At 34.4% G+C, this 72,089-nt stretch overlaps 4 protein-coding genes and 1 non-coding gene across 7 annotated transcripts; 1 reads left to right on the top strand and 4 right to left on the bottom strand.

Annotated features, from left to right (window-relative positions):
• Window positions 1–2,513: 2,513 nt before the first annotated feature.
• LOC132181084 (pectinesterase 2) lies at window positions 2,514–6,027 on the bottom strand. Its single transcript, XM_059594151.1, has 3 exons — window positions 5,133–6,027; window positions 3,158–3,451; window positions 2,514–3,068 (listed from the first exon to the last, which is right to left on the bottom strand). Exons 1-3 carry the CDS (start codon window positions 5,986–5,988, stop codon window positions 2,674–2,676), a joined length of 1,545 nt encoding a protein of 514 aa, XP_059450134.1. The 5' UTR covers window positions 5,989–6,027; the 3' UTR covers window positions 2,514–2,673.
• A 15,655-nt stretch (window positions 6,028–21,682) lies between these two features.
• Window positions 21,683–21,755, bottom strand: TRNAR-CCU (transfer RNA arginine (anticodon CCU)). Its single transcript has one exon. It is a non-coding gene; the product is annotated as a tRNA-Arg (tRNA).
• A 98-nt stretch (window positions 21,756–21,853) lies between these two features.
• On the top strand, window positions 21,854–34,911 carry LOC132191279 (methionine aminopeptidase 1A). Its single transcript, XM_059606227.1, has 16 exons — window positions 21,854–22,051; window positions 22,711–22,761; window positions 24,315–24,500; window positions 25,182–25,257; window positions 25,556–25,603; window positions 25,720–25,764; window positions 26,373–26,472; window positions 27,467–27,518; window positions 27,610–27,651; window positions 30,947–31,008; window positions 31,093–31,191; window positions 32,272–32,345; window positions 32,442–32,511; window positions 32,740–32,805; window positions 32,894–32,982; window positions 34,630–34,911. The coding sequence occupies exons 1-16, from the start codon at window positions 21,978–21,980 to the stop codon at window positions 34,705–34,707; spliced, it is 1,212 nt and encodes a 403-aa protein (XP_059462210.1). The 5' UTR covers window positions 21,854–21,977; the 3' UTR covers window positions 34,708–34,911.
• Window positions 34,912–35,616: 705 nt separating this feature from the next.
• On the bottom strand, window positions 35,617–55,442 carry LOC132184509 (tubulin-folding cofactor D). 3 transcript variants are annotated; one of them, XM_059598175.1, is made up of 18 exons: window positions 54,728–55,442; window positions 53,127–53,674; window positions 52,656–52,758; window positions 50,429–50,605; window positions 47,833–48,027; window positions 46,920–47,036; window positions 46,701–46,805; window positions 44,934–45,104; window positions 44,604–44,819; window positions 42,930–43,128; window positions 41,194–41,399; window positions 40,884–41,108; window positions 40,228–40,788; window positions 39,875–40,144; window positions 38,387–38,431; window positions 37,023–37,208; window positions 35,975–36,290; window positions 35,617–35,886 (listed from the first exon to the last, which is right to left on the bottom strand). In XM_059598175.1, the coding sequence occupies exons 1-17, from the start codon at window positions 54,923–54,925 to the stop codon at window positions 36,003–36,005; spliced, it is 3,810 nt and encodes a 1,269-aa protein (XP_059454158.1). In that variant the 5' UTR covers window positions 54,926–55,442; the 3' UTR covers window positions 35,617–35,886; window positions 35,975–36,002. The 3 variants fall into 3 exon arrangements, with proteins under 3 accessions (XP_059454158.1, XP_059454148.1, XP_059454167.1); XM_059598165.1 differs by lacking the exon at window positions 35,617–35,886 and having other exon boundaries at window positions 35,909–36,290; XM_059598184.1 differs by lacking the exon at window positions 35,617–35,886 and having other exon boundaries at window positions 35,909–36,290; window positions 47,833–48,024.
• Window positions 55,443–63,646: 8,204 nt separating this feature from the next.
• LOC132168239 (SEC12-like protein 1) lies at window positions 63,647–71,281 on the bottom strand. Its single transcript, XM_059579365.1, has 10 exons — window positions 70,991–71,281; window positions 70,652–70,752; window positions 69,242–69,374; window positions 69,036–69,127; window positions 68,590–68,689; window positions 68,429–68,501; window positions 68,228–68,348; window positions 67,257–67,376; window positions 64,402–64,472; window positions 63,647–64,078 (listed from the first exon to the last, which is right to left on the bottom strand). The coding sequence occupies exons 1-10, from the start codon at window positions 71,162–71,164 to the stop codon at window positions 63,885–63,887; spliced, it is 1,179 nt and encodes a 392-aa protein (XP_059435348.1). The 5' UTR covers window positions 71,165–71,281; the 3' UTR covers window positions 63,647–63,884.
• Window positions 71,282–72,089: the final 808 nt, after the last annotated feature.

The raw sequence follows: 72,089 nt of genomic DNA, 5'->3' as shown, positions 1-72,089 counted from the left end.
ATTGTGATATAGGATAACTTTTATTTTCCTCACATAAATTGCCACTCGTGACAATTTCAGCTTTAAAATTGGACAGGAAAATAAGTGAAATGACTATATTACCCTTAACAAGCCTATTTAGTTTGTATTTTAGTTCTAGTTATGAAGATTTTCTATCTAATTATGATTTTGAAAAGTGACATATGGGTTAATGAATTTTCGTTTTTAAAGAGTCTTTGTTCACATAAAATAATAATTTAGTTCTTGTACATATTTGTTCAACTTAACGACTGATTTGGACAAAGTAGGCAAATTAACATTGAAACTTTTAACATAGGATCTGTGTAACTTGTAATAATAATAATAATAATATCAAGATTTTTCATCCAAAGAACTCTACTATATCTTCAAATTTAATTTCATCAAGAGTTAAATCACTCGGGGCTTGTAGCTTTCTCCAAATTTACGAGCAAACTTTGGGTGTACCCCAAGGAGTAAAGTAGGACTTTTGTTTCGGTTTCATCTTCAAATGTTATGTGGCTTTAAAATTCATTATTGGATAAAAATCAATACTAATCATCTCAAATTCAGTAATAATTTTAAAATTCACATCACATTTGAAGATAAAAATGATACAAAAGCTCTATATCTAACACTACTCTAGGCCTGTTCTCATGATGTTATAATAAAGCAGATCGCCAAGTTGTTTAGTTGGGTTTAAGTAGAGTTTAATATATCAATAAATAAAAATGAATCAGTTATGACAATTGCCAAGTAGTTCAGTTTCAATGCTATCCCTTTTAGTATTAATTACCTATTATTTTGTTTTCAAAGATATATTTGACCCGGATATATTAGAGTGTTGAATATATAGAGCAATTTTACTTTTTCAATCGGTCAGTAATGTTGATGCCTTAACTAACCATGGGCAAAAGTTCTCAGCCACGGGAATTGGACAAATTGAAAGTTCTCAGCCACTGGAATTGGACAAATTGAAAAAGAAAGAACTCAAGCTAGCTAGGAGTCGTACTTGATAGCAATAATAAAACTAGTTCTAATATTTTTATATATAAATGGAATAATTTTTAATCTCCAATTATCGTAATAAAGTCAAGGATGATATAGTGGTAGGTTCTGACAACATGTTGGTCCATAAATGACATTAAATGGCGTGACATGAATAATATATAGAGCTATACAAGTCATAACTTGAAGAGATTAATTATGGTTATTTTACTGGGCATGACTATACTAGCATCTATCTGATGAAATTGCACAAGGAGTCTAGACGGTGAGAACCGCAAACTCTCTCTCCAGTCTGACTGAGTCATACCCTGACCCAGCCCCTACTAGGGCATCAATAAGAATGCAAGACGGCTAATACTAATCAGACATATGTGAAGATTCTCTATTGTGAAGATTCAAACTCACATTCTAATACATATCCTAATCACTTGATAATTTTCTTAGGTTATTGAACCACCGCCTTTGATGGTATACAAATCATAACTTGAATAATAAATTATGTTGACATGCATGAATAACAATAAGTTTAACATTCATCGATCTTAGTGAATATATATATATATATATAGTTTTTAAAGGGTCTAGATTTTAATTTTACTTTTTTGCTTTTTCTCTTGAAACTCTTGAAATTAAATCTAAATCCTTAAAAAAATTACAGCAAAGGTGTTGTCATTTTTATTATTATTATTATTATTATTTTATCTTATCATACCTAAGCAAATTCATTCTTCTCTATGATTAATTTTCTCAAATGATAGTGATTCCATGAAATAATATTCTTAGTCAAATTTGATGATGAATGCCTTAATCAACTTGTCTATCTATATTAAAAGCTCTTTACTTACTTTCTAGATGATCCCTTCTCACCAAAGCTACGTACTTAGCCATATTATCCAAAAGAGCCGTGCTACACATAGCAAAAGACTTATAATAACAAAACATTTTCAACTGAAAAAATAAATAAAATAAAATAAAATACACCCTCTAAAAATTTTTATCAAACGAACCCATATTATCGATTTTATTTATTATAATTTAAATTCAATAAAATTGAAAACTCTATGCATATCAGAAGCACTGTAACACAATAATACAAGAATTTAAATTCCTTATTTTTTTGTTAAAAAAGAAAAAACATTAACAAACATTTTAAGTCATATTATCCAAAACAATCGTGCTTCACAAAAAAAAAATAATAATAATAATAATAATAAAATTTTTTAAAAAAATGATCGGGTTGGTTTGATGACACTTTTTTTTTTTTTTTTTTTTGCTTGCATTTTAGCAAAAAATACAAAAGTATTTAACAAAAGCTTGAAAAACAAAACTCTAGTAAAACACTTAAAATTACTTTTACCTTTATATCATATCATAATATTTTTTTTCAACCAAAAAATAAAAAGCACCCCTACAAAATTTTATGAAATAAACCGAATTTTATTTATTAATTCTACATACAATTCAATAAAAATGACAACTCTATGAAGAGAAGTATTGTGACACAATAATTAATACAAGAATTTAAATGCCTTATTTCCATATTCTGGCAACAATCAACTTACTGATCTTACCTCACTAGTAACTACTATACAATTGGAAACAATTGAAACAAATAATTAAACTAAAGACATTCATGCATGCATGAACAACTTTTTGAATACAGCCAGATTAAAGGCTGGCCGTGTAGGGCACATTAGTATCCGGCAACCAAGAATTTCCAGCGATGAAGTTTGCAACGGTGAATTGGGACGCCACCGATGAACTAGTGATGACATGGTAGCCACCCCAGTTGACCCGCTTGGCCGTCGACGAGCCCGGCCCGGTGTTGGCATACTCCCCATAATACAATGTCTTAAGGGCAAAATCTCCACTCCACTCCATCCATCCAGCAGGGTCAATCAAGCTATCAAGGTTAGTTTTCATGAAAACAGTGCGAGAGTATTCCTTCCATGGCCTTCCCAGGTACGTCTTCACCGAGCTTTGGGATGCCTTCAAATCCGAAGCCGCCGTGACTTTGCTATTGTGAATGGAAATTCCCGTGTTTTGGTTAGAGTCTGTCCTACCTGTTAGAATATAAACTAAATTATTAAATTCATCTTTTAACATATTTCACGTTTTTCAATTTTTTGAATAATTGATTATTTAACATTACCTTGAGCGGTGATGGTGTTCGTCTTGTTAGGAGGGTAACGTGCATAAATGTTGCAACTTTGTAGAACGACCGCGGCGTTGCCGAAAATGAAATCCACCGTGCCATAAATGTCACATTCTCTGTAGAATTGCCTTTGGGAATGGACGTAGAGGGTGTCTTGGTACCCTTCAAAGCTGCACCTGTAAAATACTGAGAGATCGGAGCCGGAACGTAGGGCTACGGCCTGGTGGTTTGATGCTCCGGCAGTGTTTTGGATTGTGATGTCACGGGCGATGAATCCATCTCCTACAGCAGCTGAAAAATCCAAACAAATATTTGTGTCATATAACATTAACAGCTGAAAAAACAAAACAAAACAAAAAAAAACAAAAAAAAACAAAAACAAAAACAAATTCTAAATACTGTTGAAATTTATTTATATTATTATTATTATTATTAGAATAATAATTAAATGATTAAATTTATTATTTTTAAATTATCATTTATTCTAAAATTTAAAGCTCATAAGAAAAAGTGACTTTAATCATTTAATTATATTATTCAAACACTCTCTCACATGTAAGTTTAAATTCTCTCTTAATTAATAAGTGAATTACTATTCTAACACTCTCCTTAGGTGTGAGCTGAAAATCATCCTTAATAAGTAAAGCCTAAAACCTGAAATATTTAATTAAAATTACAAGTAAACGGCAAAGGTTATGGTTAAACTCAAACCTTAAAATAATGCTATGCATGTTAAATCACCATTTATTTTAAAAATGTAAGATGATAAAAAATAAAATAAAAAATTAATATATATATATATATATAAGTTTTTTTTTTTGTTTCTTTTGTAATTTATATATATGTGTGTTCTCAATTAATATACAAAGCAATCTCTGTCGTTGGCCACCTAAACTTCAAGCGAATAAATTGAACTATACGAAACTTCCTCTCCAAGATCACTTGTACCAATTGATAATGAAATGTGGGTTTTTTTGTCAACAAAGGAAATTAAGGGAATCTATTTTCTAGATGACATGAACGGCTAATAAAGCAGGTCTTCAGTTTTTTTTTTTCAACCACTTAACTTTGAACCCACACCCATGCTTAATTACACGACAGTTGTCATTCCTTCTGTATGGTTACAAATTAATAAACTATCATTTTAATCAATGATAACTGAGTTTCATGTTGACATTTATGCATTTCAAATTTCCAACCATTAGAATACATATAATTAGTAAACCTACCTTTTATTATGCTAGAAAAGCTTGGCCTCTTACCCCCCCAAGTATTTCCGCACAAATTGTTTGAATAACTTGATGTGATCGAGATTCTTTGTTATTAGGACGTCTGAATTTTATATAAAATAATAATAATAATAATAATAAAAAAAAAAATGGAAAGCTTCCGAGAGGAGGCTGTGAGGTCACCTGTTTCTAACATATAGGCTCTACACCTTAAAGCTTCCGAGAACAAGTGAACTCTGCAATCTTTTTTTCTTGAAAAATTTGGACAATTTAATATAACCAAAATTCTCATATGTTAAATGTATTTATTAAATGATTAAATTCATATTTTTTAGAAGCTTAAGTTTTTTGGGACAACTTATGATTTAACATGATATCAAAGCCAGAGGTCTTGAATTACCTCGAATCCTACCTCTGCCAATTCACCTCTCATTTAAATCAAATATTTCTCGTGTTGGGCATCACCTATTAAAAATGAATTTGAGCTGACAAGTGAAGGAGAGTGTTAAAGTATTCAATACATAAACCCCGTATCTATAATAATTGAAATTAATCGTCTTCACCTCTCTTTCTTTCGTTTTTTACGTAGATATATATACTAAACCTAATTTTTGTCCTTTTTATTTTTATTTTTTTTGGCAACAATATTTAGCTTTGAACTAGTTTTTCGTAACCCAATTAAGGCAGCTAATTATCAGGCAGACAAGTCATATATATAAGAAAAACTAATTGAATTTTCTTACCAACAGTGGCTGAATTGAAAGTTGTAGAACCTCCTCCAACACTTTTGCTCCCGGTGATAATGGTCTTTCCAATACCATCTCCCACCAACATAATATTCTTCAATTTGATCTCAATATTTTCTTTGTACGTCCCTGCCTTCACGTATATCACATACCTTCCGCTTCCCGACCGCTTCGATGCGGCGGTTATCGCCTCATTTATCGTCTTATAATTCCCCGACCCGTCTTTGGCCACCACGATATTCGCCTGAGATGCCGGCGAAGAAGATTGCAGGAGTTTCCGGTCGCCGCCCTTCACCCAAGTTGGAAACCCTTCTTTATAACTTGGTAACTTATCAGCATAAGGAACATTGTTAATAGCCAAAGTGTTGCTAATTAGCTTAGAAACATTATTTGACATCAACGGCAAGATATAGTCGGCGACACCGAGCTCAATAAACCCAGCCCGGCATGTCTCGAGGTTAGTCAGAGCGGTGCTGAGCCATGTCTGAGCATCTGTTTGGGTGCACTTGGTGCTAGGGTCTACAGTTTTGTTGATACGTGAGATGGTTTGCTCATAGAGCTCAAGGCAATCCGCCCATGCAGCCTTTTCACGAGCATTCCGGCACTTGAGGCCTAGTGAATGCACGTTATTTAGGGCTTTTGAGCCACGTTCTAGGGCAAGCTGCTTTGAGACCTTGAGAAAATCAGACTTTTGCGTGATGGGGATTTTGCTAGGGTTATAGCTCAAGAAGTACTCGCATGGCTGAGGGTTTGGGGTTTGGCTGCACCATTTTTTCACATCTTCGGCAGGGTAAGCAAAAATGGTTGGAGAGAGGAAAAGAGGCACCAAGAGAATCGTCACCAAAAGTGACATGTTTGAAGGGAAATGGTGATCAATAATTTGAGCTAGGGATTGAGAGGGTTCTTGTGATTTGTATGGCTTCCAAATGGGTGCTTTATATAGAAGAGGGAGCAGCCTAGAAGTCGTTAAAATAAGGGTACTTAATTTGGTGGGGTGCACAACTTTATCCCTTCGTACTTTTGTTCGTGATATTTTATGGTAATTAATTACAAACCTTCCAATAATATGAATAATCTAAAAGTCTTTACATATTAAAGCACGTAGAAATTTTAGGACATTACGTGCAAAAATAAAAAACAATTTTAAGTTATTATTTCAACTCCCAACAACATTCTTTCTTTCTTAAAAAAAATAAAAAAAAAAAAAAAAAAAAATCGAGTTACTGTGTATAACTTTTATTACAATTTTTTTACAAATTCACGTTAGTTAAAAAATTAAACATCAAAATTTAACAGTTAAATTTAATTTTTTAGCAGTTGACATAATAACTTCAGCTTAGAAAAAATTTGTAGTAAAAACTGTAGGACTATTTTTTCCACGACCCGTCACTCATATGGTGGTGACAATTTATTTTAGAGGTACTTAATTGTTTCAGCAAATTCCAAAATTGTTTCTTTCACACCTCTCTCTTTCATGGCAGGAATCCATCACACGGGATATGACATTTGCCATTAATTTTATATAAGATGATCACAATACCGTTAGCATTAAAATAGTGGAATATTAGTGGTTTTGTAATTTTCAATGGTTAATTACTTGGGAGGAAAATATAAATAATTTTGACAGACTTTTGTAGTTGACCTGCGATGGATAAGGACACGGTTGGAGCCTGGAGGAATGAAACGTGTTGATGATCCATTTATATTGGTGTGAATGAGATAATTATTGGTCGAGATGTTCTATTCAAATGCGCAACTGGCCGAACAATCTGCCGGCGTTGGTAAACTGCATGCTCTGGGCCTTTTTTATTTTGTCAACATGCATGGCTGGACCATCATATGCAACTTTATCTTTGGATGGTTTTGAAAGACGTCTCTATCTCTTTCTCATATGGGCAACCATGCATGTATAGATGGTGTAAAACTCCATTTTACCCCTCTCAATAGAAATTTGACATATTATATATGTAAAAATACCAAATACAATATAAATGAAAACACAATCTTTTTAATTCCAATTAATCTCATGGCCGGACTTTTCCATTCATTTTAATCCAACGCTCACCTCTCACCACCGAACCTTTCACCCGGCCACCTCCAAGCCTCTAACACCAAAGTCTTCAAAACCAACCAAGATAGTGGCTTAATTGATATATATAGTTTTGTCAATAGGTATTTTATCTATAAGGTATCTAATTAATTTGTTAAAAAAAAAAAAAAAAAATTATTTGGTATGAAGAGTTATATTATTTTTTTTGTGTTTTAGATTTAGATGTCTGTTTTCTATTCGATGGTGCAAAACGGTCTGAAGGGTAAACTACAATTTAAATGTCAAATTGGGACTTTACGTACCAAACTCACCCATTCTTATGGCTTTCTGTTTTAGTACTAAAGATTTAAGAAATAAAGGTATGTGCTTAAATTGCTTAATTTTCTTATGAATATTAATTGGTTTTCTCTTCAAAATGTTCATATTTAATGGTGTAAAACTCTACTGTCAATATATATATAAGACGGCTCTACTCTTAGATTTGGTGCAGAGCATGTTGCCAGATCATTCTATAAAATACAAATTAGTTGTATAAAACCTGTTAACGAATTTTCACTTATACATAGGAGGAGACTTTATATGGGTGTGTTTAAGTATTTTGGTTCCATACTTTAATAAAAATTGATTGATGTAATAAAAAGTTAGAATTTTTTTTAGCAAAAGTACGAATTTTTTTTATAGAAAAATTAAAAAAAAAAATTGTTTTATAATAATTTTTTATTTAAATAATAATAAAAAATTATTAATGTGATGTAAAAAGTAAAAAAATATTAAAAAAATAAAAAAGTAAATAATCAAAATCATTTAACAAACGAAGCCATGAATACGTAGGAGGGCTATAACTACGTGCATATATAATCCACCAGCTATTTGCTTTTGGAAGCAAAACAGACTTTTATCTAAATAATAAAAATTATATCTGATAATTGTATTGAAAAAATACAAAAACGTCTCATTAATATTGTTCTATTGTTGAATCAATCAAAAGGTCGTGGTAAGAAACTACGTCTAAAAAGTAAAATCGAATAATGAAAGCTAGCAGCTGGAAGACTTTTTGTGGGCATACTCCTTCCAAAAAGAACAAGCGTAGATTTGTCTGCCACTTGGAGGCTTTAAAGTTGAAAGTCCTTTACCACTTATAATTTTATGAAACTATGGGTTGTTTGTTAAATAATATGTCCTCCCTAAATATTGTTTATGTTTGGTAAGAGAAAAAAAAAATATGTGTAATAATTAGTATAAAAAAGTGAAAAAAAAAGTAGTATTGAAAAATATAAAAGTTTTGTTTTGTAGTATTTTTTTTTTTTTTTTTGACATATTTGATAGCCCAAGAGTCGGTTCTTAAGTATACGCTACAGTTCATATAATTTTTTATTTTTTGACATGTCTGCACATAGGAGAGAAAAAAAAAAAAAAGAGAAAGAGATTCGATCTAATAACTTTAACTTCATGAAACGTGATCTACAGTCAATTGAACTATAAATTGAGAACATATCATTTTGTTCAAGTAGTATAAGTGAGTCTTAAAGTTAGTAATGATTTGTTTCCATTACCCATTAATACAAGCAAGCTTTTTGGTCTTTAGCTCAAAACACAGAATGCAAGAAGTAGGCGTTTTCTTAATTATTTTTCCTCTTCAGGCAATCATCTTGATGAGATAGAGATGTCATTAGACTTCAATTCATACACGTTTAATTAGGTTAGGTAAGACTAAGCATCATCCGTACCATGTTGTCAGCAAATTAAAATACTAGGCAACGGTATTGTTCAGATCTTCTTATCCAAAATTTGAATCATTTCACTGAACAACCAACAATATTGCCACCTCCCAACGGTATTTATATTGCGTGGCACATAAAAGTAAAATAAAAAAAAAATAAATAAACATTTATGGCCGAAGAGCAAACTAGGGTTGAGAGAGGTGCAAGGCATGGGTTCGGAGTTTACTTGATAGAGGTTAGTATACAAAGTGACTTTATCTTGAATGAGTAAAAAAGAAAAAAGAAAAAAAAACTAAGGTTTTTTCTAGCTCAAAAATTAACAGTGTCTCGGCCAAGTTTATAAGCACATCGATCTGAGGTTTGAGATAAGAAACAATTTCCTTTTTTTTTTTTTTTTTTTCTCATTTGGATTAAGACTGGAAATGCAGATTCTGTTTAATTTATTATTATTAATTATTTGGGAATATAGTCTCCTTCTATCAAAGTGTTCTATATACGTACACTTTAGACAGTTTTTTTTTGTTTTTTGTTTTTTTTGTTTTTTTTTTTTAAAAAAAAAAAACAAAAAACAAAAAACAAAAAATGATTAGGAACACAAAATCTAGTGAAGGTATATATATTTGGCAGAAAAAAAATATATAAATATAGGAAGTAACAAATTCTACAAAACGTACAACTTGAACTAATTAATTAGTTGCTAATTATGGTCCAAGAATGTAGTTCTCTACATGATCATCAACGTCCTATCCAATAACAAACAATTCAATATTAAATAACATGCATGTATCTTTAGATTCGAGGGACCATATGTAATTTGTTCTTTGGAGAGATTAAACAAAGTTATCTGCTTCACAAATCTATATTGTTTTAATTAGCTTGACCATTTCTAAACTTGCTAATTAACTTAAAGAATATATGCAATGCAGGCCTACCTGATCATGCTTATTTATTATTCAGATCTAGGGTTTACACGGAACAAAGCTTTCATGCTTTGGCTATATCCACTTCGTTAATTAGTAATTTTAAAACGAGGTGAATTTGTTTCCGCATAAAATATATATATATATATATTTTTTTAAAAAAAAATTATTTTGAGTGTTTGTGATATAATGATTTACACTTTTTATTAGGGGTAAAAACGTAGTTATGGTTAGCAGTTATTGGCTAAAATCGCTAACTTTAACTGCTTAAGTAGTTAGTAAAATTCACTAACAGCCTCGGCTAACCTTCTAGGTGGTTAATCGGCGGTTAGCAGCTAGTAACTCTAATAACCACTAACTGATTTTTAAAAGAAAAAATAAAATAAAAAAACAAACGATGTTGTTTCTATAGTAATACAATAATATCATACTAGACATCGTTTCTAGATTTATATATATATATATATATAGGTAGCTGTTAGTGCGATTAGCAGTTAATAGGCGATTAATAACCGCCTGCCTTTTCACCCATACTTCATATTTGCATAAAATAATTCCCACCATGCTATGGTCGTGTGGATTTGAAATCTCTCAGTCTCTTTAATTGCTTTATTTGAACCATTTTATTTTTCTCTCATGCTGGTTCGATCTCTAACAATATTTGACGTTTTTTTTGTTGACCAATGCAATTTGATTCCTATTTCTTGCTGGGAGACTTTGTCGCATGATGTGGTTAGCAGGTTCAAAAGAAGGCATCTCTTGCATTTGACTGTTAGCCTTATATTGACTGCCGGTGCCAAAGAGCAAGAATATTGCTAAGAAAAAAGGTGGCTATTTTCTACTCTTTATTTGTAACCATAAAAATGGTTTGAAAATTATTTTTTGGTTATTATAAAAAAATTGTCTAATATTTTTAAATTATATTTTCATATAATTTAAGAAATTAACTACAAGGAAGAGAGACCATAAAAAGAAGCTAGGAAGGAAGAAAGTGTTTCTTTAAGGGTAGCTAGAATTGAGATTCAATACAATTGCATATCCATATATACTACTTGCAATTTGGGCACAATTATGAAAACACCATTGTCGCCTTGTCGGGGCCATCTGGCCAGACAGATATTCAAGTAGTTCCAAACCTATTCGGACAAATAAATATTACAAAGAACTATCTCATAATTATTTTCTTGATCAACTAAAAATGTTTTTAGATTGATTAATTTTTTGCGTTAGGAAAAAAAAAAAAAAAAAACTTTAATTTGATTCTTGTTCATCGTGTCCTTTCTTTGACTGAAATTAGTTGCCATATAAGAATATTTTAATTGTAATAACAAAAATAAAGCCAATAGATTTCCCGTGTACCCACCATGACCAAAAATAGTCAAAGAAAGTACTACGTACGTGTCCCAGGTGGAACTCAGCAGTGCAGGTTCATCTCATGCTACGTCAGCATATAGATCACGCCTCTCTCTGGACTATTTTTATTTCATGTCGGTCGGAAAATATATTTACATCCTTGGTCAACCCAAACTCCCTCTATTCTATTTTATATATAATAATAGAAGCCGTAATCCATATGTCAAACAATTCACTTACAATTAAACTATAGATTAATGTTATTATTTACTCTCATTTCATACCGAGTAACGTTATTAATTTTAAGTGATTTTTTTTTTTTTAAAAGAAAAATTCAGAATACTCACATGAATTTTTATTTGTTTTGAAATTATTTTTAAAGTTTAAAAACTCTCAATTAAGAGTATCAAACTTTAATTATCAATTTTCGTTAAGATTTTTCTTTAAATCTTGTCAAATTTTTTTAAATACTCATATTTTTCATTATAAAAAATTGTAAGGATTAAATTTTTTTATTAAAATAAAATTTTTGCAATATTTTTTTATTAAAAAAAACATAGGTATTTTAAAAATTTTAATGAAATTTTTTAACTAAAGTGGATAATTGAGAAAAATTAAAAGTTCGATAGCTTAATCGAGAGTTTTTAAACTTTGAGATGGTAGTGTCAAAACAAGTGGAAGTTCATGGAAAATTTGTAAGATTTTTCATTTTTTTTAAGTAGCTGATGTGAAATCTCCCACTTAAAATATACAACATCAACTAGTATAAAATTAGTGTGAAGAATAATATTACTATAAAATATAATAAGTAATAATAATATCCACGCTCATTTATCACCCCAGATGATGTTATATAACAATTAAAGAAAAATATGATTGATCTAAAATTTTGTCAACTAAAATAAATATTGCTAGCGGGAAATAGGGTTGGTTGAACAAGGAACTGTTTGGTGATCGTGGAAAGTGGTAAGCAAATTCATAGACAAATTTGACATAAGGGCATGATTTCCTTGACAAACTTAATTTAGTCAGCAAATATTCGTCTTTATCTTATTAAGTCTGGACTTGTTGGGATTCGTGTAGTTCTACAACTAAAATAAGCTTTACCCAAAGAACAAGAAAGCTTAATGAACATAATTAAAACATGCTAAAATAAAAGTTTCCATTATCTTATGATCTGATTTTTGTGTAAATAAATAGCATGATAATTAATTAATTAATTAATATAATTAAATAAATATCTCACTTAAATTTGTCTATTTAGATCTCAAAATTTACTAGTTTTACAAGGGTTTTAATCTCTTGACTTTAGCCATGCATGTCTTAATGCTTTGCCCATACATACTAATTAAGGGTGTGTTTGGAATTGTGATTTTGTAAAGATATTACGAAATATAAGGCGTTTAGCATTGCAATTTAAAAAACATTTTATTTAAAATAGGAAAAAAATATGTGATTTCTATAAACAGGTTAGAGGATGTTTATTTTAAAAAAACGAGGATTTAAACCAAAATCACGATTTCGCATAACAAATATTTGATAAAAATTTACTTTTTAACATGTTTTACAAAACGCCTTTGAGATTTTTTAAAAACGCATTTTTTAAAATCGCACTTATTAAAATCGCAATCCCAATTAGACCCTAACTAGCTCAAAGTATCAAATAATCATATATTTATTTATCCCAATATTGGACACGCAAATTAATATTTTCTTTTTTTACATTCCCCTTCAAATCCAAAAGATTAATTAAGACAATAATAACAGCAACAAACAATAAATAAACAAACAAAGAATGTTCAGAAAACATTAATTAAACAAAGAAATGTAGAGCTTTGGCGTAATCAAAAGAACCACTGCAGTTAAAAAGCAAGGAAAAGAAAAAGAAAAGAAAATTCATCAACATCCTCCTGAGTCCTGATCATCGTCACATCATCACCTTATCTCCTTTTGACTTGTACTAAATCTAGGGTAGGCTTTGGGTAGTGCATGCTTTAAGCGTGGATGGTCGATCACCAATACATATATTCGTTTACCGACTCCCAACGTGTGACCAATTTCATTACGTAGTAGGCTTTGTTTGACAATACATTTTAGCAACAAAAAAAAATATATTAATAAATAATTAAAAATACAAAATACTCACACAAAAATTTAGAATTATTTTCATGTTTATGTCACATTACAATACATCACAATTAAAAAGCAAATAAGACTTTTTTTTTTTTTTTGATAAGTAAAGTTTTTGAAGAAAAAAAAATAAAGACAAGAAGCCCATTGGCTGGAGGGAGTTGGATTTGGATTTTCTCAGATTTTTTAAAATATAAGAATTTTAAATTTTAAAATTTAAGCTATTTATTACATCCAACAGTTCAAATAAATATAAATGTTTGTATGTTATCCAAGAGTTTACAAGTCGTAACCCTTAATTAATATGCCTATCCTTTTTGAATTCTGATGTAACATAGTTCTACCCGTCACTAATGTTGTGGAGGCTAGGTTGAGTGTTTTTCCTTCAATCGTTAATGAGCTCCATTTGGTCAATTAATTTGACAGGTAAGACTTTCAAATCTTGAAAATTATAGAGCTCTGGGAGTTTTATAAACTCAGACAAATTAAAACTTTTGAACGTAGTTTGTTTTTAACATATTTGGGATTGTGTTTGAAAAATAGAATTTTTAAGTTAAAAAAAAAGGTTTTGGCTATTTTTAGCATTTTTACTCTTAAAAGCGCTTTTAATTTGTTGATCAAACAAGTATTTTTTTTTCTTTAAATGGACTTTTTGAGTGTTAAATGTATTTTTAGACATCTCAAATGCACACTCAAACATGCCCTCTAAGTTTTCATTTTTATCATAGGAGGTACCTTTGGTTTTCAGAAAGACGAAAATGGTACCTTTGTAAAAATTCTGTCCAAAACTTAACGGAATGTCTCATCAGCACCAATCACTAGCCGCCAGGTGTCATATAATTACTTTATTATTTTATTTTAAAAAAAATTATTTTTTTTCAAAAAAAGAAAAAGAAAAAGAATTAAAAATTTTGGGTTGGCTAACCCTTTGGCCATTGGGGTGGCCGGGCACTAGACCAGACCGGAAAGATTCCATGGATTTTCAGGCCAGTGTGGAAAAAAAAAAAAAAACATACCTGTATGTGGAATAAAATAACTCTATGCAGTTTAATGCTAAAAAAATGAAAGAATTTCATACTTGTATGTGGAATTTTCGTGGGTTTTAAATAATGGAAACGGTGACTTTGTCAAAGGGGCAGTACTGTAATGCCTATAGGTTGAAAATCACTCGAACCAGTGCCGGTCTGGTCTGGAGATTCACCGGCGGACTCTGGTGCGAGTGGGAAAATTCCACTCGAAGTCTGGGTCTGTCCTCTGTCCATTGCCGGGGACGGAGCCTTCAATTGGTCTTCTCTCTCTCCTCTTTCACCAGTGAGTGGTGAGTTTCCTTTTTTTCTAGGTACCTCTTGGATTCGGAGTTTGTTCCAACAGCTACCACACATGAGATCCTGATCGTCTTCCTTTGCTGGAGAGGTTATTGAGATATTTCCGGCCAGATGGGCCACCCCCAAATGACCGTAGCCACCCCCAAAATTTTTAATTTTTTTTTTCTTTTTTTTTTTTTGAAAAAATATAATTTTTTAATTAAAATAAAAAATAAAAAAAATAATTATATGACACATGGCAACTAGTGATTAGTGCTGACATGGCATTCTGTTAAGTTTGGACAGAATTTTAATGGAGGTATCATTTCCATCTTTATAAAAACCACATGTATCTCTTGTGAAAAAAATGAAAACCCAGGAGGCAAAAAAAAAAAAAAAAAAAAAAAAAAAAAGAGTTCAAACTTTAGGGGTTTTTTAGTATTTAACCCTAATATTAACAAGTTTATCATTTAAAAAAAAAAAAAAAAAAAAATTGACAAATGGCCAACGAAATTTTATCAAAATAATGATTATTTTTAAATTGATACTATATATTTACTTTTTAATGAAAAAGAATTAAATGTTATTGCAGTAATTCCACAATTACAAAAGACGTGAGAATTGACATTTTTTTATTTTTCTGATATGTCCACACAAGGGATGTCCATACAAGGGAGGAGAGAATGGGGAATTTGAACTAGTAACCTCCACTTCATAAAGCATGGTCCACAGCCGATTAAACTACCTCTCGAAGAGGTAAATTAACATTTTATACTTGAAAGGTGAAAATTAGAATCCTCACATTTTATGAGACTCAGGACGAAATGGAATTTTCTTTTCAAAACATTTATCAAATAAACAACCAAATTTTCACTAATTTTAAAAATCAACAATTCACATCGAGGAATCCTGCATAGCAACCAAATTACTTCATTGATCACAATGATCTTTTATTTGGAATTTTCAATAATTTGTTATCTAAATTGCTGACTATTTAGGAGCATATTGTGAGAGAGTACATATGAGACTTACTCGTACAAATAAATTTTGGATTGCCCAACCAATTACTCAAGGTAATTAATCTCACGTAAGATTTATCACATATTCATATATGTTAGAATATTTGATATTATTCTATTTTATTATGTTACCTTATATATATATTATAGGGTTTAGTTTAGGGTTTATTGCCTTCTACTTTTTCTCTATCTCTAAATAGAGAGTTATTTAAACATATCATAATATATAAGAGAATATATAATGTAGTCCATTATATGCTTCCGCTCTCTCTTCTCTCTCTCCTTCTTCGTCTTTAATATATATTTTTAATATATTTAACATGGTATCAGAGCCACTTTCTTGTGGCCTCCAACGTCCTTGACGGTTTTCAAGCGTCCTTTGTGTGTTCTACAACTGTCCCGTAATTCCAGTCGTTCACACGCCGCCTCAAGCCTCTAAAGTCCCTGTAAATCTCTTCCACACCTTCACCACAACCTCATCTAGAAAAAGTAATCCCAGAATCAAGCTTGCAAGGCACAAATTTGCCGATCTGTGGAAGATTAGCTGCCAACGGCATCCCACGCGCCCTCTGACAATATTTACACGCGCTGCCACCGTGACTCTTCTCGGCCAACCAACCACCAAAAGTGGTGTCTCAGCCCCACATCGGTGGATTCTGTTCAATTTCAACCTACTGCGATCTTGCATGCGCTCCCATACGCCATCGAAGAACCTGTCGAACGCTCAGCATGAATTCATGTGCCACCACCAGTGCTAAAGAGGTTTCTCATGGGCTAGTAGCTCCTTTCATGCGCGTTAACCTGGTCCAAAACTGTCGACCCAGTCCAGTGGGTAGACCCAGGTCACTTATTTTAGGGTCATACCATCTTCAACCAGTCCACGAGTTCAGTCAACTTGGCCCACGTAACAGACCCATTTCTGAGCCCAACCTGCCACCACGTATCTAGCAATCCAATCTAGATCCGATTTTAAAATCACACATTTTAAAATCGTACTTTTTAAACACTCAAATCCAAACGAACTCTTTTTAACTCCCTAAGGCACATATATGGCATGTCGGCACCATTGATTTCATATTCGACGATTCCCCTGTGGTCTTCCAAAACTGCGACATCTTTGTAAGCAGGCCAATGGAGAACCAAGCCAACATAATAACAGCACAGGGCAGAAATGATCCAAATGAAAATACAGGGATTTCAATCCAAGGTTCAAGGATTCTGCCAGCTCTTGAATTCAGAGTAGTTAAGGATTCATTCAAGACTTAATTGGGTCGGCCATGGAAACAATATTCTAGGACTGTGTTTATGAAGACAAACATGGATGGTCTAATTGATCCAAAAGGGTGGAGAGAATGGAGTGGAAACTTTGCACTCTCTATACTTAATTTTGTGGGGAGTATATGAACATAGTGTCGTTAAATCACCAGTTATCCCAAAAATGTTTTCTCACTTTAGGGCTCAAACTCTTCCAATAGATGTAGCTCAACACGTGGAATATTTTAACTGAAATAGAAGGTGAATGATGGACACGTGATTCAAACTTAGGATTTCTATTCTTATATCATGTTAAATCACCACTTATTTCAAAAAGCTTAAATTAATAGGAACTAAAGAATTTAATCATTTAATTATATTTTAACAGGTATTGGTGCATCCACCGAAAGAAGGGTGAAATGGCTTGGTTTTCATGTGCTTGGTAGTCCTCGGGAGGCTAACTAGTCGTTTTATGGCGAGTGGTTTTATCCAGGCGAAGTCTTGGGTTTCGATGACTGTTGTGCCGTTTTCGCTTGGAATTTAATGGAGCCTCTCTATCTTTATATGATACTACAAAGCAATAACTTTTTTTTTTTTTTTTAAAAAAAAAAAATCGAGAAAGCAAAGTGAAATAGGGAGGGGTTAAGGCGGGTCTTTCCCACTCTTAATGCGTACAGAAGAAAGAAAAGAAAGAGAAGTGAGAATGCTTCCATAACAATGATGAGAAGCGACCCATTTGGCAATGACATGTGCCCAGAAATTAGTTCTCCTAAAAACCTTGGTTGCAGACCAAGAGGAAAAAGAAGACAAAAGAAAAAGAATGTTGACAATAATAGAGGCAGAGGCCCATTCAGAACAGAGGCTGGCATTGTTGATGGCCATGATAGTGGCCGTATCATGGCCGGATAAGGAACCCCCTTCAAGCTGAATTTGAGACGAGGAAAGAGAATAAGCAACTTCCACGGCAACCGGCTGCACTAGCTTCACCAGCATTAATGTCAATGAGGGGACGTTTCTTAGCAAAGGCCGGCCAAGATGATCTCCCCATCATATGGTCTGAAATAATAGCTGCTTTACTAGCTAATTAACTACAAATCTGTATTTTAGTGTTTATATATTGGAGTAGCTAGTAAGTATGGCTTGATGTGGTCAATGTTTTAATTTGTACTTGTAAAGTTATATGGTTCTGTTCAGAAAATAACAAACCTATATCTCAAATTCATAACATAACAAATGATAGTTAATATGGTTATGTTATGTATATATATATAGGGCCGGCTCAACCCGGCCGATTGCCAATCTTAGTTTAGAGCTAATAGAGCCAATCTTAGGAGTAATGTTACAAGTCTCTCTAGAGTCCCTCTAAGAATGATGTGGCTATTAAAATCATCATTGAGCTTGTGATTGATTATATTAGATTTTGATTAAATTGTGATTTTAATAGCCACATCATTCTTGGAGGGACTTAAGAGAGATACAAAAAGGACTTCTAGAATTACTCTAATCTTAGTCCTAGACAATCACTTAGAGATAATTTAGAATTCTAGTTAAATTCTTATTTCTTTCTTCTATGTAATTGTCCTTTTATTCAAAGGAGAAATTATCAATTATAATACGTGAATTGATTATTGTTTTATAATATAGTTTACTGTGTTTTAAAGATTAAGACTCCCATGAATGAGTCCATATCTTATTCCTGTGTTTAGTTACTAGTTAGTTCATATAAAGTGGTCCAGTTTCCCTCTAACGAAACCATTCACATCATCCATTGTGTGTGCAGATCTTGGCCTTGCTAATTTTAATTTCTTTGAAATCAAGTCTACAGATAACTGGGAATTGGTTTCTTTTGAAACCAGGTTACATGGCTACTGGTTTGAAGTCTTTAGCCCAAAAACTTTGAATTACTAACCGGCTGGCAATGCTTTTTGTTTGTTTTTTTCAGCCACAACCAGTGTGATCTTGGCTATTGCAATTTTGCTTTTACTTTAAAGGATTTCTTTTGAAACCAAGGTTACGTATGTGGACTTTTGATTTGGCTTCTTTCGAAACCAAGGTTAAGTTTTTTGATGCAATTTTGGTTGTTTTTTTAAACCAAGAAGTCCTTCTAGTAAGCGTCCAGGCCACAGTCCTCATGACCATTCACACGGTGTCCCACCCAATCAGCATCAACATAGGGATGTCCAAGAAAACAACCACCGCTTACGTGGATTTTTCTCTGACCCGATGTTTAGTGACCCAACTCGAACAATCGGTGCAGTCAAAGGGTCAGGATCAAATTTTTATCAATTGGCAAAATCTTTGAGCTGTCCGTCCAAAATTTTTTGCCGAGATGTCTGTCCAAAATAAGTTTTGATGTGAAGGAGAGACCTCGCAGGGTAAAAATGTGAAGGTGGGGGAGAAAACCCTCACTCTCACACTCACACTCACACTCACACCTGAGAACAGCCACCACCCTTCACTCATTGACCTGCCAAATTGTAGGGATAAAAAGGCAGTTATGGTTAGCGATTTTTGGCTAAAACCGCTAACTGTAACCGCCTAGACAGTTAGTAAAATTCATTAGCCACCTCTGCTAACAGCTTTTTAAAAGAAAAAATTAAAATTAAAAAAAAAAAAAAACAAAAAGAAACAAAATGATGTCGTTTCTATGGTAATACGATAATATCATACTACGAACGACATCATTTTTAGATTTTTATACATTTTTTATATTTTTAAAAAATTTTAAACATAAAATCAATATAGTTTCATGTATATATATATATAGGCGGTTAGTGGATAATGGTCAGAGGCTTTGAAAAAACCTAAAACCGCTAACTGTAAACGTCTTCAAAAGCGGTTAGTGGTTAGCGGACGATTAATAACCACTCACCTTTTCACCCCTACCAAATTGGATTTTCCTAGGTTCAATGGAGAAGACGACGCAACTGTTTGGATTTGCCTAGCTGAACAATTTTTTAGGTTCAATGAGACTCAAGACGAAGGAAATAAAAAAAAAAAAAAAAAAACATTAGCTTTTCTTCCCTTGGAAAGAAAAGCTCAATTGTGGTACCAAATTTTACTGCAAGAAAGGCAGGAGATAACTTGGGTAGAATTTAAGGACTTATTTGTTCGCTTTGAGCCTAATCAATTCTATGATACCTTTAGGGAATTGACAAAATTGCACTAAGAGGGAAGTGTCAAGGAGTACCAAGCCAAATTCAAATTCCTACTCTCCAAAATAGGGACATTGTCCCCAGCTTAACATGTTACTTTTTTTGTTAGAGGTGGGGAGGAATCCATAAAGGTAACATGAAGGCCAAATAATCTTTCCTCAGCTATTGGTTTGGCAAGAGTTTATGAAGCTAGGAATGAAGCCTAAGGAGGAGGACCTCATATGACTGGCAACAACCCTAGAATAATCATCCCCAGCGACGGCTAGCTTTGTCAATCAAGAAATTAACGGCTGAGAACTCCGAGAAAGAAAGGAAAATAGACTTCGTTTCAAATGAAGCGATAAATACAGCTTAGGCCATCATTGGAAACATCTCTTTCTATAGAAGAATGTTTGGGTGAAGATGATGATGGAAATGTGGTCATGGGAGATGAGGAGTGCAAGGAATACATCTTAAAGCAGTTTCCACCTTGAGGACAACAACATTGTCCGGAAAGTGAGAGTCCAATAAGGAATTACAATTCTATAAAGAGTAATACTTCAAGTCTCAGGTTGAGTCACATTTGTTTCTTAGAGCCCGTTTGGGGGTGCGATTTTAAAAATTGTGTTTTTAAAATTGTCACTTTTTAAAATCGCACAAGTGTTTGGTAAAACATGTTAAAATCGCACATGATTTTTTCACGATTTTAAAATTTGCGTTTTTAAAATCGCAATCCCAAACACTCCAAAATTGTTTAGTTTAAAGACGCAGATTATTTCTTTGAAAACGCACTCCCAAACGGGCTCTTAGTAGAGTTAATATAACCAACTTAATCCTAGTTGGTCACTTAGATAATTTAGAATCCTAGTTAAATTACTATTTCTTTTTTCTATGTAATTGTTCTTCTATTTAAAGAAGAAACTATTAATAATGATGCACGAGTTGATTATTATTTTGAAATACAGTTTAGTTTTGGAGTTTAAGGCTCTCTTAAGCGATTGTTAGAATCATCGTTAGATTTTTGTAATCCATCCCAAATCCAATAATAATTTTAAAAGATACATAAACCTTAAGAAAATAAAAAGAAGATTAAAAGATGGTCCCTTGCATACTCTTAGAATATGATGTATATATCCAAATCTGTAAAACTTATTTCATAAATGTGCCTTTAAATATTAATGTAATGCTATGGACATTTTTGTTTTTTCCTAAAGTTGATGTGGATTTTAAGCATTACTGTTAAATAATATACATGAGAAGACGAAACAAAGGAGGACTAGTTCAATTTTTGAAAACCTCGTTCAAGGCAGTGACTTTGGCACAAAACATAACAAGATGAAAAATGCTACGCTTACAAATTTTTTTACAAAGAAAAAAAAAAAACCTTACAAAATGATATGGCACAATATGATTGGATTTATCAAAATTTAGATTTATTTCATTCTCAATCCGCATATTGTGCCACATAAGTAAATAACTTTGTAATAATTTTTTTTTTTTTTTTGTAAGCCTAACATTTCTCCAGCAAAATAAGACAACCAAACAAATTTGAATTGGTGGGTTAGCTTGCTTCATTGAAAGTCTTTTTACTGGCAGACAAAAAGAGAAAAAGAACAAAAAATCAAAAGAACGGAAAGAATGAAATAACAAAACCAATAAATGCGCGCCAGGTAGGGGTCGAACCTACGACTTTCTGCTTAGGAAACAGACGCTCTATCCACTGAGCTACAGGCGCTCGACTGGTTGTATATAATTTTTATATTTTTATATATATATTATTTATTACAAATATAAATACAAATATAGAAACGCCTCCTTTCCCCCTCTCTGCAACCCTAGTCTCTTTCTCTCTCAAATTTAGAACTTTTGACCGGTTTCGTCGTAACATCAGACCATCTCCGTGAGCTTGGTGGTTCAGTCATCCGTCTAACCATAACCCACTGCAAAATTGAGCTCGATGGCTGGTGGTTCCGATGTGGCCGAGACCACGACTCTCTCCTGCGCTCGGTGTGGCAAACCTGCGCACCTTCAGTACGTACAATTTTCAGTTCTTTAATCAGTTAAAAACAAAAGATTCTCTCTTTTCTTTCAAAATAATAATAACTTCATTGAATTGTAATATAACGGAGAATTTCGATTGAAAAAGTCTTAAATTTCATTGAAATTCATCGTTTTTATTGGTTTTCATAGTAGTAACTATTTGGGCACATAGCATTTTGTGCATTGTATGAAATTAGATTCCTTTTGCTTTGTTGACCTTTGTAAGTGCACATTGTAATTAATCGGACTAGCATTGCTCGATGATCTTCATGATTGGTTTGATTGTTTTTTGGATGGACTTCTTTAGTTTTGATACTGAGGTTTCTGTTATATTTGTTTAGAACGTTCGGCTTATTGCATGGTTAGAGCCTGTTTATGATTGCGTTTGAAGGACCTAAAATGCTTTTAACACTCAAAAAGCTCGTTTGAAAAAAAAAAAGGTACTCGTTTGGTAAAAAAAGGTACAAAAAGCCTAAAAATAGCCAAAACGCACTTTTGGCAAAAGCTTAAAAATGAAGCTTTTGTCCAAAAGCTCTTTTTTGATTTAAAAACTCTATTTCTCAAACGCAATCCTAAACAGGCTCTTAAACGAAGTTTGATGAAGATGGTTAAATATTCTTATGCTTGAATTGACTTTGGTTTGTTTGTAGGTGTCCCAAGTGCATGGAATTAAAGCTTCCTCGTGAAGGCGGTGCTTTCTGGTTTGTAATTTTTTCCTGCTTCATGGTTATTAATTTGAACAAATATATGTAAACTGTGACGTCCCACATTGCCTGGGCATGGAAAATATGATGTGTTTATGTGAAATATACTCTCTCTAAATGGTATGAGGCCTTTTGAGGGTAAACCCAATAATAAAACCGTGTGGGCTTGCCCCAAAGCGGACAATATCATACCACTTGAAGTAAGGGTGTTACATATGGTATCAAAGCCATAGCCCAGCCTGAGATGGGGGGAGCGTGCACAAGCCCATGAGGGTCGCCAACGAGGATGTTGGGTTCTAAGAGAGGGTGATTGTGACGTCCCACATTGCCTGGGCATGAAAAATATGATGTGTTTATATGAAATATACTCTCTCTAAATTGTATGAGGCCTTTTGGGGTAAACCCAATAATAAAACCGTGCGGGCTTGGCCCAAAGCGGATAATATCATACCACTTGAAGTAGGGGTGTTACATAAACTATCGTTGCATGATACTTTTTTCAATTTAAATATTTTTGGGTATTTGTAATAATGTTCATACTGTTACAAAGACTGATTTGGGTATTAATATTTTAGTTTGAAAGCAAGCTTGGAGCCTTCTGTTTGACCGGAAAATCTGATTTCTTGAAGTGGGTGTGTATGGATATTTTCCAGGGAAAAAATTGTGAGCTCAAATTGCTAAATGTAGCACACAGCACTAAGATTTGATGAGATTGGGTCTCTGTAGAAAGTTAACATTTTATGGGAATTTCTGATTTTCAGTACCAATCAAGTCATCTAATAGTTTGTTTACATGCATGTGTGCAAGGCCTTATTGATCACATGAAAGTAATGACTCATCATTGGATCTGAATTGATTGTTAGTTGTAAAACTCTGGTTGAGAACTCATGTTTGAAGATTAATTATTTCATGTATTTAAACTTGGTTGCGCTACATGCAGACTTGCTTTAAAATCTATACACCTTATTTAGTGAAAGGTCATATTCTTTTATAGCCTGGAGGGATCCATTTTTTGAATATTTGTCTGTCCTCTGGAGGTCCAATTGAAACTGACTTGTCCCTTTGAGTTCTATGCCACTACAATGAATTTGCTTTTCTTAACACTTGTATCTATCAGATAATATTGTAAAAAATATATTTCTCTATTAGAAACTTACGGAACATTGCATTCAAATGCTATGTAAAACACTTAAATCAATTCAATTTTTATCGGTGCCGATCTGGTCCTTGATTTTGGGTTGCTAAGGTTTTCTCTATAGATTAAGTGTGTTGAATTTATATGCGGACAAGAGGTGTCTTGTCTTGGTGATAATTTACAATCACCACTGTGGGATCAAAATAAAAGAGTTCATCATAGAAACTGTCATTTGTAACTTTGCATGTTTTGATACTTTTATGTGTTAATATTGGACCCAAGGAGAAAGATGTCTGTTTAACCTCTTTCAAATTTGCACATTGGCCCTTTGATGACAACTTAAATTGTATATGTTCCTTGAAATCTGGAGTAAACTATGTATTTCTTTGTTCTCATATAATGTATTTCTTAACAGCACTCAGGATTGTTTCAAGGCTTCTTGGAGCTCTCATAAATCAGTGCATTTGAAGGAAAAGCAGTCCTCATTTGGGACAGGTACTCCGCGTGAACAAAATTCAAACTTTCTTGATGAAGGTTGGCTATATTGCTTGAAGAAAGGACAGGCTCGAACTCCAAAACTTCCTTATTTTGATTGGACGGGGTACTTCTCAATGATTACATCTGCTTCATATTCTCCATAACTTAGCTGCTGCTCTTGTCAGACTTTTTATGTCTGATGTTTCTGATGCTATTTAAGTTGGATAATTTTTTTGATTACTACATGTTCTTTCTGACTTTTGTGTTCTTTCCTTCTCCTCCTCTTCTTTTCTCCTTTTTTCTTTTTATTGGGGAGGGAGTGTATCTATTCATCGATGACAAAAAGCTGATGGGCCAATGTGGAAGGGTTTAAGATATTAGATAGTGTTGTTAGCTGGTGATATTTAACTGAGCCATCTTTATTGTTTTAAATGGTTTTATAAATATATAAAAAATCTTCTACATTTATTTGGTGATAAATGGACAACTGCCTGAGTAGTGATTGGTAGAGAAAATTTGAAATTTCTGACATTATGCAAAATAGATAGAAGACAGATAGTATGCCTGTAGTAGATTATGAAAATTTTGAGCAGGATAAAAACCAGCCACAGCTAATTCTTTTTGGGGCAGGGTCCCAATTGCGGGCCTTTATTGGAATTAATTGGGCTTTTCACCTTCTTGTACCTTCTATGAAAATATTTTTTACTTTTAGCTTCTAACATTTTCGTGATGTTTGTTGAAGCATGCTTTAGTCTTTTAATTTCTTGTTATTGTCAAACCATGATTAATTTATGTTATTGTGCAGGACACTGAGGCCATATCCTATATCTAGTAGACGTGCTGTACCTGCTCATATTGAGCAACCTGACTGGGCAGTTAGTGTGAGTTGTTGATGTATTTCTGTGGTTTGATCATTTCTTTTATGCATGTCAAGTTTCAATGTCTATACATACATGCGCACATCAAATGTCTAATGGATGTTTCATCCACAAATATGGATAGACTCAAGTTTTTGAAATGGACTTTGTCTTAGTTGATTTAATTGAAGTTGAGCAAAATGCTGAAGCTGCATTTTGTTGTCTCTCTCTCTCTCTCTCACACACAGGCACACCTACACACATCTTTCATATGGTGTCTAACATAGTTTTCATGCAACTTTCTTTGCCTTTTAACTTGTAGGGTATCCCACAAATTGAGCCAAATAGTGATCTGCAGCATGTTGTAGAGGTACACTTGTACTTTCACTTTTGAGTGGCATCCAGTAATGTGTAATCAAATTGTACTTTTCCCTTTCTTTAAGTCTTGCCTCTATTCCTCTTTATTAATTGATGTTTGTTTTGAAGATCAAAACTCGGAATCAAATCGAGAGAATGAGAGAGACTTGTCGAGTAAGTTCAAATTATAATTGTCCTTTTTCTCATCAGAGCATGTTCTCCTATTCACGTCAATACTGCATCATTCTCTCATCCATGATCTTCCTAAACTATGCATCAATTGCTTGACTAAACTATGCATCAATTGCTTGACTATATGCATGTATGGGAAGACAGTATCCTTCATGCTCTTAAACATAATACAATGGTGTCATCTGACCTGTATTGTAGTTTCGAGGGGAGTGAATCTGGTAGCACTGACTGGTCTAAAGACTACATCCTAGGAAGACTAATTTTGCAAAAATATTTGAGCCCTTCGTTATTGTTGAAAGATTTTAATTTTTCATGGCTTTTCTCTTTTTTTTTTTTTTTTGTTTTTTTGGATACAAATTATATCTGTGAGCATGCTAAATTGGTTTTGTAAGGCTATTTAAAGAGCCTTTATTGATAATACATTTTGAGGTCTTTTCTGAGCAAATAAATTTTATTTATTGTAGGTATCTATTATTTTTAGTTGTGCTGAACTAGGCAATGTATGAACATGATATGGAACCTTGGAATATTTATTAAGCCCTTTTCGTTGACACATTCTGAAGTTTCCTGTTTACGATCATTATCCATAGATTGCAAGAGAAGTTTTGGATGCAGCTGCTCGTGTAATTCGGCCTGGTGTAACAACTGATGAGATTGATCGAGTGGTTCATGATGCAACTATTGAAGCTGGTATGAGTTTTTCATTCTCCAGTATATATTAGTATTTGTTCTTTTTATATTCCCTCTTTTTTTCTTTTTTTTTTTCCTCTTTGAACTCTTTACTCAGACTTTACTTTTAAGCACCAAAGATATGACTGGGTGGAGTGATTTAACAATGATGTATCTCTTGAGGGGTAATGACACTTGTTTGTATCCATCATCAAATTGAAATGGTGATGCAGTGTCAATACTTTTGATCTATGTTGGACACTGATTCCTGTAAATTCGTGTGGGTTTTGTTTCACTGAAATAAATTGTTGAGTGCCAATTGATCTTGCCAACTCATTTTCTTTTTCATTTTGGATTAGAAGAAAGAGCACTTATACAGCTTAAATGATATTCTTTTTTATGCTTGTTTTGGAGAAATTTTTATTAGGTTAAGATGTTTGAAGAAGCTGCCAAGTTTAATTGACTAATTATGATGGCTAAAGGTTGGGAAGATTTATCATTTTTTATTACAAAATTGGAGCCACACATATAGGCTGCCATCATTTGTGAGTGATAAATTCTCTCAATGCTTAGATTTCTAGGGTTTTGACCAGGACTGTTGAGCAGAGTGATTATTGTCTTGTGTAGTACCTTGGAGCTGTACCTTAATCAGTGGTCACTTGTGATACAGATGGTAACTTGACTGTCTGAGTCATACTGTAATGATCTGGCATTTTTTTATAAGTAAATGAATAATGTCAAAGCACGCAGGTAGGGGATGAACCTACGACTTTTTCGAGAAGACTCTAAGAGTAATTATCTTATTTTTTCTGCATTGATATTAATCGTGGATTCTATAAATCTGTTAATCGCATCAAATTAGATTCCTCGTAGCGTGATTGGTTTGTGTAATCATGGCCATTGTTGGTGTGTTACTCGTAAGTGTTTGGAGTACTAGGCTATGGCATTTTTAATTGTTAGCCATATAATCAATTAATGGTGGGCTGAGTGTCCTTCAAATATGACTTTACTGCAGGAGGATACCCATCTCCCCTCAATTATCATTTCTTCCCAAAGTCTTGCTGCACGTAGGTACTTCTTTCTATTTCTTTACGAACTTTCTCTTGATTGTAGGGTATTGATAAAATAAATCTTCTTCAATTTGTCTCCTTGTTGCAGGTCAATTAATGAAGTAATTTGCCATGGAATTCCAGATGCCAGGTACATGTTATATCAATTACATATTGTTTCCCCTTTTAGTCCTGAGCTCCTTTGCATTGTTAACTCTTTCTCTTTCTCTCTCTCTCAATTACATATTGTTTCCCCTTTTAGTCCTGAGCTCTTTGCATTGTTAACTCTTTCTCTTTCTCTCTCTCTCAATTACATATTGTTTCCCCTTTTAGTCCTGAGCTCTTTGGCATTGTCATCTCTCTCACGCTCTGGGCAACCAAATTTTGAAACAATAAACTTCTATTGATCTTGTAATCACCAAAAGTATTCTCTAGCTTGGGTTACGCGATAATGCTTTAGTTATAAAATCACATTGGTAGGTTTAGCTGGACTGATAGCTATAAGTCTATTACTTTTAGTTAGCAGTGAGTACTTAGGATGATATTTTTGGGAATTTGTGGTATAAGGCATTCTATATTTTAGGAAAATCAGATCTGAACCCCCAATGCCTTTTGCCATTTTGACTTTAAGACCCCATTTGTCAATTTGGTAAATTTGAAACTTGGGTTTAGGCCCACCATCAATTCAAGACATTTGTTAGCATTTCTGTTGATTTTTAATAGAAATGATTGTGAAAAGACCATTATTGTAGCGCCCCAATTTTTCATTTATTTCTTTTTTCAATTTAATATCTGTAAAATCCTTGAGGCTCTACTACTACGACTTGACTTTAAGAATAGAAGTGGAATTTAATCGAAATATTCTTGTAAGTACAATACTAGAGCACTAACTGAAAACGTCATTTACATTTATTCACATTATTGTACAACTCTATTCATATTTACATTCTATTATGCTTCACACTACCTGAAACTATATTTACATATATAAACAAACGATACTATTACAACACAAACTTGATCAATCCTCTGCCCAAGCCTAGTTGGGGTTTTCAAAATTCTAAGGATAGTAGTCCAAGCTATCTGGCTTTCCTGAGTCTATCCTCTATAGTTGTAAATTTTAAATAATTTTCAGGTGGAACTTTGAGTTCATGGTTCAGTAAGCAAATACCATCAACCATGTTGTGTGTGTACTTGTGCCATCTTTTAAAATTTCTTTATTTTGTTAATGCAAAGAAAATCATTTTTTACTGAATATCAAAAAATGAGACCTTTTTTTTTTTTTTTTTCAAACTTCCTGAACATATGTATACTGAAACATACTGTAAATATAGTATAAATACACTATGAATACTGTTATTGAACTAGTCTTTCCCTTAACTTGTGCCGAACTCCCTACCTCGTCCAACCTGAGGTTATTAAATGTCCTCCCTCATTCTACCTAAAAAGATCGAGCAAACCACCCTGCTCAGCGAGGGGTCCGCAGATTAACCCCATATAGATTGGGCTTTGTTGAATGTTCTCTACCGTTCAACAAAAAGGGGTCAAGCAAACCACCCAGCTCAACCAAAGTTCCGCAGATTAACCCTACATGGATTGAGCTTGTTGAGTGCACCATCCTGCTCAACTCTAGGCATTAAATGATTAACCCTATTCGATTTGGGCACGTTGAGTGTACTACCCTCGCTCAACCCCGAGTTTCGAATGTATAATCTCTGATTGAAATTGGCTTGCCTTGAGTAAACTTTGGTTCTATAAACTTTTTACTTTTGTTTATTCATAAAACTATTTTTGAAAATAACCTTTTAAAATATACTTTGTACTATATATACTGTTCCTCTGAAAGATTTTATAATGCGAAAATAATAAAGCATAAATAATAAGAAAGTGACACAGAGATATACGTGGTTCGGTCTATGACCTACATCCACAAGATCAAGCCCGAAGGCTGCATTAAGCTCTTATTTCTCTGAGTAATATTTACAATATAACATGCTCCTATTTATAGGAGAATCATGTTGAATACAAATAGACTTCTACTCTAACTAGGTTAGCTAGGTGATAGTCTTTAACTATTCACCTGTAACTCAGTGATAGTCTTCAAGTGTGACTCAGTGATATTCTTCAACTGTAAGTCAGTAATAGTCTTATACTGTGACTATTATTTTTGAACTCCATGATATGCTCTAACATTCCCCCTCAAACTCAAGGTGTAAACTTGTGAAAACTTGAGTTTGTTCTTTGGTCGGCAATGAGGCTGAGATGGTGACCGGAAACTCGTTGGAGTTGGTGTAGGCCGAGGTAGTTGAGTGGAGTTGGTGGCGCCGGATTTGAAACATCGACTGCTCTTGAACTTGAACTTCGGCAACTGTGGCCGGCATCGGCTACTATGGCCGGTATGTGCCAACTGTGGGCTAAAATAGGCCTGGGTTTTAAACAATACCACAAAGCCTAATATGAAAGAAGAATGGGCAACTATGACCTCTTTTAAGAAGGGAAAGCCAACTATAGGCTAAAAGAGAAAGAAAGGAAAAGCCAACCATGGGCTAAGAGAGAAAGAAAATGGGCATCTTAATATCTTATTTTCAGATTACATAAGCTGGGATAAGGATTACCTTATTCCCATAACCAAATGGAACTAAATCTGAAGCTTAAACCAGAATAGCATATTCCTAAACTAGAATAGGAATATTTGCACACCCAGATAAAGTTAAATCAAAACCTGGAACCAAACACAACACTTCTTCTCCACAAAATAACCCTTGAAAGTCTGGCGTGAATGGATGCGTTTGAACCGGATGGAGCGGGGCTGTGAACTGTGAGGCAAAGACCGGTGCTGCGGCTGGTGATGGCTGTGTAAGGGTCGGCCAAAGGAAGTGGGTTGGGGTTGGCTCTGCATGTATCTGACTGACGACAATTTTTTTTTTTTTTTTTCAACAAAAATAAAACAATATAGATAAATGGGTTTCGTGATTGTGAAATCAATCGAAACAAATGATAAGAAACATAAAAGAAAATTGCAATCCAAGATCTAACAATTGGCGTTAGCCTATTGGCTCTGATACCATGAAAGATTTTATAATGCGAAAATAATAAAGCATAAATAATAAGAAAGTGACACAGAGATATACGTGGTTCGGTCTATGACCTACATCCACAAGATCAAGCCCGAAGGCTGCATTAAGCTCTTATTTCTCTGAGTAATATTTACAATATAACATGCTCCTATTTATAGGAGAATCATGTTGAATACAAATAGACTTCTACTCTAACTAGGTTAGCTAGGTGATAGTCTTTAACTATTCACCTGTAACTCAGTGATAGTCTTCAAGTGTGACTCAGTGATATTCTTCAACTGTAAGTCAGTAATAGTCTTATACTGTGACTATTATTTTTGAACTCCATGATATGCTCTAACAAAATGGATGCTTTTCTATTTGCTGCAGGAAATTAGAGGATGGTGATATTGTCAATGTGGATGTGACTGTTTGCTATAAAGGTGTTCATGGTAGGAAGCTCTATACCAATCTGTTATGAGTTTAAATATTGCCACGAAACTGAATATTTAAGCAATGGTTGACTCATTATGCAGGTGATCTCAATGAAACATTCTTTGTGGGTAATGTTGATGAAGAGTCTCAACGGTTGGTCCAATGTACTTATGAGTGCTTGGAGAAAGCAATATCTATTGGTATGTGTTGGATAAACCAATTAAGTGATATTTGAACTTTGTAGGATCTCTCTCTCTCTCTCTCTCTCTCTCTCTCTGTGGTTGTGTTTTGGCTGGGACCGTAGTTTTGCCCCTGTTGGCTCTTTGAGACAAAAACGCTCATAGGAGTGCTGCTAATTCCTAGGGCTTTTCGTACTGCTGAATGGGACCAATAAGACCACATGAACGAATGCCTTTGTCCATTTCTGATAGTCTATGTTTCTATTATAGCGAAACTGAAACCATTGGTCCAGTGCTCAGATTTGGAGGTTGTTTTCCAACAATTACGGAACTAACTGAAGGGGATATACTGAGGAAAGATACCCACACCTAGTAGATTCATCTTTGAATTTTAAATTCCCAAAAGTCAAACTTCTCTGTTTCTTGCCTATATCACCACCACCTCTCTATCTTTTCTTAATTTTAGTTTCCACTTCTGTTATCTTTCTTTTCTTTATTCTCCCTCATCTTCTCCATTCTCTCCCTTTCTATCTTCACAGTTTTTCCTCTTATTTGTCACTGCTGCCCCTCTTTGCTTTATTCTCGGCTTTCCCCGAAATCACCTTTCCTTGCATCCCAACTGGGTGTGCCTTACCTTCATCCCCCTCTCCGCCCCTCTTCCTCCTCTTCCAATAACCATCTTTACTCACATTCAAACAGTGAACTTTGCTAATCTTCACTGCTCTGTTGTTGATTTTCATCAACTTCATCTTCTCATTGCATATAGTTATCAATCTTGTTGAATACTATGATTATGTGGTTGGTAGCTGCCAGTTTCACCTCCCATTGTAGATCTCCACCAACTTTTGTCTCCTGTTATAGATCTTCAGTGTTCTAGTTGATTTCCACTCTGTTATCGATCTCTATCAATCTTTCCTCTGTCTCTCTCTCTCTCTTAAAATGGGAAAAGTATGTCTGTATAGATCAACGTGTTTGATCTGAATTTGCAGAATTTATTGTAGTATTATAATTCTGCAAAGATTTTCAGTCTTGTATATAGTTTAAGAACATGAAATTTAAAATTTGATGTCTGATTCTTTTTGTTTTTTGGGTCAAATTTAGTGAAACCTGGAGTGCGATTTCGGGAGATTGGGGAAGTCATTAATCGTCATGCTACAATGTCTGGGTTCTCTGTGGTACGTGTAAAACTGGTCTGCAGTTGTAAGTAACTCTATTTCTATCAAAATGGCTGACAGTGTTTGGTAATTCTTTACTCTTTCTGTTGCACACAGGTAAAATCTTATTGCGGTCATGGTATTGGAGAGCTCTTTCATTGCGCACCAAATATTCCTCATTATGGAAGTATCCTAAATTAAGCAGGCTTTTGAGCCCACTATTTTCTATTTTATTGAAGTCCTATAATTTTGGGTGGGAAGTTACTAATGAAGTATCATAAATGAACTCTCTTTATAATGCTGTGACAAATTTATTTATTTATTTTTTATTATTTTTTTTAAAAAAAAAAGAAAGAAAAGAAGAAATTCCTTCTTGCTTGCCTCATTTGTGTATTAGTGACCTTAACCCAAGCAGGAAACAAAGCGGTTGGTGTGATGAAGGCTGGACAGACCTTTACAATCGAACCAATGATCAATACTGGTATTTTGCAAATTGTTTAAATTTGTGAGCATACTAGTTGAATTGATTCTTTACTTGCTAGCTACATCTAAACAAATGTTATGAATAGGTGTTTGGCGTGATCGGATGTGGCCTGATGGATGGACTGCTGTCACTGCTGATGGCAAACGCAGTGCTCAGTTTGAACACACTCTTCTGGTAACTGTGCATTTCCATCTTCTTTCAGCATTGTTTGTTTGGTAGTTTAGTCTAAGTAACTGTAACTGCTTTATGATGTTCACATTAGAATATAATTGAGACTCCCAAGCCTCAATCTAAAATCTTGTGATTCAGGTGCACTGTCCTTTTTCTCCAGGAACCATCACCCTTGATAATTTTACATATGCATGAGACATTCTTGACTTTCTTCTAAAATCCTTAATCTTAGGAATCATTTGTGAGGTTTGTCATTCTTAGTTTTAAGTTGGCATGTTACCTCAGTTCATTCAGCTGAGCTCTTGAATTTAGAAATGCTAATCTGAGAGATTGAATAAATATGGTGTGGTGTTTATGTGCATGGTAGGGGGATAAGTTAATTATTCAAATTTGTAGAAACCTTTAAGTTTTAGTGTCTCAGCACCATAGTTTTCCAATTATCCAGGGCAAGGCTAGGTGTAAGCCTTGAGTGAAAAGGTAAATGGTTAGAAATAGTAAATTACAAACTAAATTGCTATTTCTAGTTATGTGGTTCCTTTTGTATACTTCATGTGTACTTAGGGGCGCCTTAGGCTTTCAATAAAATTGGTTTATTACTTATTAAAAAAAAATTAAATTGATTAAAAAAATAAATAAAGGCTTGGTTGTGGCCTTGTTTAAAGCAATAATCCAATAATAACAATAAAAGTTAATGTAGAGAATAGTCTCCTTGATATAGAATGTGTTATTCAATAATATGCTTTTTCTTCACGTAGTTTATTCAGAATTGTAAGTATGTGATAAATTGGTAAAACTCGTCTCAAGTTGAGACAATTAAACAAACCAACTAAAACAACTGAGCAAAAAAATCCTGAAAAATGAGCAAGAACACATTCCAAAGAGTGACAAAATACTACAAATTTAAATTTTTGAAATTTTTGTTAGAAAATTGAGAATGGTGTTAGCAAAAGACGTGAATAGTTCTTTGGGGGCAGAAGAGGGTGTTGGACGCCGGACTTCTATTGCTCCTATGACGCTTGTTTTCGAAATATATATAGAATAATTTAAAGGTGCACACATACCCATGTGAGGTGCGCCCACCTTTAGGGCTTCCAAATGTTTGCAGTTTGTGGCATTTGGTTCTGCCTGAGATAGGTGCAGGCCTGTAAAAGCTATGATCAGCACCTGTGAAATTTATCAATCAGGCTTGTGCTCTTATTGACCTTCCTTAACCCGAATCTCTTGTCAATGGAACTAAAGTGCCACCATTGGAAGAAACACATATATCTGCAACTTTTGTGATTTTTGTCCAATCGATAGTATTTAGCATTTTCATGGTTGATGCAAAGACTGGAAAAGCTAGTTTGGAATATTTTGGTGTTTGACTTGTCATTTGAAGTTGGTTCTAGTAGAATTCTTTTATTTGTGTAACCAAATTTTTGACATCGTTTGTGTGATTTGAGTGCTGCAAGAATTTTAATAAACGTTGTGAAACATATTAAGGGAACATCAACATCCAATACCATATATGCTTTGTGTATGTTGGTAAATCACAACGGTCTCATGAGTCGATGTTTATGACTCATAAATCTCTCTTCAGAAGTTGGATATGCATATTGCTTAATGCTTGTGTTGGATGGGTTTATATCTCTTTCCTATGTTATCTTCTAGGTAACGGAGACCGGAGTTGAGGTTCTTACAGCGCGGTTGCCTTCCTCCCCAAATGTGTATCCTTGGCTAAGTGCTTAAGCGTCGACAGGTGTCCGTATGGTAAACCTGGATGGTGGATGCAAGAGAGTGATCTACCAAATTCTGTAACATCGGTAAACCATCATAAATCATTGAGTGAGGAATTACTAAAATTTCCTTTTGCTGGATGCGAAATGTTGTTTGTAACTTGATAGATTACTTCAATTAATATAAAAGTTCCCAATTGTGCTCTGGTGTTTCACACTTGCTTTGTTAACTATTTTGGCCTATTCCAAAATTGCTGTTATTGGAACCCTTAATGAGTTTCTATTAAATACAAGTAACAGGAAACTCATATAAGTTGTACTTGAGATCTAATCGGCTATATATATATAATCTCCATGTACATGCAGATGGTATTTGGGCATGTGAAATACTCCTAAAATATCAAACTCATGTAAAAATCCTTCATAGATAAGTAAGCTTCAATAAAGAAACCATTATTTTTTTAGAAAAAAAAAAAAAAAAAATAGTTATTGTTGTTATTTCCCTTGGGCTTTTTAGTGCCTATATATATCTTGAATACAATTTCTATCGGTTTCTATACTTTTAGCAAAAATTGTTGTGGTTTACTTTAGCTGTTCACTCCAATTTTTATTTTTTATTTTATTTTAATAGCAAAAATTGTTGTGGTTTACTTTCAGTTAACAGTAACTCATGCAATGATGTACACGAAAATGATTTTAAAATTATAGGGCGTGCATCTCCATTAAAAATTTTAGATCTTAATTTAAAGGTAAATACTATTTTATTTTCAGCAGTTAATCTTCTATCCATCCATTGTTTAAATAATCGTTGGATTGAAAAACCCAACTATGAGTCATTCAAATCTAATAGTTGATTTGAAAACGACCAACGTATAAGTCACATCCAATCCAATAATTGATTTGAAACCAAGGCTCAATTCTAGGATTTATCATATAAAAGTACTACACCCCCTACAACAAAACAGTTTGTACGGACATGTTACATATAATTTACTTTGTTTTATGGGCTCCCTTCATATAGCTTACTTTTTTAGAGGTCAGTAGGTAATGATCTCCATTTTTAAAACCACGTGAAAATCCGCAGTTACAGGTGAGAAGTCTAGGTTAAGGTTAAGGAATACCTCTTGAATTTCACTCTGCCCACAGATAAATGCTCTCAAGAGATACATAAATACAACTTTACCAAAAATTCCTAAAAATAAAAAATACACGCATCAACCGGGGCAACAAAAAAAAAAAAACAGAAAAGAAAAGAAAAGAAAAAGAGGTCGAAAATTTACCATATAAATAAGACATTCAATTAAATAATCAAAACCCAGATGACCCAACCAAAGAGGAATACGAAGCATTTTCATCAGCAGCAGGAGTTTTCCTCCGGCCACCCTTGTTTGAAACATCATTAGTCTTGTGAAGTAGTCCTGTTTCCAGACCGGCCAATTTGTACAATTCTAATCTTTGTTGCTTTACCACCTCTATATCACCTTCCCAGCAAGTTTCAGAAATAATTTCAACTGCTTTCTCCATACTGTCCTCCGGCACAAGGTTCTCATTTTGCAGGAGGACAAGGTAAACTTGTTCCGCAGAAGCTTTCCGTATCTGGGGTAATAATAATAAGAGTATAAGAAAAAAAAAAATTTGGAGCAGAACCGATAATAAGAAAGGGTCCATAATCATGCATACTATTCTTCATAGCTTATGTTTGAGTTGCTTTAAAGATACTATCCCCTAGAGAGAGCAGGAGTAAAAGAATAATAAAAGCAAGGAACTCCCATAAAAGAAGCAATGAAATTATATTCTAGACGCAGATATTTCAATTTTGATGGTTCTCAAAAGGTTGTTGGGAATGCGAGTGGCAATTCATAATGATAGGGGACAGCCTATTGTAGCAAGTAATAAAGGTTGTGGAGGAAATTTCTCTGCAAGTTTAAGAAAATGACTTCAAGATAAGGACTAATTCATGCCAATAATCAACATACATGTAAGCTAAGCGTACACGCTCTTATTGCCAGGGCTAACATCCACTGAAAATTGCTAACTTAATTTAGGATTGTTGTAAAATCTTGCATAATATTAATGGGGATATTGAGATAAATCATCTTTTTGGAGAAGCTAATTAAGTAGCAAACAATGGCTTCTATGGGCTAAATTCTTTCTGATACTCGTATTTGGATTTCAAACTTTCCCATTATTCTTTATAGGATCACGTATGAAGATATCTCTGGTAGAGCCTGTGAGAAATTTTGTTCCTTCTAATTATCCCAACAAAAGAAAAAGGTCGGTATTTGGATTTATAAGTGAAAACTAATAAAAGCTTGTGACCCTACAAACCTTAGGATAGCGATGGCCAAGGAAAGTGAGAAGATGAGAGAAGGCCTGAGAGTTGATGGGATCCAAAACTGAAGCAATATATCCAAGTATTGCAATGCCGGCATATAACTTAGAGAAGTCCTTAGACCCCTTCAATTCGATTGCGAGGGATGCCAGAACACCAGCGCAGAAGATTGGAGTATGAGCCTGGAAAATGATATTGAGAGCAGGTCAACTTAAAAATGTGTTCAGACCAAAGATTTATAGCAAATGGCATATAACCAAAACACAAAGGAACTACAGTCATGCTTTTAATGGTTTGTATAATAACAGATTATTTAAGTAAACAAAAGCATTTCTGCAGAGTTAAGATAAAGGGATGATGGGATGATTAGAGTCATCATCCAGGAACCTCTAAGCAGTTCACATTTGTAAAATTCCATGTATAGTTTTTGTTAGACAAGCCTAATTTATCCCAACCTAGAAGAGAGAACAAACAGATATAAAACTTTTAACAAATATCACACTGGCTATTAGGTGCTGTTCAATAGATGCCCCTCTCCATCAGATGGATGTGGCCAAACTGCACGAACGACCATAATGCTTGTTGCTAAGTATGTAAATCGTTGTCAAGAACTGGGGCTAGCAAAGTGAGCTCTTTCAAATTAATGCATTGCTCCTGATTGATTTCACCTGGAACATAGACCACCCCATGCAGAAAGAAAATAGGCACTGGAATGCCACTTACCCATATTTCTTTAGGACAAGGTGGGCCCATGTAGATTGGTTCATAAGAATGTCATTAGGTGATTTGGAGCTGAGACTCTTTGTCTTTCCACTTGATGGAAGTTGACACATAGAACCAACTTCCAAATTGCATAAGTTTTCAATTCAACACTTCTAAAGATATGCTTAAAATAACTGACCAATGTAAGGGCACAAGACAATGAACTCTTTGTTGCATTGGTTTCTTGATGTATAATGGTCACCGCCCACAAAACTTCATATCTTTCTTGATAAGTATTTTATTCTCATTATAAAGCGCAGAGGGGAAAACTTCATATCTTTTTAGTTTCAGGTGATTGCTTTTAGTTTTGCTTTATAAGAGGAAAGCGAAAAGAAATACAAAGAAATTGTAGGGTCTCTGAACTTAGTGTTCTGGTTTTGCAGCATGTTTTGGATTGTGTAATGCAGATTGCAGTTTATAGGTTACTGGCAATTGTGGTAATCCAGATGGTTATAAATATGCTCTGGAACAGTTGGTGTTACATAATATCAATAATTATGACGTAATTTCAGCTGCGATGCAATTAGATGAAAGAAAATGAGATAATAAAAACATTGATAAATTGGGTGAGGCAACTAAAAAAGAAAAGTCAACTAACCTCCATATTTAAGAATATCTTTTTGCTGAAAAGAATCTCGATGGTCTGAAATAAAGAAGAATTTCATTTAAGGAAAGCTTCAAAAAACAAGGATATAAAGCACAGTAGTATAGGAAGGACATTGTTCTTAAAAAGAAAATACATAGACATAGACATAGACTGGTACACATGCATATACATAAGCAAGTAGAGCGCAGAAACATGCAACAGAAATGTAAAAACCTAGGAAGTCCATCAGCCTATAATATATAGCAGTATAAAACAACTAAATAAAATATATGCAAAGAAAATTATTATATCATTTACATTAATGTAGTATAAGAAGTATGCACAAAATATGCAAACAGTCTTATCATTGCCAAGTTTCACTAAAGGAAAGCTTCAGTTACACACTTGAACTAAATCTTTCCGAAACAAGATGTTTCTAGTAGGATTAAGAAGATTAATCATCACAAGGAACTAATTAAACGAAAAGTATTGACAACTACTGTCTTGTAGAGTATGGTACAGTTTCTAAGGAAATAGGCAACCTTGACAGTTGATTATCCTAGTGCTCATATTTACTCTTTTTGTTTTTTCTTATTATCATAGTTATTTCTTAATAAAAAAAAAAAAACATTTTAGTAATCCAACTTGCTTCAATTTATTGTTAAACAACTTTCTTTATGACTTCTCTGTTACTAACTTTAGCAAATAAAAATGAATGCTGATATTGGGAACTTTGCAGCCATAATCAGATGGTGATGATACAGACATGCTTTGCATTATACAGAATGTAAGATGAACTATGCACAAATGGAACCAGAGAGACTACAAAAACTGCAAGCAACATGCATAAAAATGGTGTAGTTTTTTTATAAAGAAAAAATCAATGAGGCTTACAGCACCATGGCATGCATATCTGATTACAGCTCATGATTTTTGATTCAAATCTTAAGAGAAATGGGGAAGACTTAAGCCTCGGATGAAGGGAACCAATCAAGGCAACAACCATTAAGCAGGTTTGCTTTTCTTGAGATGTAAGCCACGCTTCATTTTCTCCTTATACACTTTCTCAATGAGAACATAGAGCCTATTTCAAATTCTTAACAAATTAAAAATAGGTTCTCTGTAGATGCCTCTTGCTCTCAAGGTATAAAATAAATTATACTCTAGCGCTCTTCCCACTTGGTTTTCTAGTCTCCCAATCTAAGATTCCATCCTCCGGTAAATAGTTCTGGTTCTCACCATATGAGACGAAGATATAATCACTCTACTGCAGGAAATGACTGGGTTAAAAAATCAGGAAATGAGATCATCTACTATTCAGTTATTTATGTATTTTGCACTCTCTGATCAGAACAAGCCATATCACAATACACAACGTGTTGGTATCTTAATTGTACAGCAAAAGTCATAAAGGAAAAGAGCGCTCCATTCTTATCTCTATTTTTGCAGTGAAGCAGTAAATAGTCATGTTTCCTACCAAGAGCTTCTCAGTGATTTTACCTTCAGAGTGGGTATAATCACTCTATCACATCTTTTGTACTGTTGAAAAATCCACAGGATGTCATTAGATAGCATAAACTCTCTGGACCTTTCCGCATTGAGGTCTTCAGTTCCAACTGCTTGAAGAAACTCTAACAATGCTGAGATTGATGCCTTCCTCAGTGAATCTTGCAAACCACCAGTAGAGGTAACTAACCCAGATAGGACAGGTCTACTATAACAATCAAATTGAAGTAACTCTACAAAACGTGGATATGAGAAAGCAGGTACCTACAAGCAAAGAGTCCCTTCCGTCAAAGAACTCAAATTACTTATTAAGTCAACTGTACAAGAAATGACCTATATATACTTACACCCCATTGTAAACCTGCACCTTTAGGAACAAGTTTTTCTAGCTTTTCCCTGTAAGGTATATATGGAATATTAACCATTTTGTTGTACAAAATCCTTTGAAGAACCTTTGCAGCTGCTTCTCTTAGTTTGTCCATCTTCTCTACAGCTTGCTTACAAATTCCTCCAACCAAGATGGAAGCAAGATTTGCATCAAAAAGTGAGTCCATCTGGCTATTTTTAACCATGAGAGCATTTGGAAGCTCTCGTACAGACTCAATTTCATCTGATCTTCCAGTAGAACCAGTGGAATCCCTCTTACAAAGGATATATGTACATCTCTCCAGGCCATCCATAGCAGCATCACGAACCCAAGAACCCACATCACCTCTGTTATCAACAGAATAGTCGTCTAGAGCTTTAAATAAACTCATCATCACTTCATTTTTTATCAGAAGAAACAGAGACATGTCCGTAGACTGGATATTTGAATCTTCCCCAGCCTGAGTTAACGTCTCACAGACAGATATGAGTCCTTTGACAGCATTTACCCGTGCTTCAGCATCTCTGTCTTCTGGGTTGTCCTGTACATAAAAAATAAGTAGGTTATGTGACTCATTCATTAGTTCTATAAAAGTGGAAAAATTTCAATGACAAATGCAACATCTAGTAGATTTACCTCAATAGCACAAGAGCTACAAAGCTTCAAAAGCACATCCCTCCACCTATTAGCCAAAAGATCATATGGCAAAACACCAAGAGCCAATGCAGAGCCTCTTCTTATAGCAACATTCGGATCAGTCAGCATTTGCAGGTACTTTGACATTATATCACTAGTACCTCCAGTCTCGGCGGCAACCATATATGCTTGAAAAAAGTGTTTGAGAGCATTGATAGCAGCATTCTGCACATCATATTTTTGTTCAGGTGTTGCAGAGAAATAACATCAGCTGACGAGCAAGATAATCCCACACCAAGAGACTAACTACCTGTATCTGAGAATTAGGATGTCTCAGATTTTCATTCAGAGTATCAAGCAAACTTCGTTTTATCTTTCCTGTTAATGACAAATGAGATATAGAGATGCATTCAATAAACCGGGAAACAGCTGAACGCATTATCTCTCCACCCTTTCCACGATAAAGCCGTGCTTTCTCAATACCAGGAACTATACCAGCAACAAGCTGCTGTTTATCTGTTGTAAAAGAGAAATTGGACAAAATGATAACATGTTTCTGCATTCATAAGATGAGAAAAAAAAAAATAGGAGCTAATCACCTTTATTCATAAGCTAGGATACGGCATATTTACCAACTAATGAAAACAGCTGACAAGATACTACCAAATTGAGATTTTATAAGCTCTTCCTTGATCAGCACACTTATGCTATCACCAAGATACCTGGATGAGGTGGCTCTGACTCATGTCAGCCTGGAGGGGCCCTACCTCAACCTCCTTTAAAATTTAATCCTCAATCATTGTCCATTTGTGGTTGCAGGCAAGAGGAGAGATAATATTTATGATCCTTAGAGTTCATTCATATGAATAACGCTCGCTTTGATGCGTAATCATACACATGGTGTATCATCAAAAAACGATAGACTGAACACAAATTAACATACGAATATATGCGATACTTCCAAAGAATTATCTTGTCCTTAATCTACCATACTTTTAATGCTACACTATTCTGCTAGATCTGCATGTTGAATTCTCCCATGTTATTATACCTTTTCTTATAATTCTTATCAAATACCATGTTAACCAACATGCCCATTGATCTTCCAACTTGCAGCTCCCACACACTAGTCTCTAAAAGAAATAATTTTATAATAATACATGAACAGGCAAATCTAAAACATGTCCAATTATACAGACGGAAGCCTTGACATATTATACACATCCTAGTTCAAGTAGTATGCAATAGGTCTTGCTTTATGTATATATGAGAATTTATGCACAGTTCCAATAATAGACAAAGTGCTTATAAAATATTACTGAAACTGTATATTCAAGCATTGCATCAGTCTGAGATCCATTGGTAATTGATATTTAAGAAGCCCCATGAAAGCTGTCATGCCATCACTTTCTACAGGATTCAATGCCATACATTTCCTCCGAGCTTCAGATTGTGGATCTTCTTACGAAGTCCCACACCCATTCTGTTTTCCAACCCAAACTTAAGGACACAAAGGAAAAAAAATTTATCACCTGGCAGTACAAATTCCATTCTTAAAGAAGCAAGCATGACAATATGGACTAAGTGAAGACCCTTAAAGAAAATCCTTTTAGCATATAAGAGACTAATAACTCTAAAAGGACCATAAATATAACAATTTTTTAATACTCCCGTGTTGGAATAGAAGTATTACAAATGACACACATTCAAATAAAACAAACACACACCCTAAAATACTCTTTAGATGGACCAAAAAAGATCAGCTCAAATATGCAAGAAAGGAGTTCAAAATTGAAAAAAAAAAAAATATATATATATATATATATATATATATATATATAGAGAGAGAGAGAGAGAGAGAGAGAGAGAGAGAGGAAGTTATATAGATAAATTTTTCTCTCTTCGAAAACTTTCATCAATTATGGGACAGCCAAAAAAGGAAAGCACATCATCCATTATCAGACACAGTGAGTATTACAAACAAGTTTTACTTAAATTCTGATTTGGATCGACTAACATAAATTTGAAGAAGGTAAGAGTACCAACCAGAGGAAAGAACACAATCACATTGATGTAGAGCTAAAACAAGTTCACCAGCTGCCAAGGTCGCACCATGGCGCATGCACAAATCAGATGAGAGAGTACAAGGAATTAACTTTTCCACTACAGAGCTTGCAAAATGTTCAGGATCATATTTGACAAGAGCAGAAAGGGCCTCCGCAGCAAGTTCTCTCAAACCTTTATCCTAATCAAATCAACCATGAGTAAGAAATGTATTTTATATCCCAACAAAATTAGAACAATGATGATAACTATATATATTACTATAATACCATATGCCAACAAATCCTTCCATGCCATGTGTTACTCATGGTAAATTTTGAATTTCGTAAGAAATAACAACTATGAAATTTCCAACCAAAACAAGAAAGGAAAAAAAAAAAAAAAAAAAAAAGTTCAATAGAAAAGGAATGAGGAATAAGGTATCCAGTCTTCTGGTCCCTGCAGAAAGTTAAAAAAAAAAAAAAAAAAGAAAAAAAAAAAAGAAAGGTATCACGTTCTTCCTACCGGAAAGGGAGAATTAGGAAAAAGAAAGGAGTATGAAAAAGTTTATTTGTTATGGAATATGCCTGCCTGAAATAAAATCCACAATGGACATGTATAAACGTGATTTTCAAGGAACTTAACGTTGTTTGGGAAGGGCAACATCAAAATAATTACCAATGGCCATCGAATGTTGCATTAAAACCAGTGTGAATTTGCACAAGTTAATGAAGGCAACCCTGCGCAACCTTGACCCCTCCCCGAGAGTCAGAAATTAGTAACATGTCTCACATGTTTAAAATTAACACGTAGCACTCAGGATCTCCTTTCCAGACAGACGTATTACATGACTTTTGAGCATAACAGAAAAAAAAATAATAATAAAAAGCATCAAGCAAAACATTGCAGACTATATTAAAGACAATGAGCGATATGACAACATAATTTTAACTAGTCACTCTTCACAAGTCCTTAAAGCGAAAATGTATACAAACTCCATAGGAAAGTTAAATTTTCAACAGAAGTACAATGATAATTATTTTGCATGGTAATCATGAAAAAATATTATTTTAGCTAGTTAATCTTTAGAAGTCCTTAAAAGGTAAAAAAAAAGTTTACAAACTCCAAGAAAAGATTCAATTTTCAAAAAAGGTCAAACAACAATTATTTTTGCATAGTAACACATGTATGAAACCATTTCAATAAGGTAGCAAATACAAATCTGAGAAAAATAGGAAGGAAAAAAAAAGACAATCATCATATTCATCATTTAAAGCGAACTGTGCAAAACATAAAAACCCAAGCTCTCTCACCTTCCCCCCAAACATCACAATCAAAAATGAAATACTAGTTCAAACAAACTTGCTAATAACAACTAATAACTTTACAGGCCACTTTCAAATAGTCTTCATTCAGCAAATTAATCCCAAATTTAGTGTGGTTCAGATAAAATTGGGGACATAAAATGAGTATATAGTATTTTATAATCCAGATTTTCTTGTGAAACTTTTGGCTGCTGAAAATTCATTTTAGAGAAAACAAACTTGAATTGATTTGCCAGTGTGTTAAAAGGCTGGAAAAAAGACAAACCAAGTCATATTCCATAAAGTTATATTAATATGCTTTCTCAAATAACAAAGTTCAAAGACATGAAAAGAAGATTAAGTTAGAGTATACCCAGTGACAGATCTTGTAATTCAGCAGTTCATCCACAAACGGATAAAGATACCCCCCATATTGAGCAATACAAACAGCAACATGAAGGTAAGAGTTTGCTCGTGAAGAAAGTGAAAAGTAATCTGCAGTGTTCACTATATCAATGCCATGCGGGTAATTCCCTTGTCTTCCAACATTCTCCTGGAAAGCCGCTGCAGCTGCTCTTCTACAGTTAACCTAAGCATCAGATATTAAACGCTTTAGCAATGATGATATCAGAAAATGAAACCATTTCACAAGGACAATTAAATTACAAAACAAAACAAAAAGGTAATAGCAAAACATCAACACCTCACGGTCATAGCAAGCCACGGTTAGAAGGTGTGGAGCAAGCTGTTCTAATATGTTTCTCATATCTGTGTGAAAATATGCACGACCAAAGGCCCAACAAACGTAGGCAGCAGCATCACGCACATGAGATCCAACACTATGCGGACCTCTTCGAATATCATAATGCAGTGCCTGCAAAATGGATTTATTGATCAGTGTTGATGTTGCAATGCAGGGATCTTTGCTCCAAAGTTTTTATCTCTCTTATTCTCAAGTCTTTAGAAGAAGAAATAATGTCCAATAAATATAAAGATGAATGACAAACAAACAAAAAAACAAAATTTTACTACCACATCAACTTCATCCATTTAGGTAAGAATTTTTTTAGGGAAAAAATGAAAAGGAAAAGAAAAAAGAGCAATCATTGATACAATAATAAGGACTGGAACTAAAATCCATAAATGACAAGGCTAGAGAATGGAATACAATAAAGGCAATTTGAATCTAATACTATTAGTTAAAAAAACGCTTCAAAATATTCTAATGACATACAAACAGTATAACTTTATTTTGATAGAACATAATATTGCATTTATTGGATATTTTTCTTTACTAGTTTTACAATAAAACTCATTTTCTCAATTTACCAACAAAATTATAATTAGCAATAAACACTTTTTTGTGGTCCTCTGGGTTTCATTGTATCTGCGCCCAATACAAAAAGAGAGATATTTTTGGATCCATGATTTCTTTTTTTATAGTATAAGTAGGATTATATTTTAAGTTTGTATGCTAACAAAAACCTTTATGGGTTGAGCAAGTTGACACCCATAACATTGCACTCATTTGGTTATAAAAGTTTTTATTAGTTTATGACCAAACTGGAATGTAATTGACATGTTCTATTTATTTCTAAATTTTATTGACTTTGCTATTATTGCCTATTAATTCTTTTATTAAAACTTACTTAATAAACATTTAATATTGATACAAGCATAGACTTCAATTTTGTCTTGATTAATGATAAATAAGATAGGAACAACAAAAGGAATGTCAGAATTTTTGTTTAAAAGAAAGAAAACATTCTCAAGGCCAAGGGAAAGTGGATTCCCTCTGAATCCACCTCTCTATAAGAGAATCCACATTCCTAGCAAAAGACAATTGGGAGGGAATCCACATTCCCTTAGGTATCTGAATTTTCTCTACTTAAGTGCAACCAAATGAGGTAATCTTTTAGGATTCTTGGGAATCCTAAAAGATTACCCCATCCAAATGCCCAGTTAATATATCAAACATAGATGAGGAAATAAGAAGTGGAAGTCGTAATTTTAGGGAACTAACTAAAAGAACATCCTATATTTAGGAAAAAGTTTTACAACAAGAATCAAAGAGAGAATTCTAGTATAAAATGACAAAACAAGAACTTCATATTCATTGGTTCTAGTTTTATATATGTATAGGTACCACATTCCTAGCAAAAGACAATTGGGAGGGAATCCACATTCCCTTAGGTATCTGAATTTTCTCTACTTAAGTGCAACCAAATGAGGTAATCTTTTAGGATTCTTGGGAACCCTCAAAGATTACCCCATCCAAATGCCCAGTTAATATATCAAACATAGATGAGGAAATAAGAAGTGGAAGTCGTAATTTTAGGGAACTAACTAAAAGAACATCCTATATTTAGGAAAAAGTTTTACAACAAGAATCAAAGAGAGAATTCTAGTATAAAATGACAAAACAAGAACTTCAAATTCATTGGTTCTAGTTTTATATATGTATAGGTACCTTCACCACAACAGGTACAACTTTGGGAAGACTGATAGGTAAGAGCAATCCTCTACGTGCCAGTTCAGCCAATGCTAAGCAACCCCCATGCCATGATCCATCACCCTAGAAATTTATAACATGTCATCACAACTCTACACCTCAAAATTAGTACACTATTAAATAGCTTTCATTCTCACAGGAAACAAGATGCAAAAGAGAGCAACTGCAATATTATACCTCGCCTGGTGAAAACAGCTCCAAGACAGATGATAGGACCTCTTCTGAAAGGGCAGAAGTGAGATGTGAGGTTACGCGGCCTATACCTTTTGCAGCAGACCAACGCACAACAGTGTCCTGCATTACCATACCAACAATGCCAACATCAATCAGTAGTATAAATGATGAAATTGGTGAATCATACAAAAACTAGTAGTGCACTTAGAGAGGTTTTGGTGGTGGTGGCTACTGGGGTGGTGGTGGTGGAGGACTTAAATGAAAATGGGGAGAGAAAGGTATATTCCTTTGTTTTGGATGTTTAATTGAGGAGGAAGGAATCGCATGGGCAACATATACACCAGGACTTAAATGAAAATGGGGAGTGAAAGATATATTCCTTTGTTTTGGATGTTTAATTGAGGAGGAAGGAATTGCATGGACAACATATACACCAGGACTTAAATGAAAATGGGGAGAGAAAGATATATTCCTTTGTTTTGGATGTTTAATTGAGAATGAACCCCCCACCCCCATGTTTGCTAGGGGAATGAAAGCTTCTTTTTGATCTAAAAAGCCATCTTCAACTAACAAAGAGGAAAGGGAAAATTTATATTTATAAAAACATTTAATTTAAAAAGCTTAAAGAAAAAACAAGCCCATATAAATTAAGTCAATAGTTTTTTTTTTTACAAAAAAAAAAGAAGCCCAAAATGCAAAGCGGATGTCACAGGCGGTTACTACAAAAAGGCCCACCCATGTGCAGTTATGGGCGGATTTCTGTCCACCTTGAACGGGTGGGCAGTTACTAAAATCCGCCCTCCGCAAAGTGCACATGCGGAATAAGAGCATTATCCACCCATATAGTTCAGTTTACACCCCAACTAAATTTACATGATAATCAAGTTTACAAAAGATTCTCACCCTTCATACATACCGTATCTTTCAACCCAGAGAGCAACATTTCAATTATCTCTTCTACGATTTCTGGAACATCCATATCTTCATCTTGCATGCTATATGAGCTTTGTTCTGAGTTGGAGTTGTCTATATTCAGATCATGACTGCATTGATCAGTTTTTTTGGATGCAGGCAAAGAAATAGTCTCTCCAAGTGAACTAGTTCTGCCCTGCTTTGATGGTTCAAGGGAACAAAAAGCCAGTTGAGTAGCACATTATTTGGAAGCCTACAACAATTTAAGTAATAAACTACAACCTTCCATAAGGGCATCGCAGATAAGCCTACCATCAAATTGACTTCAATGTTATTGATATTGCCATCAATATAAGTAGCATAAAATTGGCAGGAAAAAAAAGACATATAAGGAAGAAGAATATAGCAGCACAGAAAGAAACAGATTTAATTCAACTATTTTACCCAAGAAACTAAAATAAATAAAAACAAGACGTGACTCTGTAAGATTTTTCAAAACTGGGAGGAAAAAAAAAACTCAAATTGAATTGAAGACAACTCTAGCTTCATAATAATATTTTCGACAAACAACTTGCTGTCAATCATATAACAAGAATTGTGAACTTGTGGTCATTTTACTTATCACAAAAAAAATCATATAACAAGAATTAGACCCTCTTCTTTGTACATCCTCCAAAATTTTAAAAGGGAAAATTGCTAAATTGGTCCTTGGGGTTTGACCTTGTATCAAATAAATATTTGGGGGTTTCAAATTAGTCTTATAAATCCTTGTAGTATGCCTTTGGATCAACATAATCCTTTCTTACAAATTCTGGCCATTTTTCCAACAGAGGCCTAGTGAAATTACAATCTTACCCTCAGTGAAAAAATCTTTTAAAAAATTATTACAAAAATTAAATTTTCATTAGGAGATGGCCAGTCAACCCCAACGGCCAATGGGTGGTAGGGCACCCCCTCTAGCCAACCATGGACCTTTAGGGGTGGTTCTACTACCCCCGGACCCGGTAAGCCCATGGCCAGCCATAGTTGGTGTCCAACCACCCCCAAAGGCGACTCTTAACCAATATTTTTTTCTCTTTTTTATTTTTTTATTTGAGGGAAAATTGTAGTCTCATAAGGGCTTTGTTAAAAAAAATGGCTGGAACTTGTACAAAGGGATCATTTTTATACAAAGGCATACACAAATGGAGTCACCAAGGTGGCCTTGGGCATGCCTGTTAAAGGGTTAGATTAGATTGTATTGGATATAAAATATCCTATCGTGCATTTGGAACACATTTAAATTATAATAAATTATTAAAAAAAATTATTGTATTAGTTGGCGGCAAACCTTAGTAATTGGTGTTGGAAATGATAAATTAACAACGAGAGATTATTGGGCATTGACTATCAAGCAAAACTTAATTAGGCAGCAATTGACCACATATAGCAAACTAAAGCAGCCGGTGATTGGCCGCCGATGCCAAAATCAAGTGGCTCACAACAATCTTGAGACTGTCAACAATGACCTTAAAGTGACTGTCAGCAATGACCTTAAGAAGTGACCAATCACAGTTGTTAGGCTAACTGACAAGGAACACATATTATCCCCACTAGCTACGTATAACAACACCACCTCCCTTGTGGTATTGTTGTACGCGCCATACACAGGATTAAAAAAACCAAATGAATGTTGATATCCAATTCAAATGTTCATATCAAATATTTGACAAGGTTTTTTGTTCTTTTTTTTTTTTTTTTCTCATTAAAGGGGTTTTCTCTTGTTCACTTCTTGTGTACTAGGGTTGCGCCTCTCTGCACTTTTAATGAAATGTATTACTCAAAAAAAAAATAATAATAATTGACGTGGAGAATTTTGCTACATTCAACCTCTATCTCTATGGGGCGATGGCTAACAGGGAAAGAAAAGAAACACAGGCATCCTGGGAACTTCACACAAGCATGCTGGAACTTTGTACAAAACCAGAACCCCTCACATAAGATGTGTTCATACAACGCACCACATTATGAACACAACTGGTACTACACTAGTAAGTATCTAAATTACATCCAGGATAACAAACATCTCAATGGTTCTGCTCTGTAAAGGTTGGTATTGCATAATATGACCAAGGCGTTAGAATTGAAATTTTAATATAGCAATAAAATTCAAGTGAGAACCACAGTGGATGCTGCCAGAACATGCAGCCAGAAATACAATGATCGTAAAACAATGGATTCAAGTAAATTCATTTCAACACTATTAAAAGGTAGGTTAATCCTCTTACACCAAACTGTCCACACAAGGCAAAGTGGAATTGTGCCTTAAATCACACCACTCTCATGATGATTAAACCTCCCTTTTTAGCCTGCCAACACCTCAAGCACCATTCTAGGCATCACCTAATGTACCCCAAACAATGATAAACATCATAGCAACCCTTATTAAAAGAGTTATAAACTCTAACTGCAAACAAAATACCAATCAGAGACAAATGCAGCAAACTTGAACGAGTGGAGGGCAAGCATACAAGATATCAATATCTTAAAATGTTGATATGTGAAATGTATACCATGGAAAGGTTTAGAATGAGAATATTAAAAATTTCAGGATGACTGACCACATAGCGCCAGGAAGGAGACCGGTGTGGGAGGCAAGTAAGCCCAATTCGTTGAGTTAACTTCACCACATATTTGCGAAGTAAAGGACTCTGAGCTGCGGCACTGGACTTGATCAATACTGAGATGTTATTCCAAACCATTGGAATCACATCAAGCAAGAGTTTTCGATCACCAGCCTGTATATGATGAATGGCACGTAAGAGATGAAGCACTTAAGAAGGTCATAGTTAATATAAATGTGGATATAACAAACAGACAAAAAACATGCTTGGGTGACAAGACTTATGGCATCCATAAAACATACACCTCGATCTCTCTCTCTTTTTTCTTTTTTCTTTTTTCAACCCCTATTCTAAGATGAAAAGGAGCCGGAGCCCCCGGGGTGGGAGAGGGGTGGGGGTGTGATATTCTATGTTGGAGTGGAAGGGAAATGTAAATAGAAAAAGGTTACAAAGGAGAAATCTAAAAACAATCTCTCTGCCAAGATTAAATGATTGAAGAAAAGCTACAGTACATCCCGAATGAAAATAAGTATCAAACAGGCTTATTATGCATCACTATTGTTTCTTGATAACTAGAAAAGAAATGAATTGTGTGTTGCCAACTTAAAGAGAGAATAATCATCACATTCAACAGATTTTGTTAGCAAAACATTCAACTGCGAAGCATAACCTCTTGCCATGCATCATTCCCAACTCCAATTCATACACATCAGTGATTTCTTATCCCGAATTATTTAGTATTGCACGTTGTAAGGATGTGTGGGCAACGGATCATATGCAGTTCCATAATGGAAATATTCATTGGAATATATTCTTTACAAGTTCAATGCATGATTGGAAGGTGGAAGTGGTCTCTTCCTTCTTTGAGTTGTTGTATTCTTAAAGGGTAAGGTAAGGGGGTGAGGATAGAATTTGTTGGATCCCTTCCAAAAGGAAAAATTGTCATGGGTTATCCATTCTTGTAAGTTCCCCTTTTCCTTGGAAGAGTATTTGGAAAGTTATGCTCATTCGAGAGTGGCGTTCTTTGTATGGATGGCAGCTTTAGGAAAATATTGACTTTGGATAACTTAAGAAAAAAGGAATGTGATTGTGGTGAATTGGTGTTGTATGTGCAAGAAAAGTGGGAAATCTACTGATCACCTCCTTCTTCATTGTGAGATTGCAAAAGAATTATGGAGTTCACTTTTCAATTTGTTTGGTGTTGTTTGGGTTATGCCTAGAAGGGTGACAAAAATGTTGATGAGTTGGAGAGGCGTAATGGGAAACCGTAATGCTCCGGAAGTGTGAAGGTTGGTTCATTTGTATTTAATGTGGTGTATTTGAAGAGAATGGAATGCAAGGAGCTTTGAACACCAAGAAACTGTGATGTTAAAGCTGAAAAAGATGTTCCAATGCCTTTAAACATGGATAGCAATGTTCAATAGTTTGCTTGTTTCTAATATTTTAAGCTTTTGGATTTATGTTCCTCTTTTTCTCCATATTAGGGGTTTCTCTTGTATACTTCATGTGTACTAGGATTGCGCCCCTATGCACTTTAATTGAATTGAATTACTTATCCGAAAAAGAAAAAGAAACGACCCAAGATGAAAACATTAAGTCAATAGGGGAAAAAGGTAGGAAGAGAAAATGTATTCTTGCAATCCTAAGTATCAAACCAGCACATAACCACAAGTCAGAGTTCACCAAGGAATCCTGTTTACAGTTTTTGTCAATTCCAGCTAAGAGTGTCTCCATTGAATTTCAGACATCCAGGCCAAGGAACCACATGTTATGTCATCCATGTTGAAGAAGACCAGCCTAATTGCACAAATCAACTGCTGAAATTATCAACAGAGCATTCATGCCTCAAATGATTTAAAAATCTATTTAGGAGAATCAATTGCAATAGTGTAATCCTTCCATTCTTTATGATAGTGACTTTCTAGTTTAAATTTAATATTTCAGACTTAGAGCAAATGGTTCTTCAGCCATAATCTTTTTGAAAATGTATAACGAGAAACCACTATGAATAATTCATGCCACAAATGATTTAAAAATCTATTTAGGAGAAACAATTGCAATAGTGTAATCCTTCCATTCTTTATGATAGTGACTTTCTAGTTTAAATTTAATATTTCAGACTTAGAGCAAATGGTTCTTCAGCCATAATCTTTTTGAAAATGTATAACGAGAAACCACTATGAATAATGCTTTGGCATGGAATAGTACAGAATCAAAAGCAAACCTTGAAAATCGAAGCCAAAGCTTCAACAGCACCAAGTAAACGGAAGTGATTCAAGACATCATCAGTAACAGAAGATAGGACTTCATGAGTCCATTCAACGAAGCTGAAGAAGTTAAAAAAGAAATAGGTAAGCTCAAGCAGAAAAGTTAAATGAAATCATGAACCAAAATATGTAAAAAGGTACACTCCGGCATTCTAGCTGAAACCAAAAATCTACACGGAGCAAAAAGTTTACAACATACACAATCCAAACCAACCATGCACAAAATGGTTGGTTTGGCTTGTGTCTAGAATAATATCAGAAATGGGCTGCCATTAAATTAGCATTAGAAAAACCATTATTGAAAAACCTCTAAGAATAAAGAAATTAATCAGCATTACTGAGCTTGATTTTTATCGAAAATGCCAAATGATTCACTATAGAAGACACACAACATGAGAACAAGTTGATCAGTGCATTGTGACAGCTACCTGATAAAGGCCTTTGGCATATCTGGCCGTGTAAGAAGCCTAGAGAGCAGTAATCCAGCTATAGTGCGCATAGGGCCTGCATTCGATAGGTAATCCTTAGAAAAACCGATTATCCTCAGTACGAGAGGGGCCAGCTCAAGGTCATCCAGATTGCTGTTGTTGGCAATACTAGTATCAATGGTAGAGATATCAAATGGAACCAAAACGAGTATGGAAAGCCACAAAAGTATTACACATTTAGCCTCCATCTCTCCTGTACTTTCCTGCCGTAATGACGTCAATGAATTCATATTGTGGCACTTCTCCAATAGAGATACAGCTAGTTCTAAATCAGACACTTGATGTGGGAAGAACTTGATGACAGCCTTGTATCCACAAACTGTGACAAGAGAATATATAATGATGCATATAGGCTTGATTACTTCAAGAATTTCATCTGAAGCTACACCTAGTTCAATTATTTTAGAACGAATAATGAACATCAGAGGGCAAACTATGCTCTCCAGGTAAGGCTCTAGTAGTTGACCCTGTTGCTGATACTTATCCATCTGCAAACGATTGAGAAATATTTCAACATGGAAAGCAAAACGTTCCTTGGAAAACTAACTATGTGTTGCATAACATATATAAGGTCCCAAACCAAGTAATCACGCATAGATATTTCAGGAGAAAAAAAAAAATCTCAATTACATTACGTTAAATACCTAAAAATCTGTAACTGGTCAAGGTGTCCGACATATCATTTGCTGTTTAACTAACTACACATATTGTAATAGCGAACCATGTTCACTCTTCAAGGTGGGAAGGAAAACTCTCATTATATAGAATGCACTTTTCACACAAGGCTTATGATTTAGGATCAAGAGCCAAAAACAAAACAAAAAAATGCCAAAGCGAACCCACCAGCAGGAATTGAGACAGTGCAGAAGTATGTCAGCAGTGGCAAACCTTTCAATTAAAGCTACAACAGCAGAGGTGTAACATTACGAAATCAAGGTACATAATAGAATTACAACCCAAAAATGCAGATTCATTCATACTCTGCAGTTCTGACTACAAATTCCAATGCTACTAAAACGAATCAATAAAATACTATCTCCATCACAATCAAATGTTTTACTTTCCTTTCTGAGATGCCCAAAATATAAATCAACTTTCTAAAAGTAAAAGTTTTTATTTCGACAAATACAGATTCTTATTCAAATTCGTGCCGAGCAAAGGACATTTGAGAAAGATCATTATATGTTTACATTTTTTACGGAAACATATAATGAAGTGTGTATCAAAAATGTAAACATAAAATGATATGTTTACATTTGTACTAATAATCGCATCATTTCAACCAAATTCATCTACTTTGGATCAAAATAAGTACTCCACAAAAATGCAACCAGCTCATCTTGAAAATAACCAAAATATAAAGCCATGATAAGCAAAACCCAATTCACATTACAATCACTGGAAATAGGGTAAGCACTCAAATTGAGTCGAATCACAAAATCTGAATCCCCAAAATGCAACATAGCTAATCCATTACAACACATACATATATAATACAAGATAGGGTGAGAGAGAGAGAGAGAGAGAGAGAGAGAGAGTACGATAGATCGGATGGTGTGGACAGTGGAGGGGTCGGAGACAAGGCCATTGGAGACGATGTCGTCTAGGAGGGACTTGACGAGCTTCCACTCTAGGAGGAAGTACTTCTGGAGGACAAGCTCCTTGGAATCGTGCTCGTCGTCTTCTACGTCGTACACTACCATTCCCAAATCCGATTTGTCTTCAGCCGTGACCGCCATTCGTTACAGCTAGAGAGAGTATAAACGGATCGTCGTCTGGAGACTGGAAAAGAGTAAGCTTGTCTGAGTGAGAACGATGGCGCTTCTTTCTCAATTCCCGCCTGTGTGATCTCGGTAAAGATCCATCGACTCGGGTAGGGGTGTACACGGGTCGGGTCCGTTTTGATCTTTTTTATCCGACCCGCACTCCTCGGGTATTAAATTGGTACCCAAGACCCGGCTTCATTGGATAATACCCGCCGGGTCTCGGGCTTTGATGAGTGGGGCGGATACTTCGGATTTGTGCCGGTCGGGTCTTCTTCTTCTCCGTCGTCTCTCTCTGCCCCTCACTCTGATCTCCCCTCTCTCTCTGCCGCTGCTGTGTCTCTTCTCTCCCTCTTTCTTCTACTTCCTTTTCTTTCTCTTATGGGTTTTTTTCTCTCGTCCTGCGTGCTGCCGCTGCTGCATCTCTTCTTCCTCTTCTTCTTCTCCTTCTTGCGTCTCTCCCCCTCTCTTCTCTCCCTTTTTCTTGCGTCTCTCCTCTTCTCTCAAATCCTATACTGTGATGGCACGAGATGGATGGTTTTATGGTTTTTTTTTTTTTTGGGTTTGAGGGGCGGGTACCCGATAATTTTAAAATATCTTACCCAAAACCCGCGGACCCGCACAGGTAGTTAAAATTTCTACCTTTGCAGGGCGGGGCGGGCGGTTCGGATTGGGCGGGTTTGAGCGGATTTTGCCCACCCCTCGGGCATTCTCTAAATTATTTAGGATTTATTAAACAATTATTTTTTAATTTTCTGATGACAAATATTAAAATGGTAAAAATTGAATTTTTAATTAGAGATAAGGATTATGATTTTAATTTTTAAATTTTGTTAAAATTACCTTAAAAATTCTTGATCCTTCTGTTCTGCCATCAACGCTATTATGGATCCCACAACCATAAGATTGATATTTGAGAGGGAGGATATTAAAGAAAAAAATCTAAAGAGGAATGCTACGCTGATAAATAAATTTTACAAAAAAAGTTTTATAAAGTAATGTGGCACAACACGATTGGAAATGAAATAAATTTAAATTTTGAAAAACTCAATTATATTGTGCCACATCACTTTATAAAAGTTTTTTTTTGTAAAATTTTTTTGTAAGCCAAACATTTTTAAACTCTTTCCAATAATAGCATAGGAAAGATTTTGGTTCACATGGCGCAAATAAATGACAATATCACAAATTAATAAGTTAATAGATGCACTATTTTTTTTACATTTCTACCATCATCTCAACAAGCTATCCAATAACTCTTGAGTGTTGCAAATTCTTCACTATATAATGCATATCAAAGATATATGTTACAAGTTAGTTATCCAGTGTGATACGTTGAACGGTTAAAAATCATTATGATAAAACTGAGCAAGTTGGATTAATTTCATCTCATTAAAAGTAGCAAATGAGTCGAAAGCATGCAACACAAGATAATAATTCAAAATTCATCTCATCAAACTAGTTGTTAAGCTCCATGAGTTGAATATCAATAACAGCATCATAAAGCTCTACTCGATAATTATATGAATTTTTTATGCTTTAAGATTTTTGTCGTGAATACAATTGTTATAAATCATTCATATTGGGAACAACAATATTGTTTTTTTTTTTTTTTTTGGCATCTACATATATGCAAGGATGGAGGAATAGGGGGCTAGTATAGGGCAAAATTGGAATAGAGGGCATCAAAATCACATGTGAGATGATTTTCGTCCAATTAGACGGAAATTAATAATAGAGGGTCTGAATTGAAATTTTTTGAAACATTAGGGGGTACATTGCCAATTTTTAAACATTGAGGTTCGAATTGAAAAACTACTGAAATTTTAGGAGGATAAAGTGAATTTAACCCTTTATTATATATATTCAAAACAACATCCAACCAATTGAAGTTTTGGACACCAATTCTAACACATAGATCCTATCGTGATCAAGTTGAAATATTCTATTTCTTTTAGATGACTCTTCATAATTCCTAGAGCTTCATTTCTTCTATGTTTTCTCTTTTGAGAATTAACTTTTGTATATATTTAATCTTATAATAATTTGGATTTTATATATCTTATATGACGTGGTTTTCACTCTTTCTTTCAAAACCTTTCAATTGGTGCGTTAATCTAGTATATTGCAACTATTGGATCATCTCTTAGCACTTCACTTGTTGATTGGAAACTAAATGCATTATTACGAGTATACTTTCGCAAAAAATCAGAGGTTAACAGTAAAGCTTTGTTGCAACTTTGTGACAATTAATTAAAAAAAATTATAGTTTCGGAAGGCACAACTATTAAATAACACTCGTTGAAATAATATAATTTTAATAATATGTCAATTCCTATACTAAATTAAAACTTATATGAACAAAATAATTTTAAAAATAAATCAATTCATATACTAAATGGTTATGTTGCAAATGTGTCTAATCTTCAATTGTATAAATAGAGGATTAAAGGGTTTAAGGTTTAATTATCATTTTAAATTTGTTTTCTAAAGATCGAAGGGGAAATCAATGGGTAGGAAATGTATTAGAAAGCTATTATTGGTGATGATGGAGTTTCTTATCCTTATTCTTGTTCAAGTTCATGCTAATGTTCTTGCCCCTACCACTTTTGGTCCATCTTCATTTCCCATCCCACTTCCTGATTTTACTGAACTTGATCAAGTTTTGGCACCAATGGGTGAATGCCTTAAAAATGGTATCAAATCTTGTAAGGAAGAAAGAAATTCCAATGAAGAAGAAAAACTTGTTGCGAACTTACGCTATGACGACGTTTAATAAAATTTTGTGGGCGAAAAGAAATATTAAGAATGGAATTTCGTGTGGCCGGTTGTTTAATAAAATGCTATGAAGAGCATTTTGAAAATGCCAAGCACTGAGATGTCTTTTATACGCAGAATCCATTCTAGCTTTAGATCGGGTAAAGACTTCCATACTTCTCTCTCTCTCTCTTAAAAGAAGACTTTTCGAATTTTACAGTATTTCTAGCTAGGGTAGTGATAAAAGGTTTATTTACGAATTATTTATTTTCATTCACCATCAAAACTAGTGTGATTTTGGAGTTCTATTTTGCTAGCTAGTTGCTTTGACTTCATTTAGGAGAATAAATGCAAGATGTAGTTTCTCATATATACCAACTTCTTTGAGCTATTTAAAGAAGCGAGCTGGCAATGGACAACTAGGTCGATTCTTGACAGACGATTAAGAATAACATTTGACTTGCAAGATTCTTTGATCTTGGATAATTCATTTTAATTCTTGTATTTCAACAATAAATAACTATCTTTTTCTAAAAAAAAAAAAAACAACAAAAACAAAACAAAATGGTATGGGCAACCAAATGTGGCATCCTTCTTGTATCGGACCTTCATAATGATTTGATAGAAACATAGATTATGAAATTTAAAGGGATATTGATTTTTTTTTTTTTTAATTTTTTTCTGGTGATTCCCACAAGTCTATATGTTATGATTTAGAACTTCTTCAATGCTTACATTTAGACAATAGCTTTATTAATAGAATTTTAGTTTTATTCTTTTTTTTTAATGAATGAGTAACTTTCATTATCAACTACGTATTTATTTACTAAGAAGACCTTAGCAGAGATAAGGCAACTAAACATAGAGGGAATCACCCACCAAGAAAAAAAACAAACCAAAACCCCATCTAAACTCCAAGACTAACAAAGAATAACATTTCCTTTAGTTTCCTTAAACATACCGTTGGAGAGAAACCAAGTCTTAACATCCCAAACAATCTGCTTGAGTAATTGCTCTTCAGTAATCCCACCACTCCATAGATTGTGTTTCATATGGATTGCATTCCAAGTATCTGAGCAGGAGAACTTACCAGATTTGGAAATAGCCCATTGAGGAGTGTCCTTACCTCCAAGAAGAACCAGATAGACTTTATTGAGTTGTTAAAGTTGGCTAAAAAACATTTCCTTTGCTTTTACAGTGTTTTTTTTTTTTCTTTTCTTTTCTTTTATTATTATTATTAATGCAGAAATGGACGGAGTCAGCTATATCATCACCGTGGCCAAATATTGAATTACCAACAAGTGTTATCCTTTTTATCAATTATGTCAGCAAGCAGCAAGTCTTTTGGTTCCTCTGAGTTACTTATGAATTGAGAGTTCTATTTCTTTAAGGGGAAAATAGATTCCCCCCCTCCCCAAATCTATCTCACATAGGCAAAAAAATGGACGACATGGTGGAAAAACGAATAAATCCCCAAGAAATTTTATCTTCTAGTTTTGCATCATAACGACACCTCTATATATAGATTTGGGGATCCTAAGAGAAGTAGGAGAGAAAACCTTATGGGACTGGGATTTTCTTCAAGTGGCCGGCCAAGGAAGTCAAAATAACCTCCTTTGCCCCTCTAGAAAACCGGCCATGGGGAGAAAACATTTCTCTACATGCTCGTAGGGCTATCCTACTCCCACATGTCCTCATGCATAGGCTTGGGTTTTATCCTCAAGCCCAATCCTTTAATAACTCAACTTGGGCCTTTTGAATTAAATCCACTGAGCCCAAAGCTCATGCATAAGCCTATAAGAATTAAATCCATGAGCTCAATACTCTATTTAATTCCTAAGCCTATTGGAATTAAATCTTGAGCCCAAAGCTCTATTTAATTCTTAAGCCAAATTCTCTCCAATTAGTCACTTGGATTATAAATTTCTTGGCCCATGTTTTATTAAAATAAAACAACCCCAATAAATAAATAAATAAATATATAACCAATGCCCAATGATACATATAGCCAATTTACATCAGCTCAAAGGTGGACTTAAATGAAAAATATTATTAGCTCCAATAGACTTGTAATCATGTGACTACACTCTAATAAGTATTTTTATTTAATCAATTAATCCTCATGATGTACTTATTTATTACATATTACCCCTACATGAAATTCTTCCGAAGTCTATATACTGTCTCTTTGTTCACTACCTCTTTCTTTGAGAAACTGATTTAAATTTATGATTATCGAGAATCTATCTCACCTTGTACATACATAAGTTTGATCTCGAGCTTGATTATGTGCACTATTGTGAGCGATGACTTCTCATCCTTTTTTCAATTTCTAAATCCTTTAGTAACAAACGAGTCTCATTTTCCTTGATCTACCGTGTCTGGTATCAAGAGACAACAATATAAGCAATATGCAACATCTTCTAAGATGTCGTATTCCAACTAGTTACCATGTTCTTTGAATCAAGTTGGATTTAGACGAAGCTGGATTTTTCCAAATCATCTTTGTGAAAGTTTATAGTTAATTGGTTAACAATGTTTATTTTTTGTTTTTTTATTTTTTATTTAGATGTACTATTCGGATTTGATATCTATTTAGGATAGTAATAAAAAAATTAAAAAAAAAAATTCCTTCTTAAGCAAGGATATACTCTCAAATTCGTTAAATTTACCTCAACGCTGGCTTGTTTAAAATTAGATTGGCGTTTAATAGAAATATTGTTTTTCATAATCTCAAGTAACTATAAATACATATTTTCATACAATTAAAATATGTAAAAAAGATATATATACATATACATATATATATATATATATATATATATATATATACATGCTAACACACATCGACAATTAATTTTAAAAAAGCAATCTAAATATAAAAGTTTACTTTGAAGATTTTATTACTTAATAGTAAATTAAAGGGAAAAATATAAAAAAGTCTCCCAAACTGACAGCTATTTGCTAGTTGGCCACCCACTGTTCAAAAGGTACTAAAGTAGCCCCACAAATTACCAAAATTTATCAAAGTGGCCATTATGTTAGTTAGCCCCGTCAGTTTGGATGGAAATTGCATCACGTGCCGTTCAGGTGCTATTTTTGGACTTGAAGTTACCAAAATACCCTTGTGTGAAAACAGTAAATTTCTTCCCCTCTAACCGACGTCATTTGGCCTAGCTTATCATATAGAGGGCTGCTAAGCATCCTAACACTTTTTATCAAATTTCCTTTCCCAAATGATCTGGACCCCACATTCATTTAAGAAGAAAAAAAAAAACAATATAAATCTATTTATTTATTGAATTGACCAGATCATTTGGAAAAAGGAATTTGGGAAAAAGTGTTGGGATGTCTAGTATTATTCTAAAACATTTAATTACACACCTAAAAATACAAAATGCTACATCATACCCTATAGTATTGCGACATGTGTAGACATTGCACAATCAATTTGTCCAAGTTAGTCACATGCCACAATTGATAGTCACATGACATCATTAAAAATGCATCATAAATTGTCACGTCAACAAATTACTAAATAGTAAATATGTTCTTAAAGAAAAAAGTGAGGAAGGGGTGGCCAGCCATCCATCCTCCATTGTAGGAGAGCCCACCCTTTTTCTGTTTGCTTAAAATAAAATAAAATAAAATAATAATTGTCCTTAAACAACATAACAACTAAGTAAGGAACAAGTTAGGCTTAGAAGATTATCTCCTGCAAGTAAGACCTCGAAGAAATCTCTTATTCTCCTTCAAGAACTCTCACAACTCACAAAATCACTAAGCAGAGGTTGTAGAGAGCAACAGGCGCAGAATGAAGCTTAAGGGTCAACTGGGGAGGGCCATTTATAGAATAGGAAAAGCTATGGGCGCTACAAGAACAATCTTGTAAAGTAGCGAACGTTCGGTACTTAGGGGTACGTGCACATTCGGGTACTGTGCACAAGTTTTGTCAAGCGTTTGGTCCTTATCTAGTGGTCCAAAAATTGGCTAGCGAACGTTCGGTGTACTTTTGGACTTACGCCTGAAAAGCCTGTCTGTACTTTTCTGACACACTAACAGCGAACATTCAGCCAAAACCAACAAACGTTCTCTACCAACACCAGCGAACGTTCTCTACCAGCGAATATCCGCACTTGACTTTTCACTAGTTTGACTGATTGCGCAATGTTCAGTAAAACGAGTATAACTCTTGCTATGGGTCTTGGAATTGCGCATGCAACCCCATTCTGAAAAGCTCTTTCTGAGACGAACATCATGGTAGCACCAATATTTTTGAGTGCTTTCTTAGGATTCAAAATCTAATATTTCCCTTTTAAGTCGGTATTTTCAATGTTTTCTCGTCCTTTTAGGAATTATTCCTTAACCTTCTCACCATAATTGATCTCGTACTCATTGGTTACCATGTATAAGCTGATTCTTCAGTACTACTGGCATCGATACCTTTGTTGAACGTTCAGTGCAACAGTAAATTCTTAAAGAGTCCAAGGTCTTACACCTTACCAAATGAGAACCAACCCTAAAATCATAATTATAGTTTACTTAACTCTAATTTATTTTCAGGGTATTACACAGTTATCCTGCATGTACTAGTGTACCATGTCAAATAATGCAATTAGCCTTATCCATTTTTTATATGCATGCTCTTACAAATCTCGTCATGTTCATTATCTTGTTTAAGCGACATATTTTCACAAAATGAAGTTCATATTATAACAAAATATGTTTCATGAGAGTTGTAAAAATGTATGTTTGATACACAAAACAATCATGCAATGCAGGAAAATAACAGCAAGAATCCATGTGAGTTTGTACTCACCCGGGTCGTACTCTTCTTCCAAAAATTAATCTAAAGGGTCCACACTTTTCAAATATGTGAAAAGCCCTATTATCGGTTCTACATTTGAGCTAAAACGAACCCTAGCCCTAAAACATTAAAACAGATGTTCTGCCAAGCCAACGAACGTTTGGTCAAACTGAGCAAACGCTCGGGCTTGAGGCCGAACATTTGACCAGAACGTTCGCTTGCAGGGTAAAAAATCTCATCTCGACCAAGCAGGCTTCTAAACAGGTTCTAAGGCTACAAAAATGATTTAACATACTCTAGCTCAAAATAACATCACCATGCAAAATAAAATATACTAAATCATGCTAGAATCGAGATTAAAACCAAAAATGACAACATGACCTCAAAAACTACAACCAAGCTCATGGAATACTGTCTGAACAGAATATTAACCAAGTAAAACACAAGTTAGAACAGGAATGTTACATCTCTTTGAGCAAAACCTCTAAGAAAAACTCTCATTCTTCTTTCAAAACTCACCAACTATTCAAGTAGAGTTTCTCTAGAGTTCAGAAGGTAGAATAAGGTTTAGAATGGAGTGAGAATGGGCATTTATAGGTTTAGAAAAGCTGAGGGTGCTACAACTCCTGCTATGATAGTCTGCAGTGCAGCGAACATTCGGTGGTCCATAACCAAATGTTCGTTGTACTGTGTACAGTGTTTTAGGGTTGCAAGCATACATTTGGTCATTATCTAGTGTGGTCCCCTAGCGAACATTTAGTGTATTGTTTACCTAGCGGATTCTTGGTCTTGGTCCCGAACGTTTGGTGGTCTTCTTGGCAAACGTTTGGTTAGTGTTGAAAACCCCCCCAAAACTTCTCCTAATGAACCGATAACCCTTGCTAACCCTTTGACTAAGCTAAACATAGCCTAGTAAATTACCCAGGACATTACACCCTTTTTCTGTCTGCTTACAAAAAAAAAAATTGTACTTAATTGTCAATGAATTTTAACTCAAATGGTACCCCCCTCTCTATAAGAAAGTAATGGAGGATAAGGTTATGACTTCAAAATCCAACGGATATGTGAGACTTCCCGATAAAAAAAGGTTACAGAATTGAGTAGTGTAACACTGAACAACCCATTATATACTGTAATACTCTCTCAAGATTTTGTATTTTCTCCAAAAAGACAAAAGTGTTCAATTCTTGTCAGCGTCAAATAAAAAATTCAATTAAAAAAAAAAAAAAACAATTTTTTTTTTTTTTTACTTGAATTGCATTTTACAAGACTTTCAAATTACATGTCTAAATCTAAATTGTCTTGAAAACAAAAGAGCTTATCCTGCATGCTATTCCGTATTGACTCCTGGAGACTGGATTGTGCAGATCCTCACATATCCAATGGTTCATAAGGACTCCAAACATTTTGGTCATCAGCGGATTGTGGATCTGCTATGATAGGTCTTGCTGGTTGATTTCTCCCAATTGGGAAGTTCCAAAATGAATCAGAGTGCTGAAAGACTCCGTAAAATGCAACAGCCGATGCCAAAAACATTCCTAAAAGCAGTAAATAGATCTGCCACTCTGCATGTTTGAAAGATATGGGGGTTAAAATTGCCAAATGCCAACACATTTAGGGCATGTTTGAATGTGCATTTGAGGAGCCTAAAAGTGCGTTTAACATTCAAAAAACCTATTTGAAGAAAAAAAGTATCAATTTGGTAAAAAAATTAAAAGCACTTTTAAGGGTCCAAAAAGCCTAAAAATGACCAAAACGCACTCTTAGCAAAAGCTTAAAAATAAAGTTTTACCAAAACGCGCTTTTTGACTTAAAAGCTTTATTTCTCAAACATAATCCCAAACATGCTATTAGAGAGAGAGAGAGAGAGAGAGAGAGAGAGAGGGACCTTTCCAATCTGCAGGAACATTCAGCTTAGTCACCACAGCTCCCCATTCAGAAGAAGTAGTAAGCACAACCCTGCAAAAAGGCAAGCAACCCACATAAAATTAAGAAGCCAAAACCATAAAATATCTAGATCGGTAACAATACGTGTATACCGATTACATCTCTTCAGAAATCATTTATGGATAAGTTCGTATTGCAATGAAGGCTCTTGATTTTGTTTGCTCTCAAATGAAATCCCATGACTGAAATTCAAAATGAAATAACTAGCAAACTAGAATTATAACAGAGTGACTTAAGACTTTGGCATTTAAAACTTCTATAATTGAATGATAAGAAGAAAAATAAAATAAAATAAATGGATGCATGTCAAAGTCACAATAAATATATGGATGGAGGAATCAAAAAATATCCAAATGAAACTTTAAGAAACCATCATATGTGCCCAACCTTTATCATTCTTAAAGCAAATGTGATGAAAGAGTATGTTTCTTACAGGCTTAGTGCCGGATTAGCAACTCTAAAGATCGGACTCCCAAACTTAAGCTATTCTAGTCACTGGACTCATAACCAACTATTCATCAAAAAAGGGAAGAAAAAAAAAAAACTAAAAAAACTATGATATTTTGGTGGAAAGTCCAAAAAAAATGTCCCTAGTCACAAGTTTTGTTTCGTTTTTCTTCATGATTTGGCCAGTTCTGCCAAAAGTATGTTGCTATGATTCCTTAAAGTGTTAGCCCCTACTTCATGGCTGTTGCTCTATAAGCTGAGAGCCTCCTAAGGGGATCAGTCCTTCAGGCGTCACTTTGATTCCTTTATTTAATATCTTCACTTATATTTGATCAATAGAAATCCATTCTTTATCCACAACCTTTAAAGATTGAAGATAAAAAACATCAAATTAGTTCACCCATTGACTTGCAGGGTGTTTAACTCCTTTGATAAAAAATGCATAACTACAGAAAAAATCCTACAATAATGGTACAACACTTTGTCAAGAACTTTGTAGAGAGTAATAAGGATTTCAGACAAAGTGAGGGTAACCAGTTTCATCAACAGATCAGGATTCATTTATCAATGAAAGCCAAAAAAAGAATATATATGTTGCACATCATTCTGCTATCCATCTGCAATCCATCCCATTTGCAAATCTACCATTGAATTTGTGGGACCAAAACTATAAGGAGATGTACAGCGGATGGACAGCAGAATGATTTGTAGCATTTTTCAAAAAAGAATCCATCTTAAGGACTTTGGCATAAACTTCCAGATTTGGGCATAAAAAATTGACGCTTAGACTGGCCAATATCATCTCAGCCATTGTTTAAACATTGTTGTCCTGGTAACTGTCAAGTCAACATGGACCTCCAGTTGGTCACAATCTTACAAGGAAATGGATAGAAGTACTGTCAGATGCAATATAAATCTAAACAACTGACAAAAAGGGGAAAAAATAAAAGAAAAGAAAAGAAAAAGAGAACAGAAAGAAGAACACGAGAAGTTTGGATTATTTTGCAAAGCCCTTCCTTTTTAGGATATTGATGGCCCCAAAAAGTTTAGAGAGAAAGAGAGAGAGAGAGAGAGAGATGTATGAGAATGATACCAATCCAGTAAGAACTACTATAGAAAGAGGTTACCAGGATCATTTTTATGATAAAAGTTTTTAATGCTCGCCTTCGCCACTAATTGAAAGACAAAATTAGGCACCTCAATGTAAATTCAGAAATTTCAGGAAAAATCACACTAACTACCCACCAATAAAAATCTTTCAAAATACACCAGAGGGTAGTTAAGTGTTGAAGAAGGAAACTTCTGATATGCAGCTAATATGATTCTCCCTAATTTGATTTTGTTGTCTGATTTTATTCCCATTATTTCTCATTGTAATCTGCAATAAGTATATTTCCATGTAAGATTGTATTACTCTTCTACAGGTAACCGTATGGTATAATCATCAATGAAAGAAGACAGTACTTTCCTCTTCTTCTTCCGCCAATTTTTTCTTCTTTTCTTTCGACTTCCAAGGACAGATACAAAAGTTAAAAATAAATTATACAAAATTTGGCAGAGAATAATTTATGTTGCTTATCAGAATCTGAAGGATGGATAACCAGGCAAAGGCCTTTGAGGCCGCATGTCTTTCGTTGTGCTTAGTTTAGATCTTGGAAAGAAAAAAATAAAAGCAAAGGTAACCTTGGAGGCACCAAAAGGAAAAAATGAAAAATATAAAAAATAAAAAATAAAAAGGGGGGAAATTATCCTTTTCCTCCATGAACTACCACGCAATGACCATTTCCTCCAATCAACTACCAACTTTACATTACGACCCCATCAAACTACCATTTTGTTACCAAAACTCCCCTTCCATCAATCAAGGCCGTTAAGTCGGATGGTCAACTGTACTGTTCACGATACTGTTCACGGCATAGGTATTGTTCACAAGGTTGACCATCCCACTTAACGACCTTAACTGACGGAGGGGGGTTTTTAGTAAGGAAATGGTAGTTTGATGGGGTCGTAATGTAAAGTTGGAAGTTGATGGAGGGAAATAGTCATTGCATGGTTGTTCATTGGGGGAAAGGATAATTTCCCCAAAAAACAAAAATATCCAACTTTCTACATGTCAAGCATCAAGTTAGGATACAGAGCCTTTCTAAAACATTTTGTATATCATTTATTTGTATAACGGTCTATTCAATGTTGAATTATCACCTATAGTCTGATTCTAGACATTCTTCCTGACAAAGATCAAGGACTTTCTCATGAATGTATTGATTTCTATGAATTAAGAGAAGAGATACCGAAGCTATAAGAAATTTATACATCAATAAATAACAATATTTTATCAGTGGACGTTACCTTTCGGTGGGACAAAACTCTAGCACTGCAATACACGCACCCAGGTGTAGCCTCTTACTCCAGTGGGAGACCTCCATTTTCTTTACCTCAACTACACATATATCTCCATCTTTGCTTCCCCTGGAGGAAGAAAAATTGACATATTAGTCAGAAAAATATCACGGAATTCACAAAATTTTACTAATTCTCATCAAAGCAACATTTTCCAGCCAAGAAACAACATATTGAACTTATATTTATTAATTTTACATATAATTAAAGGACAAACTAATCATTTGGAAGAACTCTCTCTCTCTCTCTCTCTCTCTCTCTCTCTCTCTCTCTATATATATATATATATATATATATCATAGAATGAGGGAGAGTGCATGATCAATTACACCTGGTGAATAACTTATTATGTTTCATATTTTTCCCTGCAGCTGGATTGCATGTTCTCCTCATATTTGTCATGCACATCAAAGGGGGAAAACACTTTTATGTATCCATAAGCTTATATTGTTTAGATGTGAAAGTAACAGAAAACTTTAATTTTGAGCACCACCCAAATAAGATAGCACATAATATCTTATCAAATTAATATTTTGCATGCACAGCAGGCATGCACAAAGCACACACTTCAACAATTGGTAAAGAAAATCACGAGTCTCAAGAAAAGTAAGTTACTGGAGGAAGTAATATTGGCTAATTCTTTTTCCCAACATGTATAACTTGATCAATCGTTGGAGGAAGTAAGGTTTTTTATTTTTACTTTTTACTTTTTACAGTAAAATGGTCTAGTGATTCAATGTCTAATCCGTCCACATGAAGAGTTTCCTCTATTTAATAGTATTGATGAAGGTAAATGATTACAGGCAATGTTGAAAATGCAAGCTTGTAAACCTGTCAAAGCAAGTTTCCTTACTATGCAATTAACAGTAACATAAGCCTAATCATCAAATAACTAAAGTCCAAATAGGTTAAATGCTTACAGAGCAAGATATTTCCCATCCAGGCTTGTGGACATTATAGAAGCAGGTTTTCTAAGCAACCTCTTATGCCCAATTTTCTTCCATGTACTTATGTCCCAGACTGCAGTGATGGCCTTATCACCTGTTCATTAAGTACAAGTACACTCTAAGTTGCTGAATAAAAATGATTAAATAGCTTAAACTTAAATTTGAGGTTATGACCTTTCTGAACAGTGCAAAATAGAAATGGCTTTGTCCCATCCTTAGAAAACCGACATAATTCAATCTTTTCATCCTGCAGGAAGGCACACCACATGAGACACCAAGATATAAGAGCTATCTGCACAATACCACCACAGACTGTTTGATTAGATAAAAAATACCGAGTTGCGAGTCAAAGTAGTCAATGGAAGACCATCTTCCGTCTTCCATATTCTTGCTGAACCATCAGTAGATGTTGAAGCTAAAAACTCGGAGTCTAGGCTGGATAATGAACAAAGAAGGCACAAATATTCAGTATCTAGGCCTGCAATATCTCCAACTCTTTCAAAATTATTTTCAGTTTGGGTTGGAGGTGAAGCCTTTCAAATTTCAAATCCCATAAACTCCTCACTTAGAAAAAAATACATTTTAAAGAACCTCTTTCAAGAGGCTAGTTTATCAAAAATATCAAGTGGGAAACTGTCCATATAGCTGCAATCCTATCCAACCAAGTGTGTACTTAATTTAAGTATGTTTTTTAGTGCATTGGCACACACGACTAACATAAACAAATATGTTATTGACTTAAAAGAGACACACAATACACGGACACATAAGCTCAACTTACCTAAAATCCATATCGCGTACAGATTTATGCGCTTTTGGTTCATCTAAAATAACACGCAGGCTTGGCCACTCCAAGATTCTGAGATGCCCATCCTATATGTGATTAAGAAATATACCAGAATACATTGGTGGGATATAAAAACATTTCAAACAAGAAGGGCTGGACACCATATGGTAATGATTCATTGGATTATTTTTATTGCTTACCACCCCACCAGTAGCAAATTTAGATCCATCAACACTAAAAGATATGCATTTCTGCGGACCAACACCTTGAAGACGAGGTAGTTCCTTGGCCAACAGCCTTGTGCCTGATTCTCGACCATACAACTCAAACAATCTGCACGTTACAAGAAACATTTAGTTATATTTCTACACCTTCTTGCATTAATGGATACCTAGCAAGGCTCAAGGGGATGCAGTTTCCACTAAAACGTCAACAATTTCGCAAGTAAAAGCTCCCCTCTCCAAAAAGGTCCCCAGGAAAAAAAAAAAAAAAATTATCAAAGAAAATAGAGGGGCAAGAGGATCTTGCAATTTATACAAGAAAATGTCCAAAACACTTTTCACTCTGTCTCCGCCCAAAGCCCTTCAGAGATCATTATAAAACCTACTGTAATATTTACATAATATCTTGAACACAAAATGATGTTCTGCAGATTAATGAGAATCAAGTCACTGCATAAAAAGAAACTTTCATTAAAGGATCTAGCAGAGAGCACCCTTGAATCATCTGGCTTCCAAGTACCCAAGCAGCATAGAATTAGAGTAGCCTAGGTGAGCCTTGAATAAGCACAACCCTTGAGTCTAAACAACTAAGCCTACAATAAACTATGCATGGTGAACACAACAAGTCCAATGAAAAAAAGATACTTGAACCATATCACTAACACAAACTAGCGCAAAAAGGAGTTCTCATGCAGATCCTATTCACACGCTAACAATTACAGTTTCTTAATGAGAACATTAGACAATTTATTTCTTTTTCAATGGAAAGATTAAATTAGATTTATGGTCCAGCAGGACAGAAAGGCCAATTGTCTGAGGTATCTCACTTGTTATTGTACTTGCCCACAAAGGTGGTTGAGCTTGCTAAGCTTCATCATAAAGAGCCCTTTCAGGCCATTACTCCATGGAACAAGTAAGTAACCATCCCTAATTGAGCCCTTGTAAGCCCCAATAAATCATACTATTATGGATTTGCCCCTAACAAAGAGAAAAGGCTACAAAGGACATTTATTTAGATGTCCATATTATTTCATTTCCAACCCTTTTAATTCAAAATAGCAATCCAGGGGCATCAGCCCACTCCAAGAAAGTACTTTGAAAAATGAAGAAAGAAGAAACGTAGCAATTTCTCTAGGAATTTAAATCCATACAACGAAGTTGTTATATACTTCCACACCACCCCAACCAAAATTTAATATGAAATTTCTTTTTTTATTTTTCCTGTGGGAAGAGAGATAGACTCATACAGAAAAAAAAAAAAAAAAAAACCCACAAGTCATAAAGGGCAACAAATAGAAACCATAATTGTCATCAAATTAACAAGAACCCCAGAAAATCTCTCACAAAAGGGTATCAAAAATTGTTTAAATTTATAGCAAAGAGACTCACTTGCAGCCTCCATTAGTCGTAGAGCACACGATATCGTCCCCGCTGGGGTGCACCGCAATTGAAACAGGATCGCCATCCACTTGCTCAATAACGTACGTGGTCTAAAGCAAGAACAAAAAAAAAAAAAAAAACACCGAGTGAGATAAATTCCATACCCATGTTCCTCCGTTTGGTCGCTGAGAAAGTAAAAGGAAAAACTAAGCTAAAAAAGATTAACGGGTTGCGTCAACGGTCAACGGAAAAAAGATGAGTTGAATTCAGGAAAAAAAAAGAAAGATTAACGAACTCAAAACGATGCGTTTTAACAGAAACACATTGGTTCAAGCTTTAGAAAGAGACCAGAGGAGAGGAAGAGAGAGAGGCGGTCTTGGGATCGAAGGAGAAGATCTCAAGCACAGAAGGAGAGGATTCCCCACCACTCGCCCTGCCCATCACCACCAGATTCACCTTCTCGGGCCTCCGGATCCACGACCCGCACGTCACCGGACCCTGCTTCGACCCACCACCCTCCATCAATCAAAGACAGCGAAAATTTGCTTCCGCAGTTGAACGACGAAACCGTTGTTGGAAAACAGAGTTTTAGAGGCAGAGAAGAAGAGAAGAGAAAACACAACGTTAAATACTGGGAGGCGCGATTTTGTCCGTCGCAGATTAAAATAGGATTTTTGTTGTGAGGTGGAAATAGATTTTTTTTTTTTGGCCTTTTTAGATGCTTTTGGTGGGTCCTACTTAAGAAACACCGCCGATCCAAGCAACAGTGGTGGGAAGAGCAATGTCAACTCGTACCGAGTGTTTTTGGGTTTATAAATAGAGAGGAGAGTTTTTGGTTTGGCGGATATTCCCGGAGGATTCGGCGGGAAGAGGCATATAATGTCGTTTATTCTGTTTTTGGGGAGTCGACGACTCTACCACTTCCTTTTTTTTTTTTCAAATTAAATTATTAAAGTGCACACCTACAATAAAAAATAAAAATAAAAATAAAAAATTTATAAAAGTGCACAAATGTTTCACAGTCTAGGGTGTCAAATATGGGCATGCAAGTCTAAGCATTTCGTCAGCAACAAATGCCAACAATGTAATGAAAACAAATAAAAAAGAAGGGAATAGGTGGTGAAGGAGTTTGTCGGTGTAAGAGTACTAGCAGCAACTTTCTAATTATTTTCTCTCAATTTAGGAAATAAAATTATTTTTTTATTCTCTATAAAAAAAATACTTTACAATAGATTTCTTTATTTTTTCGTATATGAATTAAATACTATTTCTTTTTATCATTGCAACCAATGAGAGAGGAGAAATGAGAGAAAATTGTAGACGAAGAAGATATGAGAGAGAATCAATTTTTTATAATTTAATAATGCATTGGGTATCTACAAATTGGGAAACACTGTAGATGCCCTTTGATGTTGGTTATATTTAAGGCACCTGATGTGGGTATTTT

The sequence above is a fragment of the Corylus avellana genome, chromosome ca1 (assembly GCF_901000735.1).
Source record: "Corylus avellana chromosome ca1, CavTom2PMs-1.0".
Classification (NCBI taxonomy): domain Eukaryota; kingdom Viridiplantae; phylum Streptophyta; class Magnoliopsida; order Fagales; family Betulaceae; genus Corylus; species Corylus avellana.
The sequence above is the reverse complement of the archived record's forward strand: the minus strand, read 5'-3'. Positions and strand labels throughout refer to the sequence as shown.

Excerpts from the sequence above, each read along its gene's own strand:
- LOC132191279 (XM_059606227.1), top strand. The coding sequence starts at position 21,978 with ATGGCTGGTGGTTCCGATGTGGCCGAGACCACGACTCTCTCCTGCGCT. Across the intron at positions 26,473-27,466 it reads TGATGCAACTATTGAAGCTG|GAGGATACCCATCTCCCCTC; the intron begins GTATGAGTTTTT and ends ACTTTACTGCAG. Across the intron at positions 32,983-34,629 it reads AGTTTGAACACACTCTTCTG|GTAACGGAGACCGGAGTTGA; the intron begins GTAACTGTGCAT and ends GTTATCTTCTAG.
- LOC132184509 (XM_059598175.1), bottom strand. The coding sequence starts at position 54,925 with ATGGCGGTCACGGCTGAAGACAAATCGGATTTGGGAATGGTAGTGTAC. Across the intron at positions 48,028-50,428 it reads CTCCTTCCTGGCGCTATGTG|CAGGGCAGAACTAGTTCACT; the intron begins GTCAGTCATCCT and ends GAACCATCAAAG. Across the intron at positions 41,400-42,929 it reads TGATTGTGTTCTTTCCTCTG|ATAAACAGCAGCTTGTTGCT; the intron begins GTTGGTACTCTT and ends CTTTTACAACAG.
- LOC132181084 (XM_059594151.1), bottom strand. The coding sequence starts at position 5,988 with ATGTCACTTTTGGTGACGATTCTCTTGGTGCCTCTTTTCCTCTCTCCA. Across the intron at positions 3,452-5,132 it reads TTTCAATTCAGCCACTGTTG|CTGCTGTAGGAGATGGATTC; the intron begins GTAAGAAAATTC and ends TGGATTTTTCAG. Across the intron at positions 3,069-3,157 it reads GAACACCATCACCGCTCAAG|GTAGGACAGACTCTAACCAA; the intron begins GTAATGTTAAAT and ends ATATTCTAACAG.
- LOC132168239 (XM_059579365.1), bottom strand. The coding sequence starts at position 71,164 with ATGGAGGGTGGTGGGTCGAAGCAGGGTCCGGTGACGTGCGGGTCGTGG. Across the intron at positions 70,753-70,990 it reads CTCTCTCTTCCTCTCCTCTG|ACCACGTACGTTATTGAGCA; the intron begins GTCTCTTTCTAA and ends TTCTTGCTTTAG. Across the intron at positions 64,473-67,256 it reads GAGTTTTGTCCCACCGAAAG|GGTTGTGCTTACTACTTCTT; the intron begins GTAACGTCCACT and ends GCCTTTTTGCAG.